Below are 72,089 nucleotides of genomic sequence, written 5' to 3'. Positions count from 1 at the left end.
AGCCGCCGACCGACCTCAATCCGGCCCTCCGAGCCCCGGCATGGGGTCGCCCCCCTCTATGGTCACGAAAGAGGAGAGGGGAAACAGAGAGGAAAAGAAAACGGGAAGAAAAGAAAGAAGGAAAGAAGGAAAGAAAGAAGAAAAGAGGGAGAGGGGACTCATCAGCTCGGCGTCGTGTGCGGTGGCCGCCGGCTTCGGCTGCGAGCACCGTCGACACGAGCGTCGACCGCAGGCGCGGCCGAGAGCGCCGTAGGCTCGGCCGGGGACGCCGCGGGGCCTAGCCGCGGACGCCGCCGGTCGTGGCCCGGCCCCCTCTGCTCGCCGTCCTCCCCTCCGCTCGCCGTCCTGCCTTCGTCGGAGAAGAGAGGAGGAGAAAGGGTGAAGAGAGGAGGGAGTGAAGAGTCGGGAAGGTTCTGGAAAAGAGAAGAAAAAGAAAAGAAAAGAGGGAGAAAGAAAAAGAAAAAGAAAGAAAAAAAAAGGGAAAAGGAAAAGAAAAGAAGAAAAAAAAAAGAGAGAAGAGCCCCTTAACGGGTCCGGCCTAACGGGACGGATCGGGGTTCGGGTCCGAAACCCGTTAAGCTCAATAATAAGAAATTGGTTTAGCCAATTGAACCTGAACCCGAGCCCAATCAGATTGGGCTAAGTCTGGACGAGCCCAAACTGCAAATTGGGTCAAATCTGAACCAAATTAAGCCCAAATTAAATTGGGTCCGAATCCAATTAAGCTGAGTTGGTCTCAGCAGACCTAATTGATTGTAAATTAGGCCCAATTCAAGCCCAATTTAACTGACAGAAGGTCGAATTGACCTTGGGCTAATCCTGACTCAGGCCCAAATGAGCCACATTGACCAAATCAGAGGATCCAATTGGCTAGAAAAGATTGGACCCAATTATAAACAAGGCCCAATCCTTTAATTAAAAACCCAATCAACCCATGTGGACCCAATTTGGTTTTAAATCGAACCCTAAAGGCTTCAAATTGGACTTGGGCTAAATCCTTGGATAGGACCCAAGCAAGTAAGTTCATAGTATGATGAACTAAGAGATTTTATAATAAATAAATGGGGAATAATGTAAATCCTATGATGTTGTTTTAGGTGATTAAGGATTTGTCACCTGGACTTGAGCAATTTGGAAAGCGAATTGATGTAAGTAATCTGTCTTAATTCTATCGTAGATCTTGTATTACGTTTTATAAGATGAACCAGTGTTTTTCATACAATTTGAATTGTATGCATGATTAGTGAAGAAAGTAAGTAATCTACCTTAATCTTATCGTAGATCTCGTATTACGTTGTATAAGGTGAACTAGTGTTTTTCATACAATTTGAATTGTATACATGATTTGTGAAGAAAGTAAGTAATCTGTCTTAATCTTATCGTAGATCTTGTATTACGTTTTATAAGATGAACCAGTGTTTTTCATACAATTTGAATTGTATACATGATTTGTGAAAAAAGTAAGTAACCTGTCCAAATCCTGTTATGGATCATGTCATGTTATTAATGTTTTCCAAGCATTTATTTTAAGTATATATGCTTCATGCATGATATGTTACAATGCATAAGTAACTTGCATGATCCCAGAAGCTATGGCTATGTATGCGACATGATGATACTGATATTTTAATCATGCATGTAAGTTTATAAAGTCTTAGCTAGCCCAGAGGCACTATAATGGGCTCAAAGATGCTACTGAGAATGACTGAGCCGCCAGTGGCTGAATAGTAACTGAGCTTGCCCCGCCAGTGGCTGAATAGTAACTGAGCTGGCCCGCCAGTGGCTGAATAGTAACTGAGCCTGCCCCGCCAGTGGCTGAATAGTAATTGGGCCTGCCCCGCCAGTGGCTGAATAGTAACTGAGCTGCCCCGCCAGTGGCTGAATAGTAACTGAGCTGGCCCCGCCAGTGGTCGAGTCTGACTTCGCAGTAGCATCCGAGAGAAAAAAGACCACGGCATGCCGGGGGCACAGTTTCATATGCATACTTTATGAAAATGATATTTGAAGCATGATCATGAGGCTCGTTTCAGAGCCTGGGTATATGAGGCGGGTGCTTCCAAATCCTGCAGATGCATTTTTGGGGAGAAGCAAAATCGGTGAGGGGTGAAGGACGCTTGCGTGAAGCCCCGGAACCGGCCAACATCTGGCAGGGGAGCCCCGTGTTTCCCCCTCATGTGGGCCCGATAGTCACGTGCCCTGCGCAAGCGGGCCGTGACATTTGTGAACGTGCCTGGCCAAAGCATACATTGTTTTACAACGGATTTTTGAATATATCCTTATGAAATGTTGTATTTTGCTATAACCGCTATCTCTTTTAAATGATGCTAATCGCATGAATTCTTATGTTTTATGAAAATTCTGTTTGACTGAAAATATTGCTTTGTTTTCGAAGCAAACATATTTTGCCTTGATAAATTGTGAGATAATACGCATGTCAGCTTCTCAAACCTTGCATAAACATGGTTACCATTATGTTCGATCCGGTAAGATTATGTATGATTACTTACTGAGCCGTGTAGCTCATATCCGTTCATTTACTTTTTCTTTCAGATCCTTACCACTGATAGCTGCCAGAGACACGTTAATTTGGTATCAGGGCTTCTTTCTTTTGGGGTAAAGCAAGTATACTTTTGTATACATAAACTACATAGAAGCTCTGTATTTGGGTATGTTGTACTAAGAATTCGGTTGGTTTGACTATCCTGTTACCCAGGTATGAGGCTGCGTGCTATTGTGGGCGGTAGTCGGCAATAGCACGGCCGTGTCACGGATCCGGGTCCGGGGCGTGACATTGAAACTCTCTCAAACTAGCGTCTTCTTTAACCTCGTTGTTCTCTTCAAATTTATAAAAGCCGGGTGGCTACGCCTTGCAGCCTCCCTTATTATCGGATAAAAAAAAAAGATGGATAGCCTCTAGGAATTAATATTTTAGGCAGTCAACGTGCCCAAATGTCTGGTCCTTCTAATAAGCCGAATCATACCCTAAAGCTTTGGTGTTCATAAGCATAACTTTTGCCAATCATATTATCTCAAATTGCCTACAAGGATGTATATAGTTCATGTACTCATAGTCTCCAAAGAAGGAGGGTGAAAAACCAGAGATAAAGCAATAGTTATGCTCTTGGAAAAAGAGTAAGGGACCTCGAACCGGATGACGAAGAAGCCGGAGTTAGCAAATAAAACTGGATATGTGAGACAGGAAGAAAAAAATACAGAATCTGTAGCAAGAGATTACAAGAAGAATAAGAAGCAAAAGCACCTGAAAATATGTGAGACAGGACCACAGGAATAATAGCTGAGAATCAATAAAAAACCCAAAGAACAATCCAAGAGCTGTAATCAGAGCCAAAGTAGCATTACAACAGCAGAGCGAGCAGGAAACTTATACGAAGATCGCAGCAAAATCAGAATGAAGCACAGTGTCTACACATCATTCAGATAAGAAGACCAAAATTTAGGAAAGATCGCCCCTTGATTGAAGAGAGTAGTGGTCCCAAGATAAGTTTTCCACCAGAGCACAGGGGTGAAGATTGCGAAGTTTACCAGTCTATTTTGACAAAACCCAGCAACTCTCATCCGTTGCATAAAGATGCCTTTGTTGAGGACTGGTCAGAACCTATATCTTGTATGCTTTGCCAAAATGAAGAAGAAACTGCTCACCCTCATCTTTTCTGAAATTGCTGCTGTTAAGACTTACAGGGGAACTTATAGCTTGGTTCACTTACCATCAGGATTTACATGAATAATAGTCCTTTCAGGAAAGAAACGTACAAAACCGATCTCCGAGATGTTGAAGCATGCGCTCTTCTTATTTAATGACTGGGGACTAAATTTATTCCAGTTGCATGGAAGGCTTCCTTCCCTTCTTTGCTTCAAACTTTACAAACTTTTCCTTTGTCCCTTCTCCCTTTTGTCTAAGGGAGGGGGTAGTATATTTCGTGCGAAAGAAGAATTTATTCCTGTTGAAATCACCACTTATCTTAAAAGCTTAAGCTGATAGAATGAGGTAGATTTATTTATATATTTTATATTTTCTTACACTCTTCCTCACATGTAGGCCGAACTTTTCTTTAATGGGCGAGCCCAACATGTGAAATTTTTAATGAAATTAAAGAGTGTGGAGACAGGATTCGAACTCAGGACCTCTGCTCTGATACCATGTTGAAATCACCACTTATCCTAAAAGCTTAAGCTTTTGGGATAAGTGATGATTTCAACACTTCCGCACGAATCCACCGTTGGATCAGCCACTGCAAGCACAGTTTTTAAAGCAACTGGTAGACGATCCAACGACAGATTCTTTTGATACAATCCTTAGCCTTTGTCTAAATATATCTTTTCTATGTATATTTTGGGACCATTTGCATTCTTCCACTCACCTGTGTAACTTTCCTTCCTCGTACTTAATGAAGGTAATGGATGAATGCGTGACTGGAGGCACCTGGCGTAACTGGTCCAAGCAGCTCCTTTGCAAGGCTAGTCATGCGCCCGGATGTCTGTCTATGTGCAGCCTTACATGTGCACATAAGCAAAAAAAAAAAAAAAAAGTTTGCATCTTTTTCAATAATGGAATTAAAAGAAATTGGTTCTTATTTGTCTGTTATTTCTTTTGTTCCAAGAATGTTGACTCTCATAACATTTTCAATATCGATCTATATAAGATATTATTTCCATATTCAAAATGCTACTGTAGTTAGTAAAGATGACTTTTCTGTCCAATAGATACTATATAATCAAACAACAATCTTTTTAAAGATATCATAACTATCATTTTATTTCTAAATATTTTTCAATTCAGAAAAAATCTAGATGAATGGCACCTGTTATTTCCGCTCAACCATATAAAACAGTAATGGAGGAGGTCTGTTATTTGGGGATCGGCTTTATTGAAACCTTTATTGCTGATGTTTAAGCTTGGCATTTTATACTTGTCTTTATATGCAGTGTAAGGAAGCAAATAATACCAATATGGACAAGAAGTTGTACAGGGGGAAAATGAAAGCATAAGCTCAGCAAAAGCTGGCGATGAATCGAGTTCGAACTTTGACCGGATACAGCAGTCGAGTAACAATTGTTCAGCATCATTTGTCAGGGTAAAAACAACAGAAGGGTCTGCAAGTGGTGCAGGCGCGTTCATAATTGTTAAATTATATTTCTCTCCATTCGAAATCAATGTTCCTACTTACTTCAAAAAAAAAAAAAAAAAAAAAAAAAGGAAATCAATGTTCCTACATAAATAATGCATAATGACGGATATGCTTTGAATGAGCACAGTTAATATTATCCGGTCAACAATTATGACTGATGGTAGTTCTCAAAAACAATTATTATTATTATTATTATTATTATTATTAGTACAATGAAGGCTACGTAGCAGATAAAACTAGGGACCAGAGACTCCAGTCAACACAAAATAGACGGTAGCCAATTATATACAAAACACAGTTGCCAGAGAACCGCACTTAACAGCAATGTCTGAAGAAGCCAACTCCAATCATATCATCCAAGAGGATCTGGACGAAAGCAGGAGGAAGAAGATTTTTTTTTTTTTTTTGATGAAGAGGGAGGCAAAGCCACTCAGCTTTTATTAGAAAGAGAGTTTACAGCAGGAGGAAGAAGAGCACCACAACAGAGACGCAGTCCCCCTGAAGGGCCCCCTTAGATAACCAATTAGCAGCCCTATCTGTTCGCGATATATATGATCAGAGACCACGCACCAAAATATCCTTTAAGAGAGGAAGTTCAGCCACCCTACAAGAAGATGGATTAGTAAGCCCTAACCTACAGCATTCAGCTCCAACTGGCATGCTTTCTTGATCCTATATAACTACCCAAGATCTATCCAACAAGTTCTCACATACACCTCCTATTTAAGCCCTAACGTCCTCATCAGGCTAAAGGTTCAAATTCATTCAAATCTAATCACAAGCACCACGATCGGTCTGTGATCAACCACAATGGATTTGTGCTGCAGGTCCCCTAATCTACATAAATTATGGGCTGGGTCCGCTCTGATTCCATTTGTAACAACCTAAGACCTTACCGAAAATGGATGGCTGAAAAGTATTCTTTGGTTCCTTGATCCTATATAAGTATCCAAGATCTACCTAACGAATAACCGATGTGGAACTAAACATATGTCTGCATGGGTCCTCACGTCCTCACACTAACCCCCTGCATGCATATAATGAGGCACCAGAACCATCTCTACTAAGGCAAGCTGCTGCTGTGCCAGCTCCTTGCACCACTGCATCAAAATTGATCATCAACACCCCAAAGGGAGGAGGCAGCCAAGAGAGCAAACGGACAAGTCCACAATCACATGTTGTCAATCCTCCAGAGAATCTACACACAGAAATCACAATAATGCAAAGAAGCTGATAATACGCCCCTCCGATTGAGCACACTTTTATATGGAATACTATGCCACACAAAGCTTCCACCAAAAGCACTTTACCCTCATCAGGACCGTGAGTTTCCAAATCCACTAAAACAATTATGATCGTCGGTGCACCCCTTTTTCTGGGCTAGGTTAATTTAGATTGTTGTCATTCGAGCTCAGGTGTCTGTACAGTGATTTGAATAGGCTCAAAAGAAAGTAATTATACTGTCTAATGATGATATATAGTTGATAAACTTTTTGGAGTAATTAAGTTTGATAAAGTAAAACTAGGCAATAGCTAAGCTGTTGCATTCCCCTCTTTCTTAGAGAATTGGAGAGGATGTCTCTTTTCCAACCTGATATTCGGGCTTGAATAATTTTCTTCGTATCTTATTGAAATGATTGGTGACACTTTGCCTAAATTCAAACTATAGGTCTATTGTTTTGTAGGAAGCAAAAAAGATCTATGATTTTTTTTTCTTCCAACAGGCTGGATGAGTATTGGGTCGATATGAGCCCTACCTAAATAGCTTATCCACTATATAAATTCAACAAGAAATCCAGCACAATGCTGCCAGATTTCTCAAACAGGCTGCTCTTTGAAGAAAAATACAGACTAAAAATTGTATGGATAGAAATCTCAAGTTCTCACATAAGGAGTTTGAATAGAACAAGGACTTTAGACAATATTTGTAATCACACACTCAAAGGAATATTTGCTGGATAAAAAACTTTGATAGATAATGAAGCTCAACTCTCTCGGCTTACACAGCATGGTTTATATAGGCTGCTGCAAGCTGGCTGTTACAAGAATGTTAAACAAATCCCTAAACTTGCTAAACAAACTCCTAGATAGTTCCAACTACTTGTAACAAATAACAACTCAATATTAAGTGACTAAAAATTAGGAACTAATAAACTAGTAGGAAACTAAGTCTAGAAGACCAAGTCTTTAGTTCACGTTTTATTTTTTTTTTCAGCACCCAAAGAACCCATGCTGAATTATCTAACATTCTCCCCCTTAATTCAAGCGAGGGGTTGTACTCCAAGCATGCTTTGAAACTTCTTGTACTTCTTCTCGGTTAGTGCTTTTGTGAGAATGTCTGCAGGTTGGTCTTCAGTACTACAATGTTGTGCCTCCACTTTAATTGCCTTTAGCAACTAAGTCTCGAATATAATGGTACTTTGTATTAATGTGCTTGGTTCTCCCTTGATGAACTGGATTCTTGGACAATGCAATTGCTAACTTGTTATCGCAGAATATCACTGTTGGTCCATCTTGTTTTTGCTTCAAGTCTTTTAAAATTCTTCTCAGCTACACAACTTGACATGCAGTGCTTGTCGTTGCAATATACTCAGCTTCGGTGCTCGACATGGTCACACAGTCTTGTTTCTTTGATGACCAAGAGATGACATCGTAATCAATATAACCAATAAGATTATTTGGGTTCCCATTAGTATACCTGTGCCGTAATCAGTAGTTCCTTGAATAAATCTGAGAACTCTCTTAGCTACCCCCAAATGGTGTTTGCTTGGACTATGCATGAATTTGGAAAGAAGACTTACATAATACATTATATCTGGCCTTGTGTGAGTAAGATACATGAGACCTCCTACCAAGCTTCTATAATACTTTGCATCAGTCTTCTCAACCCCATCATGCAATAAAAGCTTCTCATATGAGTTCATTGGTGTCGAGGCAGAATTAGAATCGGCCATTCTAATTTTTTTTAATAAATCAGCTGCATGCTTCTTTTGACAAATAAAAATACCATCCAAATCTTGCACAACTTCAATACCCAAAAAATAATGCAAAGGACCCAAATCAGACATTTCAAAATTCTTCATCATGCTATTTTTAAATGTTTCCATCATTTGTGAAGAATTATCAGTATATATCATGTCATCCACATACAAGCATACAACCAAAAAATCATTTCCATGACATTTCACATATAAGGTGGGTTCACTAGCACTCTTTTGGAATTCATTTAGGGCAAAATAATTATGCTATACCAGGCTCGCAGAGCCTGCTTGAGCCTATAGAGTGCTTTGTGTAATTTATACACCTTATTTTCTAACCCCTCCACTATAAAGCCTTGGGGTTGTTCAACATACACTTCTTCCAACAATTCACCATTTAGAAATGTAGATTTAATATCCAATTGACACACTAGCCAACCACTATGAGCTGCTAAACACAAAATAGTTCTAATAGTATCAAACCGAGCAACTGGAGCAAAAGTTTCAGTGAAGTTAATACCTGGGACTTGGGCATAACCTTTGGCAACCAAACGAGCTTTATACCTTTACAATGTTCCATCTGGATTCAATTTGGATTTAAAAATCCATTTCAAGCCAATTGCTTCCTTCCTGGGTGGTAGATCCACCAAGGCCCAAGTTTTATTTTTCGCTATGACTTCAATTTCTTCTTCCATTGCTCTACACCATTTTTTCTGTGTCACTGCATCTTCAAAACAAGTAGGTTCCATAGCAAAACATGCATATTCACATGAAGCATAAATGTCCTCTAGACATCTTACCCTCCTGTGAGTACTTTCTGGAGATGATTGGGGAGACAATGGCAAGCTGGATGATTCAGATTCAGAATTTTCTACTTCAATAATGGTTAGTGTTGGTTCAAAACTCTCCCAATTCCATGCATCATTTTCATTAAAGACAACATCACGACTAACAATCAATTTTTTAGATTCTGGGTCATAAAGCCTGTAGCCTTTAGTTTCATCACTATACCCAATGAAAATGCATTTGACACTCTTATCATCTAACTTTTTTCTAAGTTCAGCAGGCACAAATGCTTATGCAATAAAACCAAAAATTTTTAAATGACTTACATTGGGTCTTCCCCCATACCATGCTTCATAAGGTGTCTTTCCTTCTACAGCTCGAGTCGGAGATCTGTTCTATAAGTACACTGCAACTGCTACAGCTTCAGCCTAGAATTTTTTTGGAAGCCCCTTATCCCTCAACATACTTATTGTTGCCTCAACAACAGTTCTGTTCTTACGTTTTGCGACCCCGTTTTGCTGTGAAGTGTAACTGGCAGTAAGTTGTCTCCGGATGCCATGAGAGCTGCAAAACATTCTAAATACTGTTGATGTAAATTCACCACCGCGATCTATCCGTAAGGTAGAAATGGATAGACCGCTTTCTTTCTCAACAGTAGCTTTAAATTGCTTGAAATACTCGAAAGCTTCAGATTTCTCCTTCAAAAAATAAACCCAAGTCATCCTTGAAAAATCATCAACAAGGATTAAGAAATACTTATTGCCATTCAAAGAAGGAGTTTGCATTGGGCCACATAAATCAGCATGCACCAACATTAGAGGTTTCGGGGCTCGCCAAGACTTCCCTATAGGAAACTTGTCAAGATGATGCTTTCGGAAAATACAAGCTTCACATAATTCTTGATCACCTTTTGTCATTGAAAAACCAAAAACCATATCCTTTTCATGCAATAAATTCATCCCACCAAAATTAAGATGCCCAAACCTCCTATGCCAAAGTACTGAATCACAAATAGGAGCAGCAAAAGCATTGAGTGTAACTTCAGAAAATACGAGCGGAAATATCTTATTTTCTGTCATTTTGACTGAGTAAATTAAGGCCATGCTCTTCTTATCATATATTATGCATTTATCATTGTCAAAAACAGCATAATAACCTTTTCTTATCAATTGACCCAAACTAAGCAGATTTTGAACCAAACCAGGAACATACATAATAATATCATGAATAATCTTCTTTCCGGATTTCATAATTATAGCAACAGTGCCCAAGCCACATACCTGAACATAATTGTTGTCCCCCAACTTCACTTTTGTCTGCACGGTTTCATCAATTTCAACAAAAAACTCCTTGTTTCCTGTCATATGATTACTGCAGCCACTATCGAGATACCATACATTTTTTGACATATTAGTATGAGCAGCCAAACAAGAAAGAAATAGAATTTCTTTGGAATCCTTTTTTTTCCTCATGGAAATTAGCTTGCTCCTTGGCCTTTTGAAAACAATTCTTTTCGACATGCCCATATTTTTTGCAATGATAGCATTGAGGAGCATTTTTATTTTTGAACCAGCAATCTTTAGCTTCATGATTTGACTTTCCACAATGAAAACATGGAGAAAAATTAGCATTATTACCTCCATTGGAGTTTCTTTGCTGGCTATTGCTCCTCCCTCTACCTCTTCCTCGAAATGAACCAACACGTCCTCGGCCGTTGGATCCTCGTCCACCACTATCCGGTTTTTGCTTTACATTAACCTTTGTCTGGAAGGCCTACTGTAAAGATGCTTCAGTTGTTCGACTTTGCCGCTGCTCATGTGACTGAAGCGATCCCATCAATTCATGGAGAGAATAATTAGATAGATCTTTCGACTATTCTATTGCTGCAACAATATAGTCAAATTTGATTGGAAGGCTTCGCAAAACCTTCTCAACAACTTTCTAATATGTCAAGTCTTCTCCAAATGATCGAATTTGATTCACAAGTGAAGAGACTTTCGAGAAAAATTCTTGGATTGAATCTGAGGACTTCATTGACAAATTTTTGAATTCCCTACAAAGAGTTTGTAGCTTCACAGTGATGATACGGGTAGAGCCTTGATACTCTTCTTCCAGGACTTCCCAAGCCTCCTGCGAAGTAGTCGCACCGATGATTCGTGGAAAAATTGCTTCATCCATAGCTTGTTGAATATAGAACAACGCTTTGGCATCCTTTTTCTGCTTCTCCTTCAACTCGGCACGTTGAGCTGCAGTCAATCTCGTGCCTTGATCAGTATTTGGATCATCAAGGCCATCTTCCACCAAGTCCCACAAGTCATAGGACATAAATAAGGTTCTCATTTTGACACTCCAGATTTGGTAATTTAGGGCAGTGAAAATGGGAAGGTTTTGTGAAGGATTCATAGAGTTGGACATGATTTTGGCCTAAAGGTTTCGTAGTAACTTGGCTCTGCTACCAATTTGAAGAAAAAAAACAGATTAAAAATTGTATGGATAGAAATCCCAAGTTCTCACATAAGGAGTTTGAATAGAACAAGGACTTTAGACAATATTTGTAATCACACACTCAAAGGAATATTTGCTGGATAAAAAACTGTCACGCCCCGAACCCAACACCCGGGTCCGGTACGCGACCGGCCGCATGAGCCCTAGAGCAGTGCCCTAAAGATCATGCAAGGCCTATGTTTAACAAAATTCCAATAAATCCACGATTAATTTAATAATTCAAATAGACAAGTCCGACATATCCAAATAAACAAATTAGTTCAATTACAAGATCTTCAAATGTTCATCGACATCAAATAAGGACAAACAAACTAACTAGCTAATGACTCTGATACTTGCACTCTGCGCCCATCCCATCCAAATCTAAGCATCCTGCAACTCTGATAAAAAGAAAGAAGAAAAGGGGGTGAGCTTTACAGCCCAGTAAGAATCCCTACACATCCACACCAACACAATAATAATAAAAAATCTGAAAACCACGACAAGTCAAAGCACATATCATGAAGTCATAAACCGGCTATCAAAGCTCAAATAATCGATACCAGTATGTACATCAATCATCAATAAAAGTCCAGCCACACAAGAAATATATAGCATATGATAGCTCATAAACATGTATTATAGTTTCAATGTCTTTTCTTCAACTTGATCCGGTTTAATTATCTTTCCGACTTTGGGTCAAATCTCGGTCACATTTCTCAGCCTGTGGTGGGGCAACCAAATTATCACATTTTCAGCCTGTGGCGGGGCCTGCACATTATAGTTCCACATTTCTAGCCTGTGATGGGGCCTGCCAAAGTATCACATTTTTAGCCTGTGGCGGGGCCTGCACATTATAGTTCCACATTTCTAGCCTGTGAGGGGGCCTACCAAAATATCACATTTTCAGCCTGTGGCGGGGCCTGCACATTATAGTTCCACATTTCTAGCCTGTGAGGGGGCCTACCAAAATGTCACATTTTCAGCCTGTGGCGGGGCCTGCACATTATAGTTCCACATTTCAAGCCTGTGAGGGGGCCTACCAAAATACCACATTTTCAGCCTGTGACGGGGCCTGCCATAATAACAAGATAAACCCAAAGTTCCTTTTCATATAATCCAGTTTACATCTACACATCCATTTTCTTTATATTTATTGCCGGCTTTAAACTAACCACGGTCACGTTTCCAGCCCGTGACGGGGCAACCAATATCACATAGTTAGTTTAGAGCACCACATCCATCAGTCCAATTATGTAGGTGTAAGTTATGCGCATGCATGCATCTATCATTATACCAATCACAAGCAAAGACGATCAAAATACAATTTAAATATAAAAACCATTTTGTTTTGCCTGGATCATAGCATATCAAACATATATATATATAGTGCAAAATATTTATATCATGTAGGATTGGCGTACAAGGATTCTTACTTTTGTTGAAAATTTAGACAGCCAATCACCTGCCCTCACGGCGATAAAGAACCGGAATGCACAGAATCCTGCTCAATGTCTTCTCGTCCAACAGATTGTTCCCCTACAGAACCAAATCATCATTAAAATTTACTCAAGATATATGATAATCCAGGACCCCTGTTTAATCCTCTAAAGGGTCCTCTAAAATCTAGTATTCCAAGACTATCCAACAATCCATGATCTTCCTAAATTAAACTAGAGAGAAAACAGACTAATAAGAGACAGCATCTAGAGGGAGAAGATAAAATAACAGAGAAGAGAGAGAGTCGGCTCTCTCTCTCTCTCTCTCTCTCTCTCTCCCTCTCTTCCTTCTTCTTCCCGTAAATAAAACAACAAAGAAGAGAGAGAGCCAAAGGGTTGTCTCTCTCTCTCTCTCTTCCTCTTCCTTCCTCCTTCCCGATGGAAAGGAGGAGAGTGCTTGGTAGCCGGCGGCCCATGGCCGGCGACGCCCCATGGTGGTGCCACGCCCGGCGACGGCCGGCCGGAACGGAAGGGGAGAAGGCCGAACAGAGGCTCGGCTTCCCCATCAGCCCGGCGGCTTCCCGACCACATCCCCAAGGAAATAATAGCCAAAGACGAAGGAGAAGAAGGAGAAGGTGCTCACCTTGCCTCCGGCGAGCTCCTCCCGGCCGGATCGACGGCGACCGCTCCGGTTCCTCCCGCGGCAAGGTAAAACCCAATCCTTTTTTTTTTTGTGTGTGTGTGTGTGGGTGGACGGCTCTCGACGGAAGCCCTAGAAAGAGGAGGAGGTCTCGGCCCGAGATTGCTAGGGTTTTTATCACCCTAGGATCCTCCTCTCCGGTGGATTCGGGAGGAGAGGGAGGATTTTCCGGAACAAGGGAGGGAGAAACTCCCTCCCTCTTTTCATGTGTTGGGCCGTCCTTTCTCAAAGGCCGGCCCAACCCTACGTAGGCTTTCACATTCCCCCCCCCTAAAAGAAAATTTTCGTCCTCGAAATTGACATACCTGAGGTTTGAAAAAACTGTGGATACTTGACTTTCATCTCTTCTTCGAGCTCCCAAGTAGCCTCTCTTTCTGTATGATTATTCCATTGTACCTTCACAAAAGGAATGGTTCGATGTCGTAGTACCTGATCTTTTCTGTCCACAATTCGTACCGGAAACTCCTCATAGGTCAAATCCTCCTGAAGATGTAATGGCTCATATGCTACCACATGACTCGGATCTGGGACATATTTCTTCAACATTGACACATGAAAAACATTGTGCACACTGGATAAAGTCGGTGGTAAAGCCAGTCGATACGCCACCTCCCCAACCTTATCCAAAATCTCAAACGGACCAACATACCTAGGGCTCAATTTGCCACGAACCCCAAATCTCATCACACCTTTTGTAGGTGACACTCTCAAGAAAACATGATCTCCAATTTGAAATTCCAGTTCCCTCCTTCTATTATCAGCATAACTCTTTTGGCGACTCTGAGCTGTACGGAGTCGTTCTCTGATCACTTGCACCTTATCAACAGTCTGTTGTACTATTTCTGGGCCCAACAATTTTCTCTCGCCCACGTCATCCCAACAAATAGGAGATCGACATTTCCGGCCATACAACGCCTCAAAAGGGGCCATTTGAATACTTGCTTGAAAGCTATTATTGTAAGTAAACTCTACTAGTGATAAGTGGCCATCCCACGCTCCTCCTAGATCCATGACACAGGCTCTCAACATGTCTTCCAAGATCTGGATGGTTCTTTCTGACTGTCCATCGGTTTGGGGGTGGAAAGCTGTGCTAAAGCTCAATTTGGTTCCAAGAGCCTTATGAAGACTCTTCCAAAACTGTGATACAAATCTACTGTCTCTGTCTGACACAATGGTAACTGGGACCCCATGCAACTTCACAATATGCTCTATATATAAGCCTGCCAATCTCTCTAAGGAGAAACCAATTCTGAAAGGTAAAAAGTGTGCTGATTTGGTTAGCTGGTCAACAATTACCCACACGGCATCATTACCTCGTAGGGTTTTAGGCAAGCTAGTCACGAAGTCCATGGTGATATGCTCCCACTTCCATTGAGGAATAAGTAGAGACTGTAATGGTCCCGCAGGTCTCTGATGTTCTGCTTTTACCTGCTGACATACTAGACACTGAGCCACAAATTGAGCAATATCCTTTTTCATACCACTCCACCAAAAATGTCTCTTTAAATTCTGATACATCTTTGTGCCTCCTGGATGCATTGTATAAGCCGAGCTATGAGCCTCCTCTAAAATTTCATTTCTTAGTTCTGGAATTTTTGGGACACACAATCTGCTACCAAATCTTAAGGAACCATCCTCATGCACATGAAATTCGCTTTGGACACCAGATTCTACTGTTCCCCTTACCCTCTGTAATTCTGAATCCTCTTTTTGAGATGACTTAATTCTCTCAATCAAGGTAGGTTGTACCATAAAATTAGCAAGTCGTACCTGAGGATCATGCAGCCGTACTTCAATCTCATATCTCTCTAGGTCCAACAAAATGTTTCTTTGTGTAGTGATCAAAGCCGCTAATTTACTTGAAGATTTCCTGCTTAGAGCATCGGCCACAACATTTGCTTTTCCCGGATGGTAATTAATAGTTAAGTCATAATCCTTTAATAGCTCTAGCCATCTCCTTTGCCTCAAATTCAGCTCCTTTTGTGTATAAATATACTTCAGGCTCTTGTGGTCCGTAAAAATTTCACAATGTTCACCATATAAATAGTGCCTCCATATTTTTAAAGCAAAGATCACAGCTGCTAACTCCAAATCATGTGTAGGATAATTCAGCTCATATGGTTTCAACTGTCTAGAAGCATAGGCTATCACCTTCTGATTCTGCATAAGAACACAGCCGAGGCCCTTGCGTGATGCATCACTATAGATGCTGAAGCCTCCTGATCCAGATGGAAGGGCCAATATCGGAGCTGTCACCAATCGTCTTTTCAACTCCTGAAAACTCTGCTCACAATCCTCCTTCCATTCAAATTTTACTTGCTTTTGGGTTAGGCGAGATAGAGGCGTGGCAATACGAGAGAATCCCTCAACGAATCTCCGATAGTATCCCGCCATTCCCAAAAAGCTGCGCACCTCGGACACATTAGTAGGTCTACTCCAATCAACTACTGCCTCTACTTTCTTTGGGTCGACAGAGATGCCATCCTTAGAGATCACGTGCCCGAGAAAGGTGATACTGTTTAACCAGAACTCACATTTCTGCAACTTGCCATAAAGCTTGTTTTCTCTAAGAGTTTGTAACACTATCCTCAAATGCTCCTCATGCTCTTGTGGACTTTTTGAATAGACTAGAATGTCATCAATAAATACTACCATAAATTGATCCAGGTAGGGTTTGAACACCCGATTCATAAGATCCATAAAGGCTGCTGGTGCATTTGTTAACCCGAAGGGCATAACCAAAAACTCATAGTGTCCATATCTAGTTCGGAATGCTGTCTTTGGTATGTCTTCAGCCTTTATTCTCAACTGGTGATATCCGGAGCGTAGATCAAGTTTTGAGAAGATTTGTGCCCCTTGCAGCTGATCGAACAAATCATCAATTCTCGGTAAAGGGTATTTGTTCCGCACTGTTACTCCATTTATTTCTCGATAATCTATGCAAAGCCGAAAACTGCCATCTTTCTTTTTCACAAATAGTACAGGAGCACCCCAAGGAGAAACACTAGGCCTGACGAAACCTTTGTCCAACAGCTCCTGTAGTTGTTCCTTTAGCACTTTTAATTCAGCTGGAGCCATTCGGTATGGGGCCTTAGAAATTGGTCCAGTGCCAGGAATCAAATCAATGGAGAATTCAACCTCTCTATCAGGAGGTAATCCTGGCAAATCCTCTGGAAAGACATCTGGAAATTCCCTCACAATAGGAATGTCTTCTAGTTTGAGTTCTTCCAGCTGGGTGCCCACTACCATGGCTAAAAATCCTTCATCACCTTTCCGAAGGAGTCGCTTGGCCTGTATGGCTGAGATTACTTTTGGCGGAGGTAACACTCTGTTGCCACTAAAAGTAAACTCTGGCTGACCAGAAATTTGAAATTTTACTGTTTTCTCGAAGCAGTCAACAGTGGCATGATATGCTGCCAACCAGTCCATCCCAAGGATCATGTCGAAATCCTTCATCACTAGGACTAGTAAATCTACTTTCATTTCCCTGCCTTCAATATTCAAGATACAATCTTTGCAGACAGAGTTAACTAAGATTACATCTCCATTAGGGATGTAGACACACAGTTCAGTCTCTAGTGGCAAAGAAATCAATGTACTATTTCTTCCAACAAAATCAGCAGATACAAAAGAATGAGTAGCTCCAGGATCAATCAAAATATAGGCATTCGTGGATGAGATTTCAATTGTACCTGTCACCACGGTGTTAGAGGCGTCAGCATCGTGTTGTGTAAGAGCATAGACTCGCCCCTGAGTTCTAGGCCTCTGCTGTCCTTCTCGTTGTTGTTCATTCTGAGTTGCTTGGTTGGTTGGAGCTCCCTGAATAGGCTGAGATGCCTGTCGAGTTTGTTGCTCTCTGCGATTAGGACAAATGTCTGCCCTATGGCCCTGTTGGCCACATGAAAAACAATTCCCATTAAACCAGTTGCACTCGCTCTGATAGTGGGGTCCGCCACATCTATAGCATTTCACAGTATCCTTGCGCTGAGTCTTATCATTCCCAGTAGTTTGTTTCTTGGGCCTGAATTCAGTATTTTTGCCATGCTTATTTTGTAACTCAGCTTGTCTGTTTCTCTTTTTCAAAATTCTTTCCCTCTCTTCTTGAGTGTCATTCAAACCCCTTTCAACTACCAAAGCCTTGTTAACCACATCCTTGTAGGAAGAAAGCTCGAAGGTAGACACCTGTTGTCTGATTCGGGCTCTAAGTCCACTTTCAAACTTCTCAGCTCGTTCTCTTTCATTCTCCACCTGTCCTGGGGCATACCTGGCCAGTTCCTCAAACTTTGCAGCATACTCTGCGACCGTCATATTCCCTTGCTCTAACCGGGTAAACTCTCGAAATTTCTGCCGTCTCACGCTTTGGGGAATATACTTGTCACGGAAAAGCTCCTTAAATCCTTCCCAAGTCAAAGATGTAGCGTTTTGTCCCATCTTTCCTCTTTCCACATTCCACCAAATATCCGCTTCTCCCAGCAGCATAAATGTAGCAAAAGTAACCTTATCCTCATCAGGGCATCTCAGAGCATTGAAAACCTTTTTCATTTCATTCAGCCAAGTCTCAGCCTCTAAAGGGTCAGAAGTGCCTTTAAAAGCTGAAGGTGCAAACTTTTTGAATTCTGCCAAACTAACATGATGCTCTTGCCGACTTGTAGCCCCCTGTAAATACTGAGGAGTCATCTGCTGCCGCTGATGTTGCAACTGTTGCTGCATAAATTGTTGCTGTTGTTCCATAAAGCGTTGTTGCATCTCCATCATTCTCATCATATCTGAACGGGAAGTAGCTTGTTGTTGCATCATTGCTTCCATCATCTGAGAAGCACTTAGTGGTTCGTTCGGCTGAATCCTAGGCTCACCCGAGGTTCCTGTCCTTGGAGTTTCCGGGGTTCCCGTTTCCAGAGCACTACCAACAGGGTTGACGGGGTGTTCCTGCGGGTGCACACTCCTGGCCGGTGAGGGTGGAACATCTTCTTGTTGTTCGGAGGGCGTCCAAGCAGCGGAGCCATCGGCAAAACGAGTCGGCCTCCTATTACGCCCACGTCCACTCCCTCGTGCCATATCAACCTACACAAGTTACCTTTAACATTTAAGATTACAAAGAAAAATGTATCTAGAGGGTACTTTAATAAGTCATTAGATATTCTTCCCCCACTCACTCTCATCTGAACCTAAACCCTAGGATACCTTAACCTTAAGCTCTGATACCACTCTGTCACGCCCCGAACCCAACACCCGGGTCCGGTACGCGATCGGCCGCATGAGCCCTAGAGCAGTGCCCTAAAGATCATGCAAGGCCTATGTTTAACAAAATTCCAATAAATCCATGATTAATTTAATAATTCAAATAGACAAGTCCGACATATCCAAATAAACAAATTAGTTCAATTACAAGATCTTCAAATGTTCATCGACATCAAAGAAGGACAAACAAACTAACTAGCTAATGACTCTGATACTTGCACTCTGCGCCCATCCCATCCAAATCTAAGCATCCTGCAACTCTGATAAAAAGAAAGAAGAAAAGGGGGTGAGCTTTACAGCCCAGTAAGAATCCCTACACATCCACACCAACACAATAATAATAAAAAATCTGAAAACCACGACAAGTCAAAGCACATATCATGAAGTCATAAACCGGCTATCAAAGCTCAAATAATCGATACCAGTATGTACATCAATCATCAATAAAAGTCCAGCCACACAAGAAATATATAGCATATGATAGCTCATAAACATGTATTATAGTTTCAATGTCTTTTCTTCAACTTGATCCGGTTTAATTATCTTTCCGACTTTGGGTCAAATCTCGGTCACATTTCTCAGTCTGTGGTGGGGCAACCAAATTATCACATTTTCAGCCTGTGGCGGGGCCTGCACATTATAGTTCCACATTTCTAGCCTGTGATGGGGCCTGCCAAAGTATCACATTTTCAGCCTGTGGCGGGGCCTGCACATTATAGTTCCACATTTCTAGCCTGTGAGGGGGCCTACCAAAATATCACATTTTCAGCCTGTGGCGGGGCCTGCACATTATAGTTCCACATTTCTAGCCTGTGAGGGGGCCTACCAAAATATCACATTTTCAGCCTGTGGCGGGGCCTGCACATTATAGTTCCACATTTCAAGCCTGTGAGGGGGCCTACCAAAATACCACATTTTCAGCCTGTGACGGGGCCTGCCATAATAACAAGATAAACCCAAAGTTCCTTTTCATATAATCCAGTTTACATCTACACATCCATTTTCTTTATATTTATTGCCGGCTTTAAACTAACCACGGTCACGTTTCCAGCCCGTGACGGGGCAACCAATATCACATAGTTAGTTTAGAGCACCACATCCATCAGTCCAATTATGTAGGTGTAAGTTATGCGCATGCATGCATCTATCATTATACCAATCACAAGCAAAGACGATCAAAATACAATTTAAATATAAAAACCATTTTGTTTTGCCTGGATCATAGCATATCAAACATATATATATATATAGTGCAAAATATTTATATCATGTAGGATTGGCGTACAAGGATTCTTACTTTTGTTGAAAATTTAGACAGCCAATCACCTGCCCTCACGGCGATAAAGAACCGGAATGCACAGAATCCTGCTCAATGTCTTCTCGTCCAACAGATTGTTCCCCTACAGAACCAAATCATCATTAAAATTTACTCAAGATATATGATAATCCAGGACCCCTGTTTAATCCTCTAAAGGGTCCTCTAAAATCTAGTATTCCAAGACTATCCAATAATCCATGATCTTCCTAAATTAAACTAGAGAGAAAACAGACTAATAAGAGACAGCATCTAGAGGGAGAAGATAAAATAACAGAGAAGAGAGAGAGTCGGCTCTCTCTCTCTCTCTCTCTCTCCCTCTCTTCCTTCTTCCCGTAAATAAAACAACAAAGAAGAGAGAGAGCCAAAGGGTTGTCTCTCTCTCTCTCTTCCTCTTCCTTCCTCCTTCCCGATGGAAAGGAGGAGAGTGCTTGGTAGCCGGCGGCCCATGGCCGGCGACGCCCCATGGTGGTGCCACGCCCGGCGACGGCCGGCCGGAACGGAAGGGGAGAAGGCCGAACAGAGGCTCGGCTTCCCCATCAGCCCGGCGGCTTCCCGACCACATCCCCAAGGAAATAATAGCCAAAGACGAAGGAGAAGAAGGAGAAGGTGCTCACCTTGCCTCCGGCGAGCTCCTCCCGGCCGGATCGACGGCGACCGCTCCGGTTCCTCCCGCGGCAAGGTAAAACCCAATCCTTTTTTTTTGTGTGTGTGTGTGTGGGTGGACGGCTCTCGACGGAAGCCCTAGAAAGAGGAGGAGGTCTCGGCCCGAGATTGCTAGGGTTTTTATCACCCTAGGATCCTCCTCTCCGGTGGATTCGGGAGGAGAGGGAGGATTTTCCGGAACAGGGGAGGGAGAAACTCCCTCCCTCTTTTCATGTGTTGGGCCGTCCTTTCTCAAAGGCCGGCCCAACCCTACGTAGGCTTTCACAAAAACTTTGATAGATAATGAAGCTCAACTCTTTTGGCTTACACAGCACGGTTTATATAGGCTGCTGCAAGCTGACTGTTACAAGAATGTTAAACAAATCCCTAAACTTGCTAAACAAACTCCTAGATAGTCCAACTACTTGTAACAAATAACAACTCAATATTAAGTGACTAAAAATTAGGAACTAATAAACTAGTAGGAGACTAAATCTAAAAGACCAAGTCTTTAGTTCACGTTTTTTTTTTTTCAGCACCTAAAGAACCCACGCTAAATTATCTAACACTCTTGAGAGGGAAAAAATGGTGACCTTTGAGAAAAAGCCAAATAACTATCAGGAGAATAGTAGTACTAAGCTTTCGTACATTATACAGTTATATTAGCCACAAAACGGATTATATGCCTGATGGGGCATATGGGCACCATGGGCTTAATTAACCGAGTAATTTTGTGCCCGAGGGAAGTATGCTTTCTAAGGTGTCCTCCAAGTAGCCAATGGAATCATTCGTGCTGCTTAAACGGAAAATGTTCTCAACTGCAATTATATAAAGGACAGGCCATTTGGGACTTTAGACTGGTTTGAGTTGGGTGAATTTGAGAAACTTGAAGCGATACCAGAGAAAGAAATGTCACTTTTTACTGGCAAGAGAATCACATTATTCTTTTGATTCGAAATATTTTCAAGTGAAGAGAACAAAGTGATGAGGGGGGCATCAGAATCTTCGTCCTTGATGTTAGAATAGAATCACAGTTTGATCCATTCGGTTCCATCTATGAAGCTCAAGGAAATAAAAGGCTTGGCTTCCTCCTCTGTGAGCTCCCTTGACCATGAAACCCTTCCAACGTAGTTGGCTCCAGGGCCGCTGCACTTGTATTGGCCGTAGAAAACCGTCCTGCCATGCCATCAGAAAAAAGTATAAGCTCACAGACCAAACATAACAATCGTACTTTGCCCGTGACCAAAAAAAAAAAAAAACTTTGCATGCGACGAGGAAACGTAATTGTATAAATAAAAGTCTTTCAAGTTCTCAGTATTAGCCCAATTACAACCAGACATATACCCAATTTTGTTATTTAGTTTAATTTTTCACTATGAAGAAAGAAATCATTAGAAAAAATAGATCATGGTTAATTATATCAGTTGCAACACACTCAGGACTTCCAAGTGACTTGGGTCTGGCCAAAGGCTAATTAGGCTCAAGCCCAATTAAAACCAAATTTTGGTTGTCAACATCTTAGTTTTCCAAACACAACCCCATAGATTGAGGTCCACTAATAATTGAACCTGGAACCAAGACTCATATGGTTCTAGTCGGACTAGCTGAATACCATTAATTAAGGCATTGACTAAAATCAAATCTAGTAGGAGTCCAATGCTCTTCTTTTTATTTTTTTCACTGTTGCGCCTATTTGCATTGGTTCTTGGCTCCAAGATAGCCGATCATGGGTCAGATTTGGGCATAAAAAATATCAAATATTATGTAAGCACGGCCCGAAGTCTGATTATAAATAAATAGAGTTCGGGCTTGAGGCCCGACCCATGGTCAGCTAGTCTAAACTCACATGTAGTTTGAATCTATTGCTACATTAGATCGTTTTAGTATTTCTGGATTCCTTTCTGCAAGTAGCTATGGCCAAGATATATGGATGGTTATGATCTAGCTTTTGGTTGAGCCACGAGATAACCATTGCTGAGTCATCTTCCACCATATATTAAGCCCTTTTCACCTTTGTTCTATATACTTCAATCCTCCAACCCTCTATTCAATAAAGCTAAAAATGTTTCCCCCCTTCTTTTGGTTTTTTGGGGTGAAAGAAAGAGGTTCCAAAATGATGAATATGATGAGATCATACTAATATTTCAGTTAAAGAAACGGCAATGCCAATCACCTTTTGCATTTCCAAAGAATTTAAATACCTTATCAAGAAACATCAAGTGCACTTTTCTCACTCAAGGGGGAAAAACACACACATCCGGCCCACATTAAAATATACTCGAATCATAGACGCCTTAAACTAACCTCTCTTCTAGCACTTCACCCAATGTATGGGTCTCACCTAAACCTAGCCATCATTCTGGAAAAGGCCGATCACCTGTGACCTAAGTCCTACGCCGTTCCAAGACAAACATATTTGGTTCTAATGCTCTTATTTTATTTTCTCTGCACCCATGCAATCTAGAGCTAAATTAACCTACATTTCATTATTAAAAGAAAGGGAAAAAAAGGAGAAAAACCTCAAGCACTAAAAGCGAAACCTCGCATAGGCTTTGGGTGTAGCGGACGCCACCTATCTCCATGACCAAACGAGCATTTGCATGTCTGAGTCATTAGAAGCTTCTCATGATAATAATCCACAATCATATGATCCTTATCCTTAGTTTTATATTCCTATGGTTTGATATTTAAATGAGGGAACGCATCAGGGAGGTGTGCTTACAGCAATGCAACAAACTGTTATTTTGTTTTTTGCTTTCAGAACTTATTACGATATGAAAGCACAACGAATTCGGCAAGTGGACCGGGACCAAAGCTATCCTCGCGGAAGCGATGACCCAATTGATTCGTCACTCTCATTTACTCCACTCATGTCATTGAACAAGTGAACAATATATTATGGTAGATGGGCCAAAAGGTCCAGTGCAGCAGGACCAAACAATAACCTTTGCAGACTGGAAGTTGCTAAAGGGACCATTCTATGATCAGTTTATTGTTGGCATGAAGTCATGAACATGTGGTGTCCAAAAGTTGAATGAGGCCATGACTTGTGGGTCGGACCAATATTTATCCTAGCTACTTAGCAATTTGGTGTACTGATAAAGAATCAAAAGTGGCTTCTATCAAATTTCTACTTGAAAGTATATGAGTTTGTTCGATCCTTTACTGCTGAGCTATTAAACTTCAAAATTAAGAAAAAAAAGCATTATTTCCTCGTTTTGATGATTGGAGAGATTCATTTAACCAATACTAGAGTCAAATGGGAATTGATAGGGGTTGCATAGTGTTCTTGGTGATGGCAATAACATTGGTTATATTAATCATTATAGATCTTTTTTAAGAGAAACAAGGGCCACCCTCCTGCACTATAAGTCTATACTTATCCCAAGTCCAAATTTTTACGACGCACTATCCAAGATGTATAACCCTGAATCTCTAGTTCATAGGCAGGGGGTGTGTGACTATTGAGACAAGTTATAATTCTCTAATTAATTAGGATAGAACGAAAAATGGATTCTTGCTAATCTAGCATTTTGTCAATGTTTTCCATTAATAGTAACTAAGAGTGCAATATGTTCTTTCACAAAATTTCCCTAAAAGTCCCTCATGTCCTATTGTAGAACCCAAATTGCCATATCATAATGATGTGGAAAGGCTCTTGATTTTGTGCCAGGGCTATGAATTGGGACTTGCCCTTGCCCTAATAGTAACACCCTTAGCAGTCTAATAACTTGCTCCTGGTTAATTATAATGTGACTATGTCTCTCTCTCTCTCTCAAAAAGATTTCGTTGGGACTACTTTGTTAACTAAACTTAGCCTAGATGATTAGCATCTCTCTTCACATGAAAAGAGCTGCCAGCTTCAAATCTATATGATAGCATTCCCACCATATTCCTCATAAAAAAAAGAAAAAAAACGGAGAAAAGAAGCTAATATTTGCTCGTTAGTTTTACTAATGTGGCAAAATAAACTCAAATATCCTGCAGTACTCATTACAAGTTGTTAACACGTACGTACAACTAAGTAAAACTACAAATAAATATAGCATTAATAACGTAATAATCTAACCACACCTATCCTTCCAGAGAGTGATTAGTATGGTCCTACAAAGAGAACCCGTCTTTGTTTGGGTTATATCTAAGCTTTGTTGCCAGCCCCAACAGCTAGTCCCTTCCTAGCTAATGGTCAACGGCCAGCTCAGGGAGAGTCGACCCTAAGAATGGTATAAAAAAATATAAAATATATAAATAAATCTACATCATCTTATAAACTTAAGTTTTTCGAATAAGTGGTGATTTTTACATGGTATCAGAGCAGAGGTCCTAATTTCAAATTCTGTCTTCTAGACTCACTCATTAAAGAGAAGTCCGGCCCACATGTGAAAAAAAGGTATGAAAATATAAAATATATAAATAAGTCTACATTATATTATAAACTTAAGTTTTTAGAATAAGTGGTGATTTTAACATGGTATCAGAGCAGATATTCTGAGTTCGAATTCTGTCTTCTAGGCTCACTCATTGAAGAGAAGTCCAGCCCATATGTAAGGAAGAGTATAGAAAAAATAAAATATATAAATAAATCTATCTTATTCGATAAGCTCCGGTCTAATCGAAATAAAGCGTGAAAGACCCGACACATGCTCGAGGGCAGGACCGCAAGAACAAAATAACCAGAAGCTTCAAAAGGACACAAAAGAAGAGAGAAAAGGGAGAGCCTTCACACTTACATCTCTCGGCTGGGGTCCCCCCAGTTGTACCAGCCCCTGGGAATTATGATGTCGTCCATGTATGTGTAGGCAAACACCACCCGGGAGAAGGTCCCCCATGCCCTGCCCAAGTAGAGCGCGCCGGAGCCGGTCACCTTGCAGTTCACGAACGAGAACCCCGTGTCCTCCAATAGGCTCATCCGGTTCTGCGCCGTCACGGCTCCATAGTTCTGAGCTATAGCGTGCACATGACACCCCTGCCCAATAATGTTAGAAACCACATGAGAAACAAAGCCCAAATCACCTCCCATCACATTCCCATGGATCCACTCTTCTTTGATTCTAACTACAAATTCCTTTCCAACAGTTATTTGATGCTGTTCTGTAGCTAATTAAATACTTTTAAATCTCCACCATGGAAGTTGGGCTTCGAGCAAGTTGAGATACAGCCAGATGGACAAGCGCTGCTAAGTGCAACATGTGATCAGTGACATCTCTGGAGCATTTGTTTTACGTGTCCAGTTTCAGTTGTCAATCTTGGAAGTCTAAAGAGAGAGAGAGAGAGAGATAGAGGCCTTTCTGCTATGGGACAAAGGAAATGAGGTACGTAAAAAGCTCTCGCTAATAAAACTATGGCTCAAGTTGTTGATGTGCAAACGTTTCGGTGTTAAAGCCTAAAGGACAAACAAAGACAACTTACTTCAGTAATAAAATTTATTTTTTTCATCGCACGCTACTTGTTTATTGATTCTATTATTTGTTTAGAGAATATTCTCTCGACTGACTAGAGTCATAGAAGTTCCAAACACCAACTGCCAGAAGGAGTAGCCTTTTCCCATTCTGCCGTAAATGATAAGGGGTCTAAAGTCTAAACCACAGCCATACGATCAAAATCAATAGCCATGGAAGAACTTCTCATCAAAGAACAGCTACAAAATGGGGCGACCCGTGGGACAGCCATCACAACTTAAGGTGTCACGTGGAGGACGGATTGTAATATTTAAATTAAAAAAAAAAGAAGAAGAGAAAGAGCCAACGAATGCGTACAGTCTTTTCTCAGAAATAAATAAATAAAAAAGAAACAGACCAACGGATGTGACGGCCATTTTTTCAAAGAACCTTCTTTTTACGGTATCTCTACATAATGAACTTAAATTTAAAATTTAAGTCTCACAATTTTGGAAATATGCGTTTGCACTAGTTCACCTATACGCTTACATCTATTTGCACTTTATAAATATAAAGCATTGTAACCAGCAACAGAATATAGAGATTAATCACCAGAAACAACAATCTCTTCGCTTCCTTCCGTCTTGTTGTCTCTAGAATTTCATAAGGCTCTGTTGTATTACTTAGCGGGGGCAAATATCACCAACATTTACTAAAGTGAAGTTGAGATATTGACACCCCTATATTGATTCTATTTGGATAATTTTGAACATGAATGCTAGAATGCTATTACTCAAGACTATCGAGCCGGAGAACAAAACATCTTAGAAATATTTTGAATCTGACCTCAAACAGGGAGAGAGCATTTCCAAAGATGAAGTCCACGGAGCCTTCAATGTAGCAGTCCTTGTAGTAATGCCGGCCGACGTGGTCATAGAGCGTGTCCTGGCCGCCCAGGAACTTGCAGCCCAGAATCGCTGCAGTGTCGCCCGATATCCTTAATGCTACTGCTTGCTTGCCCATGGCCCCTGGTGGTGGAATTGGGGTGGTGTTCTGAAGAAAATGGCGTACACTAGTTAACATGCCAAACCATGCATGATGCTTGTGTCTTAATATGTGGCTATCTACTTGCAAATGGCGTATTGGTACACAAATTAAACACATAATAAGTACACTAGTAAATGATCACCATGCAAACAGCATTCAATCAGAAAGCGTCTACCGGTTTGGGAGACTAAAAAGAGCAATGGGAACTTTGTGATGTTATGAAGCCTTGGAACAGAGTAAGGAGGGTTCTTTTGTGTTGATTAAAGTATACTTTGATTACCTTGAAGGTAATGTTCTTTGCTATGAAATAAGGGGCATTCACGGCGAATGTAGCTGAATTGAAGGTCCCCATGGGCTGGCCTTTCGGCCCAGGCGTGTCGGCTGTGTCTCCCCATTGAACCACCGTCTCATCTGCTCCTGCCCCTTCTATGGTGATGAAAGCTCTTGCTGGTGATATGTTTACCTTCTCTCTGAGAGGAAACAAAAATTTCACAATCCTGGCATTAATGCTATAACAAGTTATCTCATTCAAAATATTAGAAAGTAGACATGCAAGACGTTTATTAGAATCCATAATCCTCGTGATACCATAAGAGTTAATAACATCCGCCAAAGCAAGAGCCTAAAATATTGGCAGTAGAATGTAATTCCAAGGGCAATCACTCACTTGTAAATGCCGGCATGGACCTTGATCACAACTCTAACTAGATTGACAGAAGGAAGTGAATCGATGGCGTTCTGGATCGATGTGAAGTCGCCTTTTGATGGGTTCTTGTCCACCGTCAGCGTGTAGGAAGGAATGACCTTATTCAGTGCCTTCTTATAGACTGAATGCCGGAGGCCGCCGACATATCTAACCCACCTCATGAATTGCTTCTCTATCAACTGGCTCTGCGTTGCATTCTCCGAATACTCCTTCGATGCTTGCCGCCGCCCCGGCCGGAGACCCTTCGTGTGGCAGACGACTCTGCCAGGGCTGAGAAGGATAAAGAGAAGAGCAATGGAGATTACGCATTGGAAGCTAGGCATTGTGATAAAGAAAAAGAAAAGGGAAGGAGAGGGAATGATGAATGCGGTGGAGGAGGTTAGCTGTTTGGTTTTTTAGCTGGAAGAGGAGAAGGGAGAGGAGAATTTAAGGGAGTTCACGGGCTTTTCTTCTGTCAATAAAGCTGGGGAATGGGGGGTTCACAGGCCACGTACGCATGCCAAGGTATTTCTACTTTGAAACATGGTGGCGTGGGTCTCATTTTATTGCTGTTGGGTTTTTGTTTTTGCCTCTGTTTTGTTCTTGTTCTATTCCCCTAGGTGCTAGTCTTTTTCAAGGAATTAAGAATTTCGTCTTCGTTCTCAATTCTTTTAAAGTTTTCCATTTTGTTTTTGGTACCGTATCTTCTAGTTCGGGTCCTTTGCTGCTGCTGCCCGTGAATCTTTCTCTCTCTCGATTTCCAAGGGGCCGCGAGCTTGCGGTTTCGTTCCACTATTAATTGGTACAAAGTTAAGTACAAGGCTAGGAAATCACTCTCTGAATTCATAGAATCAGTGTCACATGTGATGCCTTCGTATCGCTGCAATCTAGCTCGTTATAGGCCCGTGACGAAGGCGGCTTGGTCTGCAAACCTTAAAATTCCAAGATGCTTCACAGTGACATTGGTGTTAAAAGTAATAACGATCAGAAAGCACTCAGCTTATTGTGTATCCTTTTGCTCACTTATATGCATGAAACTTCGTGGACTATTTCGTGATGCACGTCAGAGGTCGGCCCCAAGTTTGTTGTGTTCAGATTGGTGTTATCTTCCCTGAATTCTTTCAGTTAAAGGAAAAAAGAAAAGAAAATTCCCCATCTCAAATAATCAATTTTGAATGTCAACTTTCTTTCCCTTGTTTGCTTGGGTGAGACGTGCTCAAAATTCGTGACGCCCTAAATGCATAGCATAAATTAGCCTATATCCATATTTTTATTTTTTTGGTATTCATTTTTTAATTTAACCTAGCTTGGTCCGGACAAGAAATCTAGACATGTAGGTTAGGTTGACAGGGGTTCCAGCTAACAGTCCTGGTTCTCTTCTAAAAAACTAAAAATAAATATCCACCATCTGGATCATATGGTACATGAGACAACGGTTGTTTGTCGAGACCGCGGGCAATGTCCTAAGTTGTAACTTGTAACACAAAATGTCGGAGCAGATTTGGCTCATGATTTATATGAATTGAAGAACACTGCAATACAAATTTATGGAGACTGACCACGGACCGATTATGGTGCTTATAATTAGATTTGAATGGATTTGGATCCTTAAACTAGCTAGGATATTAGGGCTTTAATGAAAAGAGTGTGAGAACCTGTGAATGCATGTGTTTAGTCTCACATCAGTTATTCATTGGGTTGATCTTAGGTACTTGTATAGAACCAAAAAATCCAAATATCATCTTCCAACTAGTCTCGTTAGGTGAGCTTCTGGATTGTGACATTGTTATTCTTATTTTTTCAATTTTAATGCTTCCATCGAAACAAAGCTCCTGGTGCAAGGAATTTAGTCGGATCCATAAGTCAAACCTAATTAAAATTGGACGCGACTAGGCAAAAGGCCTGCAGAGAGCTGGACCTGCTGGTGTCTTTAGCAATGACACTGGAAAAAAAAAGAATAGTGGATGTTTTTTTTTTCAAATTGATATTTTATATAGTTCTAATATGAGAACTTCGACATGCTATAACAGTCTAATACTCTAATTTGCAACCTTGCAGGGATGCCTTGCACACTGGCCGTCAATTCTCACCTCATGTTGCATAGCCGGTTCATGCTGATGAATGATAAGGTTGACGACAGCCACCGTCATCGAGTTTCCATCCATGGGGAATATTAGTTTGTACACGTAGATATGACTATTAAATACCGTGCCGTATCTAATCCAATCCCATGCTTTGGAATCAAAAACGTGATCCCAAGGAAACACAAAGTTGGTGGGGTGGTTCATGGTTGCATGTACCACTTCCCCACCCCGCACTTGTCCGGAAGTGGACCTCTTTGCATTGTTTTGAGCTGAGGGGCTAACTTTAAGCCCAGTGGATATTGACGATCTAGTTAGTGTAAACTAAGAAATCTTTGCAAAAGAAATGCAATTATAAAACAAGCTTACATACTAGCTTTTTGGGTCATGAACTAAGTGCAGGGCTTTATTTTATTGTTTGGTGTAGTTAGTGGGACAAAAATCAAATTGGATCTTTCCTTTAAAAAGTTTTATGTATTTTTTATTTAGTGGTTTGATTAGTGCCATGAGAGCATGCTGTTCGTCACAATTGCCTCGTTTGTGGCGGTCTTATCTAAAGAAAAAAAATACATATACAATGTTGGTTCACCCACCTTTTTTTAAAAAAGATTAAAAAAAGCTCTCAAATGACCGGCAACCAATACATTTTTTTTGTTATTAGTTATTCAAAACTTTGATGTGAAACTAAATACATGCAAGCACACGATCGATCTATAGTTAGCTCTCAATTAAAATCGTTCTATAGTATCCCTAATCTATGTGGGTTATAGACTAAATCTGCTTTGATACCTGTTGGGGGAAAAATGGATCACTCAAAGCATATGGTCAAATTGCCGGCACTTGATGACAAATGTGACGACAGCAAACATATTCTCCGAGCGCCCGACCACAGAGCGCTAATCACAGGTAACCCCTACACCCCCTCCTATAAAAAAGGGGGAGAACTCGAGGCAAGGAAAACTTTTTTCCTTCGTCTTCAGCTATTATTTTTCTCGATTACTTCTCCACTATTTCTCTTCATTAAAGATTCGCTCTGACTTAGGCATCGGAGGGCCGGCGCCGGAACCTCCGGCCACTGGTTCTTGCAGGTCCGCCGGAGACAGCCATCCGCTGCCGCACCACCAGCCGGAGCTCCTCTTCCTCGGTCTGCGGTCGCCTCCGGATCTAATTTCCAGTAACAATATCTTTTATAGCAATCTAAAATTTCGACCAAATTAGCCAATTAGAAAATATTATTTAATTTTTTTGGTTTAATATAAATATTCATGTGTGTGTGGGGGGGGGGGGGGGTGGGGGTGGGGAACATAAGCCGGCCCCAACACTTTTTATTTCTATTAGAAACATTTTTTATTTCTATTAGCAGAAAATAGAAATTCATGATTATAATTGTACGAACGCTGTAGGTCCAAAAGATGTTTCTATACACTCTATCTTTTATATATATTTATATATTTATTAGATTTCTCGGAAAATGCGTAATTCTTTTTCCTCGAAAATAAAATTCAAAACTCTTCCGTTGGTAAATTACAAGTTCATTCATCAGTATTCTTCGTACTCCGCGGGCGATTCGTTCGTTCTTCATCCTATCATTCTTCACCAGCAGATAGGTCGCCTTTTAGCCTGGGCTCGGCCCATCTGAAACATTTGCAATATGAGGTCCAGTACGTTTGGACCTCACTTGTGCGTATAGGGCCCAAGACAAAAGTTTCAAGGATTCACCTCCCTTCCGGTGAATCCACCATTGCATCACCCCCCTCACAGCTCTCAAAGCGATATGAACTCTGTGATTTCTCCGCCTGCACATATCTGAAAGCGCCCAGTGGATGATCCGATGGTGAGTTCGCACGGAAGATCCAACCAGTTTCTTTCTTCTTGTTTTTTTTTTTAGTACACCGGTTCTTTACACTAAACGTATATAAGTATAGCCAAGCAAATCAGAAAAAAGAAACGAGTTAAGTGAGTAGAGAATATCTGCCTAGTTCATCCAAAAGAAACTTCTGAGTGATGCGCCGCATAGAAGGCCATCCAGTCAGCAGCTATGTTATCCTTCCGAGTGGCTCTGAAGGAGCCACAACCTCCGTATGTCAAGGAGCAAGAATTGTCCAGCCAACTCATAGGGCTCGTTTGGTTCGCGGAAAGCATTTTCCCTCTTATGAATATGATTCTTAGGAAACAAATTTCTAGGAAGAGAATGTCTAGGAAAGTACTTTTGGCATATTTGGTTGACCATGGGAAAGTGACAAATTTCCAAAGTGCTTATGTTTGGTTGGCCATCCACTTTCCTGAAAAAGTTATGTATAATTTCTATTATGCCCTTTATAAAAATTAGGTCTTTAATACCTCTTTAATGCTGAAGGTTTTTTTTGGAAAAAAATAAAAATAAAGTGATTCCCGCCTAATGAGAAAGTAGCTTTTCCATAAAATGTGGGAATCATATTCTCATGGAAATACAACTTTCTCATGTTTCTCCTTTGAAAACTTCAATCAAATAAGAGGCATATTATTACTTTTTTGGTTGACCACACTTTTTCTCTCTCTTTTTCTGCGAATCAAACGAGCGCATAGAGGACGGCGAGGATGGTATTATAGATTCAACGGCTACCAAACTAGGCTCATAAGTACTTTCCGGATTCTCGGCACGATTCCCCAATTTCCTCCGGCTATTCCCTTCATACAGTTCCAAGTTCCTTGAAGAAAGACGAGCAGCCCAACTGGAAAAGAAAGTCTGCGACACCCATGTAGTTCTCCTTCCCTTCCAAGTTTGCTGGCCAGTGCCTCCCACTCGGCCGATCAGCTTTGCGCATCCTCACCCCACACTCAGAGCGGCACTGCTCCTTCCCTTCGAGAATGGCTTCCCTCCGGCCCCGGGTGCAACGTCCCGGAAGGAGGAGATGAAGCTAGAGTTCACAATCTCTGGGGAATTCTCGGTCCATGAACGACCTTTATGCTTCAACTGCCACAGGAGCGGAGCCCGGAGGTGCTGATCGTACGTCATGGTGGCTCGTTGAAGGTTAGGCTTAAAGTTCCAGCAGGGTTAGACACTGAGCCAGTGAAGGCCCAGTTCAGCGGCTCTTCTCTTCGTCATCTGGTCCGGTGGAGGCCCGATCTCGTGATTTCAGTTGCTCGAGAAACGCAGTCATCCGATATTCTTATTCCATCCTGGCCTACACCTCCCACGATGGAGCCAACCACTGCTGAAGCCCAATGTAAAGAATTGAAAGTTGGGATCTAATTAAGACGATTTGCAGACCTAAGATTGATCGGATCGGGGGCCAGTGGTGATACCATGGCTTAGGAGCTGGAAAAGGTGGCGTATTGGAATTTAGAATCTAACTCCCCAAAGCGAGTCCAAGGAATGCAAGCATATATGAAGGTCCGCCATGTGTCAAGAAATTTTTTTTTTCGAAAATCGATAGAAAACAGGAGAAATAAAAATCATATCTACATCTTTCACATCATATATGATGGGTGCTGCATCTGACCCCAACGTACCCAGAAGCCCAACCTACGCTACTTGGTGTGCATGGGCCACGTCCCATGCACGACAACCATCACGATGGAACCGTTGCCGTTGGAGCGAGGAGCAGAGCCGGCTGCGAGGGAGCTGGGAGCAGGAGAAGACTCGTTTTGCTGGTGGTTTCGTTCCGAAGACAGAGAAAGGGGAAGAGATGAAACCGTGTGCATGGCTTCGATGAGAGAACGTGGGAAACAGTTCGCCGAAGGGACAACCCCTTCTTTCGATCGTCAATTATCAAGGGGTCAGGCAGAGGAAATAAATGGAGGTGTTGGGGAAGGGAACACACGCGTAGAAAAGTTTGCTTCTTTTGGTTTAGTGGAACTGGGTTGCTCTCACTCGAAGTAGAGCCAGTGAATGATATTTCTCTTCCTTCCCATCGACTACATCTTTTCGGGTTGGGACCTATCAATATACTACTTTTTTTTTATTTATTTTAATGTAAGGTTGGAGGAAGGAAAGATCTAGATATTACATAATGTTGTCCTACATCATGTTTAGCTTGGCAACTTGATAGTATCACCAGGATAATATCAGAAGTGTTGCTACGGATCCCTGTTATATTGATTCCATATTTCTACTATTTCCTCTCTTTTCTCTGATTGAAATTAATTGCAGAGAGTTGGTAAGAGTCAATTAACTATTTGGGTTTTTCTTTTGTTCCCAATTAGTAAGATGCCCTTCCTTTTTTTTTTCGGGTGAAAAATAAGAGGGGAGGGGGAGGGGCAGATCCCCACCCGCATAGCAGCCCCCATTGGGCCCTCATTCCACCAGGGAATGTTCGATATGGATCGCAAGGATGCCCTTTCTTTCGGATTATAGCATCATGAACAATAATAAATGATCTTTTTCATTTCTGAAGAAAATGCAAAAAGATCAAGGTTCAGGATCAGGATGCCCTAGTGTTAGGAAGTTGATTTAAGTTTGGTCAATCATGTTCATTGTTCACGCCATCTTATTTTTCCATCAATAAACCGATTTTGCTGAATTAATTCATTGCCTTGCTTCATGGGTTCCTGTTTTAGTTCATGTCGTTTGTGGTGCTGAGCACCGTATAAAGTTATATGAGATCTTCCGCAGATAAAAATCGAAGGAGTCATAAGGCATCTTCTGCAAAACAAAGAACCAAAGTATGCGCGTTTCTCTGTGTCTTGATGTAATGCTATACATAAATGGCCTCTGTGTTCTTTAGACTGACGCATAAATATTAGTGAGATCCTTTCCCATATAACGTTCCCCTGAGATGTAGGAGGAAATTGGGGGTTCATGGGGACCCGCCACTACAAAAAAAGTGATCTTTTCCGGCGCTTTTTATATTCTTTACCGACACTAACGTGTCGGTAAAGACCCGTCCGACGCTATGCAAAGCGTCGTCGAAGCGTCGGCGATACCTGAGTGGAAAAAGTTTTTTCTGACGCTTAATAAAAGCGTTGTAAAAGGTTTGTTTTTAGCGACACTTTAAGCACGCTAAAAACCTTTATTTTTTTAAAAAAAATTGTTTTCCATCGGGGACCCCAATGTCCCCGATGGTGACCAGGAGGAGCTTCAAGGTGGGCGCCAGAGCTTCATGGCAACCTCATCAGTGTCATAGATGGCTTTCGATGTCCAGGGAGCGCCTGCAGATGTCATAGATGGCTTCATGGTCAAGAAGCACAGCAACATCAGTGTGCTCGAGGAGGGAGCGGGTGGACAGAACACTCAAAGAGGTGGAGACGGACAGACGCTCAAGGAGAAGAGAGCCCATGCTTGAGCCAGTGCCTCCACCAATAGCATTGAATACAAGGAAGCCTTGAAGACCAGTGTAGTTATTAGCAAGCTTCCTGATCAAGAAAATTAAAAACACCTTTCATTTTAGACATATGAGTGTTAAAGTTCTCTAACAAAGATAATTTCCGAGCTTTAGATAGCTTAAAAATTGTCAAAATTCTTGCATTTCATGCTTTTCGAAGTTAAAAAAAAAGGGATAACAAGAAGTGCAATGAACAAGATGCATGTGTTAAAAAGAAGATAGAATAGAATTCTTGTGGAATGGAGAGCACAGTAACCTGGGCTGCCGCGGCGTTTCCAGCGTTGTTCTCCTCGATGAAGCTGATCGTCGAGTTGATCAAAAGCAGGGTAATAATCCCCACCAAATTCTGCCAGTCTGGGGGCTTCCCCTGTTGAACAGAATCAAGAACCCATATGGGTTCGTCACGGAAAAAAAACTAAAAAAGAAAAAGAAATGCACCAGAGAAAACAATCAGATTATGGCGTTTCCAGGTCTCACCCCTCCGTTCGCGAGGGCGATGCCCATGATGGCTGCCGCCTCCATCACCCACGACAACGGATTCCACATGAACCCCAAGAATTTCAGAAACTTGCTCTCCTGCAACCACAAACAAATTCAAAAAAAAAAAAAATTAACAGCTAGATTAAAAAACAAAAAGCACATACAAGAGGGTTGTCTCACAAATCTATATCAGTAGAGGTGGTGAGGGAAAGAACACATCCCCATCCCGCATGCATCTCAGATTATCAAACACCTCCTCCAAGGGTATGTTCTCGTCGAACCACATCCTGCCCACCGCCACCACCGTATCCTCAGCTCGGAGGGGTAGAACACGTTTCTCGACGACGCGGGGTCGTCCTCGAAGCTCGGAGGGGGAGGGGGATCCGAAGCTCGATGGGGGGTTTGGGGGGAGATGATCGGGGAGGAAGGAGGGGGGAATGATGGCGGCTGGGGAGGGTTAGGGTTTGTTGCCCTAACCCTTTTTTTCTCTACACGAGAGAGAGAGAGAGGGGAGGAGGGGGGGGGGGGGGAAGGCAGGGGATCGGGGAAAAAGGCAGGGGATCCGCACATTTTGTTGGCCTTTTTTTTTTTCCTCCGACGACACTTTGAAGCGTTGTCTTATTTCAATTTCACCTGACGCTATTCAAAAGCGTCGTAATATTTTGGCGCTGTTTCAAAATTTTCCGACGCTTTCTGTTAGCGTCGGCAGAGAACAGTCGGCAAAACCCTATTTTGTCGTAGTGCGCCGGTCATTATAATTCAGTGCTGAACGCCTCGTATTGAATCGTGTTTGGATAATTAAAGATACAGATGAGACATCTAACAAAGTAAGAGGGTACGAGTTTCCATATTTTCATACTTTAGAACCATCTGTTAAGATTTCTGGATATCAAACATCAAGCAATAGAAATAAAAACAATCAACTAGTAATTCAAATTGATAATATTTTTTAGGAAACTATTGCACGATAGCCAGAGGTAATCAGGTAATGGTGTGAATTCCTCCTGCTGCGACGCAAAACTGCCAAAAAGAAAGCTGTCATCGTAATATGCTCGGGCTAAATTGACAGTTATAAACTAACGGCCAGTGGTATGACAAAGGATCGATCCCTCATCATTTCAAGAACGATAGCAGTTTCTGAACAAAACCAAAAGTCTGGAATAACTAGGTGTAAGGTACGTTACGTACTTCCCATATATATAGACCTCGGATTGCCTCCTATTCTCTCTCTCCCTCTGCGTCCTTCTTCTTGGTCCTCCTTTCTTTCTGTTTCTCTTGAAGAATCCCCATACAAGAAAGCTTAGCCCGAGCACTGATGGAGAAGGAAGACTCTGCTTCCCCTTCAAGATTTCCGGGCGCCAGTGCATCTCCCACGGACCCTTCGGCCGGTCAGCCCACCCCATCCTCACCTAACTCGCCAAGGCGCGCTGATCCTTCCCTTCAAGAAAGGCTTTCCTCCGGAGAAGATGGTAGCCCAAGAAATCCAGAAGCTCCAGTGAAGTTTCGATCACTGAAAGATATTTGTGCCGATCGCCAACGAAATTCTTTGAAGGTTAGAGTTAAAGTTCCGCCAGGTTATAACTTCCATTCACCCACAAGAGCGAAGCCCAGCGGTACTGATGGCCATGGCGGTTCTTTGAAGGCTAGATCAAAGATTCCGCCAGGATTCGACGTTCGTTCACTGGGGGCCCAACCCAGCTACTCTTCTCATGGCGATCAACAAACAGAAAGCTATCCACCCTTTCTACACCACGAAGAGGTCTCTCTCTCTCTCTCTCTCGTTATTTCTTGTACTCTCTTTCTAAAGGTGTATTCAGCTTCCTCTCTTGTTAACGATCAGATGGCGGACAACGTTCTGGAGGATTCCTTGAAGCAGGAGATCGTCAATGACGACTACAGAGCGTGTCTTAGGGCTGGCATCGGTGGGCCGCTGGGTTCCCAGTCCGGGCGAAGTGGTCCGTCGCAGCCGAATAGGCTAATCGAACCGGATGATGGACCGGGCCGCAAAGCTCCCGGATCAGCTTCAGGGTCTTCCAAGAAACCCAAGAATGCCCAAGCTCTACAGTCCCAACGAGGCCGTGGAGGTTCAGATGATCCGGTTGGCATCGGTGGTCCGGCAGGTTCTCGGATCGGGCCGGGTGAACCGTCGCAGGCCGCTCCTGACCGTTCTGCCGAGAAGCGCGGTAAATGGATTGAGCGGAAATCCGAAAGTGGTAAGATAATTCGGATTAAGCTTCCGGAATCGGGCTCTAGGCCTTCGGACAAGCCCAATAATAGGGAATCTGAGAACGTATCATAGGACTCGGCGTTCTTGGAGTCTTGGGTGAACGAGCACGTAGCTTGGGCCGGGAATACTACAAGTTTTTTTTTTTTTTATCCAGAAGTTTGCCTGTCCGCCCACATGTAGATATGGTGGGTCTATTCTTTTCTTTCTAAAAATTACTTAGATGATGGAATACTTTTGTGTTTTTCTGGTAAATTACTTCATATCATTCTGTTTCTAGGGTAACGGGATTTATTTTGATTGCTTGGGAGCTGGCCGGGCATGAAAGAAGGCACTATTGGATGTACAAAGCCAGCCATTATGATCCCTCAACCTGTAAATCCTTCTATTATATATCAATGGTATGATAGTTAATCCTGTTATATGTAATTTGATTGGACTTTTATTTCATCTGTTTCTTTAGTTCAGCACTTGAATTTGAATGTTACTTGACAAATAGACCTGAAGATTGTTAGATTAAGTATGAGCCCTAGAGGACCTTTTTTTTTTTTTGATAAGTTACCCTAGAAGAGGCTAGGTTCTGTAGCCCTTTAATTTGTTTAAGAATGTGCGCATAAATGTCTAAGTTAATGAAAACTATCATATGTTTGGAGAGAGTGTTACTCACCAACCTATATTCGGGGATTAGTTATCAGCAGTGAAGTATGGTTTGACTTGGGGACTTGTTTGCAAGACAGTGAAGTATGAGCAGGGAAGTGCATGCGAGTTAACTTTGGACTTCATGTGTGTCTGACCTTCCGTAGTAGGAACAAGTAATCCTCTATTTTTCTACGTCATTCCCAAACTATACTTGAAAAAAAAAATCAGATTCTCTGTTAATCTAACTTCAATAAAAGACTGGTCAAGTTAAGTACTAAAATTTCTTCAAATACGCTTCTCCGTTTCTAGTCAAAAAGAAAAAAAGGTCTTCTAACCTTCCTTGCCTCATGGGTCCCTTGAGTTAAAGATAATATATATATATATATATATATATATATATATATATATATATATATATATATATTTTATAATAAATCGGATGATTTAAATTTAACAAGAAGGGATACATCCATGGAATTTGAAAAATAAAATATTATAAAATTAGATAGAAAGATTAGTCAAGGATGCCCATAGAGTTGATCCTATATGGTTCTTCACAGATGATGCCATCCAATTGGCAGCACTGTTTGCTTTTCTATGTATATGCGAGATTTGTTGTCGTGACTGCAAGTCTCCAACAACCTGTAAAAGAGGATGAAATCTATGTTTAGCAGAATGGGAACCAGAAAGCCATCTAATAATTACCATAACATCATCTCTAAATAAATCTATGAAGCATGTAATATATATAGCATAATTGAATTGCTTGGAACCATGGTATCGAAGAGGATATGCCCCTCTCTTTTGCCATTGACATCCCCCACAACCATTGTTTCATGCCTAGGTGGCCATCGCAGCCTCTAGAGACTCCACCGTCACCCCAGAGAGCATCCAAATACCACTCATGCCCCGCTTAGTAGAGCTTTTGGAGGGCCAAAAAGCACTTTCTAGCCCTCCAAAAGCACATTTAGATGAAATAGAAGTGTTTGGTAAAAATTTCGGAAAGCTGTTTTAGCTTTGCCAGAAAGCTAAAAATAGCATTTTCCGAAAAAACACTTTTAGGTCCCGTCGGAAAGCTATTTTGAGTTATAATATTTTTCTTTTTTTAAACCAAAATACCTGTAACAAAATATAAGAATTACACAAAATGTCCCTTTATAATTTAGTTTGTTTACCAAACACATGTTAAAGTTTCACAACACTTTAGAAATGTAGTTACCAAATAGCAAATAGCTTTTTATAAAAGCTTTACTTCGAAAAGCTCTACTTCGAAAAGCTCTATTGCCAACAGCTCTGTCAAACAGGGCCTCAGTCAAGAATCAGAAACACATTCCTTTTCTTTGACAATGAAATTCTCCTTAATAAGAAAAACCATCAAAAACTTTTTCAAATTAAAGAGATACTATTTCTAACCAGCCTAAAAATTATTCAAACCACTATGTTTCCTCTACACACTTTAATTTAAATTGCTAAAATTCTCAAGATTTAGTAATTGACCTCTAATCAAAATACCAATCTTCATTGCAAACTGAAAATATCTAAAATTTCAAATTTTAGATAGAGCCAAGGAAGAACTCTTGAGTCTCATCCCCAAATATATTTTTCTTGTACATAACAGTTTAATTCATATATGATCTATATACAGATTTCAACCTTGAAGAATATTTAATGAATATCATATAATCTTTTCTAGTTCAAACATCAAACGACTTCTTATGAACGAACCCTAACATACCACCAAAATAATTAACTTCAAGCTAGAAGTAATATTATAGTATACCCCCCATATCAAATTGAGCTTCCAAATTAATAAACAAATAATTATATTGCGCAATAATGTTCCATGGCTAATACTCCTTCATTTAATTTTAGTTAAAATCTAATTAATCATAACCTGAAATACAAATTGTTCTACCAAGAAAATTCTTAAAATAGTTTATTCACACGTTAGCTACAAGCACAGTTAGGTGGTATTATGATTTCAATGAAAATAAAATAAGCATCACAAATAAAATTAAGAGAAAATAGCACAAATTTATTAATAATAAAAGCAAAGAAAAATATTTGTCTCATTATCTAATTTCTACCCAACTCTTAAACTTTCAGCGAACCCTAAGTATTCAAAAAGCTAAGCTCCAATATGACTATTTCAATCATGATCTCCGGCGATCTTAAATCTATGCTATGATACCACTAAATCTGTCACGCCTCGAACTTAAAGTATAACAGATGCCGTATACCTCCATGTCAGACCATACAAGCATGCAAGGCTACAGATCAAATCAAAACAATCATTTTTAAAAAAATAATTCTTACAATCAATTGTTCCAAAGTGATATAAGTCAGCATATACTTAATTATTTATTCAAATCAAATAAAATATTCTAACTAGTCTAAATAATCTAACTAGAACTCCAAAAAAAAAAAAAAAATATCTTCAAAGATCTAGTGCACTTCTCCAAGTCCTAAGAAATCATGAATCTGGATCTGAAAAATAGAAAAAGAAAAGATAATGAGCTACATTATCCCAATAAGCAACATAATACTCAAATCTAAGGTCTAAGCATGTAAGATAAATAATTAGTTAAAGAGTGAGATATTGACCAAAAATAAATCAATTTTCGAATAATACATATATCTCTTTTGAAGTTTAGACTATAACCACGTAACCTAGTGGCATAGGTCAGAATGAACAAAGTGTCAAATACCACTATTCTTAACCATCAATGGTTCGGATCCAATTACTCCTATTTTAATCATTGGTGGTTCAATGTCGAAACCAGTTTTTTAGATTATAAGTTAGTAGGGCCAATGAATAATTTCCATTGATGGGACCAGGTCATGCTGAGAATATATGTATATATATGAAACAAATTTTATAATTTATCCAGTATTACTGAGAAGCGAGGGCAACATGGCGAAAACCGGCTGAAGCCGGTTCCCATGTTTATTTGGTTTTTTCCCATTTATGCGCTTCATCTCCAGTACTTCCTCTGATCTTGGGATCTCACTGGAGCAGGGAGACGACTCCACTTCCCCTCCCAGGCACCCGTAACAATGAGCCCAGCCACCCGTCGTCATCACCATCTATCGTTGGAACAAATCGAACCCACTAGACACGTCCCCCAACTAGAGGTGATCACGGGCCTTCTGGCCCGCCCAGCCCGCCCGGCCCGGCCCGAAATTTTTCGGGCTTGGGCATTGAAAAAGGGCCCGTTGGTCGGGCCTGGGCAGGAAAAGCGGCCCGACCAAAAAAATCGGGCCGGGCCTGGACACTTAAAAAAAAAGCCCGATTCGGCCCGGCCCGACTATAAAATACTGATAATATTTTTTTTAAAAAAATAAACCCTAAAACTAAAACTAAATCCTAAACCCTCCCCTCCCCTCGCTGAGAGCCGCCGCGACCAACCCCCCCACCCAACCCCCCCCCTCCCCCAAACCCCCCCCCCTTTCCGTCGCTGAGAGCCGCCGCCGCCCCCCTTCCTTCGCTGAGAGCCGGCGCCCCCCCTTCCTTCGCTGAGAGCCGGCGCCCCCCCTTCCTTCGCCGAGAGCCGCCGCCCCCCCTTCCCTTCGCTGAGAGCCGCCGCCCCCCTTCCTTCGCCGAGAGCCGCCGCCCCCCCTTCCCTTCGCTGAGAGCCGCCGCCCCCCCTTCCCGTCGCTGAGAGCCGCCGCCCCCCCTTCCCTGGCTGAGAGCCGCCGCCCCCCTTCCTTCGCTGAGAGCCGGCGCCCCCCCTTCCTTCGCCGAGAGCCGCCGCCCCCCCTTCCCTTCGCTGAGAGCCGCCGCCCCCCTTCCTTCGCTGAGAGCCGGCGCCCCCCCTTCCTTCGCCGAGAGCCGCCGCCCCCCCTTCCCTTCGCTGAGAGCCGGCGCCCCCCCTTCCTTCGCCGAGAGCCGCCGCCCCCCCTTCCCTCGCCGAGAGCCGCCCCCCCTTCCTTCGCCGAGAGCCCGACTCGGAGAGGGAGAGGTGGGGGGAGGGGAGCGGGAGAGCTCGGAAGTTCCGAGTCGGAACTCGGAGAGGGAGAGGTGGGGGGGGGGGAGCGGGAGAGAGGGAGGGAGGTCGGGTCGGGCCTGTCGGGTCGGGCCTATCCGGTCGGGCCTGTCGGGTCGGGCCTGGGACCAGATTTATAAGGTCGGGTCGGGCCTGGACAAAAATTTAAGCCCGACAGTCGGGCCGGGCCGGGTCTGGGCATAGCCATCGGGCCTAATTTCTGCTGTGGAGCCCGGCCCGAGCCCGGCTCAACCCGGGTTTTGATCACCTCTACCCCCAACACAATGTCACCCCTACTACCACATGACACGATCCCGTATTTGTCTTGTTTTAGGCTAAATTTATCTTGATCATCGGAATTGTGAACAATTGAAATTTAGATCTGAATATTGTGAATTATTATCAGTAATAGGCTTCCTATCAACTGGATGATTATATTCTATTTCATCATTGAGACTCATCGGATATGATCTCTTCCTTCTTTCTCTGTCATTAGGAAAAAAAAAAAGAGAATCGAAGAAGCTCCAAAGCAGAGTGGTTCCAAAAATAAAGACATCTTTGTTTTGGACCCTTGACATAGAAGAAAGGGAACGGATATTTTTTTTCCCTCTATAGAGAAGAATGTGTTTTTTTCTCTCTATCTCTCTATTATTTTTATTATTTCTGTACTTTTAATTTTTATGGGGATATGTTAGAGGAAGTTCAAATATTTCCAGTGTTGGAGTGTGAGGTTCATGCTGTGATGAGAACTGGAGGATTCCTCTGTCATAATTGGTGATTCGAGTGAAGGGTAACAGAGAGAGCTAGTGAGATGGGAACGTAAAGGTAGAAGAAAAGGCTTGGGGGACGAGATGGAAAGGGATGAGAAGCATAGCAGCAATTTAATAAAAAATATTTTTAAGAAAAAAATTATAGAGATATTTCTTCAAATTTCAACGAACAATATTTTGATGCTAATTTTTTAAAATTTTTAATTGGATATAATAACGCTTTTTTTCATTGTAATGCAACTCGACATCTATTTGTCGTAACAATTTGCGTAAAATATCTAAATTATGTTTTATTTATTTTTTCCAAAAATATTTCTTTCGATCGATAATAATCTCTCTAACGGATGAGTGAAGGACGATGGTGGGTGGTTGAAGCAATCCATGATGATGTAGATGAGCACCTCCACGATGGCTAAGAATATGATGAACGCCATGTACAGCCACTCTCTCCTATCATCAAAAGGCTTGATCTTTGCCCCAAAAATTAAAGATCAGAACAAAATTCACAAAAAGTAAGTTCAACGAAATGAATCTAAAACAAAAAATCAAGAAAAGAGAGGGATTGCAGGAAGATTTGCAGAGGGACAATCCATTGGTCTTCCAACAAAACCATCAGCTGCTCCATGCCGGCACCTCCTCTTTTCTCTATTATTATTTTAAACAAATCATAGCGTGTATTTTTATTTGGTTGCTTAATGTATATGGGATTGGGAAATTTATATTGACTTAAAATTGCCAAGATTATTATTCTCTCAAGATTATTATTCTACGCGTCCCTAAAAATCAAATGATCCGTCTCGCCTGGTCGCGAACGCCACTGTTGAAATCACCACTTGTAATTTAATATTCTATTACTGATGTCTAGACAGAAGATTGGGCTATAGTGTAATAATAAAATAAATTATAATATTTAATTAAAAAAATAAAAATTTAGAATCACAATATTTTTCCTCCATGCTTGAGGGACTGTTCTTATATTTCTTTTCTATTTTTAATGTATTGAGAATTCGGATCCAAGTTTCATCAGCTCATCGTGAGTGCACCACTTTACACTGCTGATGTGGCTGCATCAAGGGCTCACATGCCTATTTAATAGGGGTACTGTGTATGCATGGGTGAACACAGGTTCAGGACGTATCTTTCACCCAGAACAATGATTGTTTTTTTTTTCGGGAAATTACTTTCCCGTCCCTCAAAAGACCCCGCTGTAACAAGAGGTTCCGGTTGACCCAAAAACAAACTTCCGGTCCACCGCTTCATGGATCTTTAATTGTCGGTCCCTAAGTTACTGTTTGCTTTAAAATATAGTACCCAAAGTGCCCTCAGGTTACTTAAGTACCCCCCAGGCTACCGGAAGCGGGAAAAAAATAGGTACCGCGTTCTGTTTTGGAACCGGAAACACTCTGTTTTTGTCTACCGAAGATGCTCCGAAGTAAAAATCCCACTTGCAGCCCTTAAGCGTGGATGCCCCTGGTGATCCCACGGAAGGTGTTTACCGAAGATGGCTTTCGAGGAAGATTTTGAGACGGAAAAAAGGTGTAAAAATAGGCCGCAACAGGGTATGCATTTTGTCTCCGTTCTTCTCTGTTTTGTCTTTGCCAATAGAGATTGTTTGGTCTGGGAAGAGACAAGCACCCATTAGGATGGATGCTAGATGGATAGGGAGAGAGCATGTCGAGCCTTTGTGTTGACCTAAAAACATTGAGACTACATCTTACTCTTTACCGGTTCCCTGTTTGAGAGAACGCTGATAGTCCCTCTTTCTCTGTGTAGTGAGACTCTGCTCCACTATATTCCTAAGTCTGTTTGCAATTCGGAATTATCTGTTCATTGCCTCCTCTTTTTTCCATTGTCATGGCTTCGGAAGACACTGGTAGCTATGTTTTTATGGCCATTTGTTCTTATGGTAGCGAAGCTGTGATTATTTCCATCTCAAAAGACACAATTCTTGATCAAATTTTTAAGGAAATAGTTGAAAGGTGGAGACATTTATCTTCTACAATGATAGAAGTTAAGTTTTATATTCCAAACAAGTCTAAAATGCTTGTTACGCTCATGAGCGATAAGGATGTTCGTAACATGCATGAAATACACGTCAACTTAAATGCCAAGGTGATCGAGATGGTTGTTACTCATTCTCCAACCTTGATCGAAGGTGCTGCTGTGGTAATTGAGAGGTATTCCCTTTTTTAAATATTGTTTTGTGCAACGGATTTTAGTAAGTTTGCTAAAATAATGTTTATCCTATTGTATGAACAGTGGTCATCGCATTGTGCTGAAATCAGTTCGAGAGGGAAAAATTTTTCGAAGGGTAGCTCAAGTAATTTTGGTCAAGTTGTTGAAGAAACAAGAGCCGCAATTGAAGAGGAAGCAAGTCAAAAAAATTCGTTGGATGATTGGAAAAATAGTATAGAGGGTGTTGGTCAGGAGTTCATGAATGTGGAAACTCTACGTGACACCATTCGCAACTATTGCATTGCAATTTGCAGGGATTTTGTCTTCGTGAAGAACGATCGTGATCGAGTTACTGTAGAATGTGTTTATGAAGGTTGCGAATGGCGTATTCATGATTCTCGCCTTGGGAATGGTGAAAAGTTTGCAATTAAAAAAATGCACTGTAACCACACATGTGGAGGAGGATTGCAAGTGCGGTCTCATCCAAAGGCTTCAAAACGTTGGGTTTCCAAAATTGTTAAAGATCAACTTCAAGATATGCCGTTATATAAGCCGAGTGATATTGTAAAGGATATTCGACGACAATATGGTGTTGAATTGCCGTATCATCAAGCTTGGCGTGGTAAGGAGGTGGCCATGATGGATCTTTATGGTAACAGCCGGCTATCTTATGAACGGATTCGCTGGTATTGCGATGCCATTCGTCAGACCAACCCCGGCAGCATTGCAGAGTACGAAACAATTGATGGTCGATTCAGACGTCTATTCATTTGTTTTCATGCTTCACTAATGGGTTTCATAAAAGGATGTCGTCCTCTGATTTTTATGGATGGCACATTTATAAAGCATAAGGATGGAGGTGTATTGCTTGGAGCCACTTCCAAAGATGGAAATGATGATATGTTTCCTATAGCTTATGGTGTTGTAGATATAGAATGTGATGAAAATTGGGAATGGTTTTGCCGGTTTCTGAAAGAAGCTATTCATAGTTGTACTGAGTATAGTGGTCAACAGTTCACATTTATGACGGATAGACATCAGGGCATTATTAAATCCGTGCCGAAGTACTTTCCTGATTCTTACCACTCATATTGTATACGTCATGTGAAAGAAAACTTCAAGAATCAGGTTTGCATCGTCATATTATGAATAATTTAAACTACAAAGTATCTAAGTAATGTAGCATGTGGTATATTTGATTTTAATTATCAATGCAGGTCCTTGTCCATTATCGTGCAGCTGAGAGAAAGAGGCTCATTGATTTACTAAATGCTGCTGCCTATACACCAAGGCTTACTGTATTCCGAAAGCTAATTGCAAAGCTTACATCAGAAGCCCCTGGTGCTACCACCTTTCTCCTACATGCAAAGCCGGAGCATTGGGCGAATGCTGTATTTCCAGGTCCACGCTGGGGCATCATGACATCGAATGTGGCAGAGTCTTTTAATAGTTGGGTCCTGGAGGCTCGTCATCTCCCTGTGCCTCAGATGGTTGACCATATAAGGATCCAAATAATGCAGATGATGCATCAACGGCGTAATCGAGGATATAGCATTCAATCTCAACTTTGTCCTGATGCGGAGAAAGTGTTGCAAAAAAATGCGGAAGATGGTCGGAGATTAGCTGTATTTACGTCCAACATAATGATATATGATGTAAAGGATACCAACTACTCATGCAAAGTTGACCTGCATATGTGTAGCTGCTCTTGTGGCGAGTGGCGAATCTTCCGCATGCCATGTAAGCATGCTTGTGCATGCATCGAGAAGGACGGCAGATCACTATACCAATTCACCGACAATTGTTTCCAAGCTGAATTGTATAGAGTAACATATGCCGAAGCAATCAGTCCAATTCCTGACATGGAGAAACCCCAAAGTGCCTCTGAAGAGATTCACATTCTACCCCCTATAAGAAAGACACGTCCTGGCAGGCCTAAAAAGAAGAGAAGACCTTCGCAAGTGGAGTCAGTACGTGAAATGAGATGTGGACGATGCGGGAAGGTTGGGCACAATAGAAGGACTTGTAATGAGGTCATCAAGTAAAGAATATGGACATTATGAAGAATGTATCGAGATACCTGCAATGTATTTTCATGTTAGTCACAGCATATTAAGAATAAAACTCTTGTATTGATGTTAATGAAGTGCAAACTGAATTGTATATGTTGATTTTTTGTTAGATTTTAATTCAGTTACTTCAAACCGGAATGCAGTTAAAAAATTGTTACAAACACGTAATGATACACAGTTAATCAACAGTTGGCATAGCATTCGACGTCAGCTCTGACAATTACAATAGTTGAATATGGCGTGGAAAAATTTATATTGACACCTAAAATCCCGTTTCCCGGCTTTCCTTCGACTTTGCCTAATCTGAGACTCTTAACGAGTCGACTCCGAAAATATTGGAGTCGACTCGATCTGTCCCGATGTCGACTCGGTAGGAAAAGAGGTCGACTCTTAGGCTTGGCTGAGCTAAGGTCCACTCTCTGTCTTTGTTCTGTCCCACTTAACGGGGCGACTCGCCTTTCACTGGGGTCGACTCGAACTGCCCAGGGGTTGACTCAGAACTCCGTGAGGTCGACACTTAGGCTTCGCTTATTTTGGCTGCTCTCTGTCTTTGCTCTGTGCCAGCTAAGGAGTCGACTCCCACTGCACGGAGTCGACTCCCACTGCAAGGAGATCGACTCAAAACTCGGTGAGGTCGACACTTAGGCTTCCCTTAATTCGGCTGCTCTCTGCCTTTGCTCTGTGCCAGCTAAGGAGTCGACTCGTCCGTCACCGGAGTCGACTCCCACTGCAAGGAGGTCGACTCAAAACTCGGTGAGGTCGACACTTAGGCTTCGCTTATTTCGGCTGCTCTCTGTCTTTGCTCTGTGCCACCTAAGGAGTCGACTCGTTCGTCACCAGAGTCGACTCCCACTGCAAGGAGGTCGACTCAAAACTCGGTGAGGTCGACACTTAGGCTTCCCTTATTTCGGCTGCTCTCTCTCTTTGCTCTGTGCCACCTAAGGAGTCGACTCGTCTTTCACCGAAGTCGACTCCCACTGCACGGAGGTCGACTCAAAACTCGGTGAGGTCGACTCAAAACTCTGAGAACACAGTTAGCTTGTCTGGGAACACAGTTAGCTTGGTTCTGGGAACACAGTTAGCTTGCCTGGGAACACAGTTAGCTTCTCTGGGAACACAGTTAGCATGCTGTCTGGGAACACAGTTAGCATGCTGTCTGGGAACACAGTTAGCTTGTCTGGGAACACAGTTAGCTTCTCTGGGAACACAGTTAGCTTGTACAGTTTAGCTTGTTTCTGGGAACACAGTTAGCTTGCCTGGGAACACAGTTAGCTTCTCTGGGAACACAGTTAGCTTGTCTGGGAACACAGTTAGCATGCTGTCTGGGAACACAGTTAGCTTGTCTGGGAACACAGTTAGCTTCTCTGGGAACACAGTTAGCTTGTACAGTTTAGCTTGTTTCTGGGAACACAGTTAGGTTGCCTGGGAACACAGTTAGCTTCTCTGGGAACACAGTTAGCTTGTCTGGGAACACAGTTAGCATGCTGTCTGGGAACACAGTTAGCTTGTCTGGGAACACAGTTAGCTTGTCTGGAAACACAGTTAGCTTCTCTGGGAACACAGTTGCTTGTACAGTTAGCTTGTTTCTGGGAACACAGTTAGCTTGTCTGGGAACATAGTTAGCTTCTCTGGGAACACAGTTATGGAGTGTCTGGGAACACAGTTAGCTTGTCTGGGAACACAGTTAGCATGCTGTCTGGGAACACAGTTAGCATGCTGTCTGGGAACACAGTTAGCTTGTCTGGGAACACAGTTAGCTTCTCTGGGAACACAGTTAGCTTGTACAGTTAGCTTGTTTCTGGGAACACAGTTAGCTTGTCTGGGAACACAGTTAGCTTCTCTGGGAACACAGTTATGGAGTGTCTGGGAATACAGTTAGCTTGTCTGGGAACACAGTTAGCTTCTCTGGGAACACAGTTAGCATGCTGTCTGGGAACACAGTTAGCTTCTCTGGGAACACAGTTAGCTTGTCTGGGAACACAGTTAGCTTGTACAGTTTAGCTTGTTTCTGGGAACACAGTTAGCTTGCCTGGGAACACAGTTAGCTTCTCTGGGAACACAGTTAGCTTGTCTGGGAATACAGTTAGCATGCTGTCTGGGAACACAGTTAGCTTGTCTGGGAACACAGTTAGCTTGTCTGGGAACACAGTTAGCTTCTCTGGGAACACAGTTAGCTTGTACAGTTAGCTTGTTTCTGGGAACACAGTTAGCTTGTCTGGGAACACAGTTAGCTTCTCTGGGAACACAGTTATGGAGTGTCTGGGAACACAGTTAGCTTGTCTGGGAACACAGTTAGCATGCTGTCTGGGAACACAGTTAGCATGCTGTCTGGGAACACAGTTAGCTTGTCTGGGAACACAGTTAGCTTCTCTGGGAACACAGTTAGCTTGTACAGTTAGCTTGTTTCTGGGAACACAGTTAGCTTGTCTGGGAACACAGTTAGCTTCTCTGGGAACACAGTTATGGAGTGTCTGGGAACACAGTTAGCTTGTCTGGGAACACAGTTAGCTTCTCTGGGAACACAGTTAGCATGCTGTCTGGGAACACAGTTAGCTTCTTTGGGAACACAGTTAGCTTCTCTGGGAACACAGTTAGCTTGTACAGTTTAGCTTGTTTCTGGAAACACAGTTAGCTTGCCTGGAAACACAGTTAGCTTCTCTGGGAACACAGTTAGCTTGTCTGGAAACACAGTTAGCATGCTGTCTGGAAACACAGTTAGCTTGTCTGGGAACACAGTTAGCTTGTCTGGGAACACAGTTAGCTTCTCTGGGAACACAGTTAGCTTGTACAGTTTAGCTTGTTTCTGGGAACACAGTTAGCTTGCCTGGGAACACAGTTAGCTTCTCTGGGAACACAGTTAGCTTGTCTGGGAACACAGTTAGCATGCTGTCTGGGAACACAGTTAGCTTGTCTGGGAACACAGTTAGCTTCTCTGGGAACACAGTTAGCTTGTACAGTTAGCTTGTTTCTGGGAACACAGTTAGCTTGTCTGGGAATACAGTTAGCTTCTCTGGGAACACAGTTATGGAGTGTCTGGGAACACAGTTAGCTTGTCTGGAAACACAGTTAGTTTCTCTGGGAACACAGTTAGCATGCTGTCTGGGAACACAGTTAGCTTGTCTGGGAACACAGTTAGCTTCTCTGGGAACACAGTTAGCTACGAGTCGACCTCTCATCAAGAGGGACTCGACTCCATTTCGTAGGAGTCGACTCGGGCTGCCTGAGGTCGACCCGTAACTCCAATAAAGAAATAAAACCTGAGGTCAATCGACTCCCTCTTCCCTTCTATTTTCGTGGAGTCGACCTAAGTTCCCTTCCCGTGCTCCTTGCGTCTCTTCGTTCGTCCAATTCCTTACTTCCCTCCTCTCTATCTATCATCCATCCGTCGCCATGCCGAGGAAGCAGGTCGTGCGGCCTTCAAAGAAGAGAAGTAATGTTCCGGAAGCAACCGAGCGAAGGTCCAAGGCAAGAAACGACGTTCCTCCTCCTCGTCCGCATGCTCCATCTCCTCCTAGGCAAGTACCCTTGGTGACTCGTCGTGTTTCTCTCGGTAGGAAAATAGATTTCGACTTCTTAGAAGCCCAGGGTTTTACCATAGGTCTGAAGCTGAAAGCCATGGGTTGGGAAACCCTATGTTCCCTTGACATTCCGACGTACCCGAACCTTGTTCGCCAATTCTATGCCAATCTCAAAACCGGAATTGCTAGCATTGAAAGTGTGGTAAACAAAACCCCAATTCTGCTAAACCCGGAAACCCTAGGGAGTCTTGTGAACATCCCAACCTCTGGTTCAACCGAAGATTTTTTAGAAAATAGAGTGTTGGGCATTCAATATCTTCTTGGCACAGAAAATGTTAGTCCACTTGAGCAAATTTCGGCCAACCGACTTAGTGTGGAAAATCGACTATTACATCATATTGTTAGCCGAATCCTCTTTCCGAAAACAGGTAGGTTTGATTTTGTGTCCGAAAGAGATATTCTTGTTATGTTCCACATTCTGAACGGTAGCCCCCTTAGTTTACCTCACCTGATGATTAGACACATGGTAGAGTCTGCCTCTAGAGCTAGGGCATCCTTGCCATATGGAATGCTCTTAACCTTAGTCTTCGAGGAGTTCGGTGTAAATACTGAAGGGGAACCATCTACAACTCTTGGTCATTGGGATACTTACAATGACCGGTCGCTACATCGAATGGGTTTTCGTAAGAAAGATGGTCAGTGGATAAGAAAAGATGAAGGGAAGAGCAGTGCGTGCCATAGAGAAGAGCAGCGACCTGTCGAAAATGAAGAATCATTTCATCCTCCCACTGAAGAACCAATTGCCCAAACTCAGCAGCCCACTGAAGTTAGACTTAGTGCTGAGCAGTTCAGAGCACAAAGGGATGATATCGTGCAAGAGCTAAGAAATTCTAGAGATGTTGCTTGTACAGACTTGGTACCTTCCAACGCAACCGTGTGTGAAATGGTCGCTGAAATGAGGGCGGAAATGGTCAGTCTTCGATGTCTTGTTCAAGGACAGTACCAGAGATTTGTGGACATAGAAGAGGAGACCAAAAAGCTTCAACAATCTGTCAGAAAGGACATGGAGAATCTGAATGAAAATGCACAGGATGTATGCGACAAACTTCTACAATCACTTCATAAGATCAATCAGACTTTAGCTGACCTGAACAAGTCCTATCTCCAGTCCAACTCTGAAGTTGCAGCCATTCTGCAGAAAGTTTCAGAAGTTCTGGGTCTTGTAATGGGGAGACTGCCAAGAGCTTCTTCGAGTTTCACTGCCCCATGATTTCTTCTTTTCCTAGAAACTAAGGTTATTTTGTCTGCAAGAGTTTAATAGGTCTCGAGGAGACTCATTGTAATATATTTATGTAATGTCAACAATTGCAATGAAATGTTCTATTTTTGACCAACATGGCTTGTATAATGATATTTTGATTTTATGGTAATTGCGTATTCGTAACATCCAGAAGATTGCTAAAAAAGAGGAAAGAAATAAAAGTTAACTAGATTAAGGGAATCGACCCCAGTGAATGGCGAGTCGACCCCTTATGTGGCACAGAGCCAAGACAGAGTGTGGAGTGATTGATTAAAACCCCATTTGATTTTGATGAGCTCAAAGCATTTGAGTATATCTTTTGATTACTAATAAATTCAATTGAGTGTTTCAGTGAAAATCCTGTCTAAGTGTCCCAAGACTTGGTTCATAATTTTTGGATAAGTTAAGGAGTCTGTTTGAACCAATGTCTGAGACTCGAGTCGACTCCCGAGTATCACGAGTCGACTCCAAGCGTATCAAGTTCACTGGCACGAGCTCGAGTCGACTCCAGATAAGTACGAGTCGACTCCGACTGAGAACAGACAGAAGGACAGAAAGCTTCAACTCAGAACCTGTCAGCGAGTCGACTCCCGAAGTGCGCGAGTCGACTTCGATGTTCACCGAGTCGACTCCAAGGAAGTAAGAGTCGACTCCAAGCAGTCACAGGCAGAAAAGTCAGAGAACAGTTTTCGGGTCTGAGATTCGAGTCGACTCCAGTGGAACGCGAGTCGACTCCGATAGGTGGCAAGTCGACTCCAGAGAAAGCAAAAGTCGACTCTCAGCGGTACACAAAGAAAAAGTCAGAGAGCATTTTATGGACTCTGAGATTCGAGTCGACTCCCGCAATACGCGAGTCGACTCCAAGACACCGCGACCCCAAGACAGACAGAAAACCAAGTTACTGCCTCTGAGATTCGAGTCGACTCCCAGACAGCTCGAGTCGACTCCAAGATAGCTTCACGTCAAAAGGCAGAAGACCATCTTTCGGAAACTGAGAGCCGAGTTGACTCCAAGGAAGTTCGAGTCGACTCCAAGACTGGACGAGCCAAAAGACAGAGGATCGGGAGTTCGGGCTCTGAGATTTGAGTCGACTCCCAGGACAGTCGAGTCGACTCGAGTGGACAAAATTCAAAATTGGATCCACGGACTTCAGTGGATGAGCCGACTCCAAAATTGCCAAGTCAGCTCCAGAAGTTGACGAGTCGACTCCAGGTCAAGACGAGTCGACTCCCAGTCGTGAAGGCAACTTTAATTCAAATTTGGAACAGTTGCCGAGTCGACTCCGGAAAAGCTTGAGTCGACTCCCGCTACAGCCGAGTCGACTCCTGATCGCGCGAGTCGACTCCAACCCACCAACGGTCATATTGTCAGGCTGCGCAGAGTGTTCAGAACGGGCAGAAAAAGCACTCTAACGGCTAGTTTCCGTGGGGGTTGGCTTAAATAGCCACAGAGGACTGTAGCAAGGCAGAGAACAACCATTCCACTCCAACTAATCAAGCATTCAAGCTCTGCAACGTGCTCTTCAACGAAAAAGAGGAAGATCTGCATTTACTGCTTCCAACTACATCTTCCCAGCAATTAAAGCCTCCTTCTCCTGCATTCAAGTCGACTACTCTTTCAAGAGGAGACCAGAAGTTTAAGAAGCCATTCCTCATCTCCAATCTAAAAGCGTTTGAGGCTTCTTAACTTCATTTATTGTTCATATTGTTTTCATCTGCTTTTTGAGAAGCTCATTTTCTATTTTCTTTCTACAACTTGTATTTACTTAGTTCAATCGGGGATTGAATCAAGGGGATTGAGGTTGGTTGGTGAGCCGAGTTAAAACCAACGTGTGTAAGGGTTTGATTGTGATCCCGGGAAAACAATCGGGGCGGTTCTAGTCGGTGAGCCTGGGAAAACCGACCGAGTTCGTTGTGAGCTCGTAAAACAACAAGTTTGGTTGTGAGCTTGGAAAACAACCGGCTGTAATCCAAGGGGGTTATAGTGAATTCCCAAGTGAGACTTGGGGAGTGGACGTAGGAGCAAGGGTTAGCTCCGAACCACTATAAAACCTTGTGTTTGTGTTGGATTGTCTCTCTTCTTCTTCCCCTCACATCACTCACAGCACTTAGCATTAATTAAATAACTTGCAATAGTTTTTAATTATGTCTGAAAATGTTTTATTACAGAGAACAAGAAAATTACAGTTGGACAAACATCCTTTATAACACATTTACAATCAAGTTTTACAACTAATTTGCATTCATGTGATACAACACGTAGTCTACGATTTCTCTATACAAGTCTTCCCAGGGTACATTGACCTAAACCTAACGCTGGCAACGCTCCCGGAATGCAATAGAATACTCCCTGCAGCCCAGCTCCTGTATAAAGATGGATCCTTCAATTCTTCCTTTAATGGTCTCGTGCTGCCTCGGGTAAGTCCCTCTGCAAACATAAGCATGTATGCCTCGCAGTCAACACTATCATTTCGTTGTTGTGCACATTGTCGAATTTCAGAATATGCTAATTCTGGGATACGAAATCCGACAACATCGTTTAGCCACGATCTCACAAAAGAAGCCTGTAATAATGTGAAGAATGCAAAATTTTAAGAACATACGCCTGCTAAAGAAGGTTCTCAGTAATATTAGGTTTCACAAGTGATACCAACATATCTAACAGCGTCCTCCCCAACGTCGAAACTCCACAAGGAGTTGTAGCATTCGAAACGCTGGTCCTTCAAGTCCAGAGAAAGTAGATACCAATGCCATCCCGTATTCATCGGAATGAAGAGATATCTACACTTTTGAAGATCGGCACATCTGAATTCCCGAAGCCATGTTTGAATACTGGGCAACAATGACTCTATGATTCTTTTGGTGACATCAGTGGTAATTGAGAGGTAATCCAATGGTAGATGCTGGAGCACGGCAGCCTGCATACAATTTATTTAACACAGCTTAGATGGCACGCTGAATTTCAATTGGAAAAATGTAAGAACGAGACATCATGAGCAGTAATTCAAAACCTGGATCTCGCAGCGCAAATATAAACATGGATTGTCAATAATCTCATTAGTGGCACGAGGCAGAAGCTCCAAAATGCGAAAGTACACATTGATTACCTGTACGCAATAAAAGAAGTACGCACTCAGTACCAAATTACAATTTGCAGTAGTAGTTCATTGTAGGAGCATACGTCACTCCGTACAGCCTTGTCATGCAGGAGCTGCACTAAGGCATCAGGGCTGCATGCAGGTTTGGTACGATCTTCGTCCTCCCATATTATATCCCTACATAACACAGTTATGTTTAAGAAACTTGAAATGCGATAATTGTCAAAAACGGTCAATTAATATAATTAACTTACCCAAACTCATGTTCTTCGAGGAAGAATTTAATAGCTTCTTCATACCTAATAGGGAGTATACTTGTCCCCTTCCCATGAAAGCTACATTTCAGTGCCACTCTCTGAACATCGTTAACTTTAAATAAATGGTGACGACAGATATTTTGGTTAGGAAACTTAACTGTATAGACTTAGCAAATTCAATATGGATAAATAAACACATATGGACGAGACAACAATTCTATACCGCTCCCGGGGGAGAGGTTTCCTCCCATGTTGGAGCCGATTTTTGGAGCTCCATTAATGAACTTGTCGGTGGGTCGAATATGTTGGTTGACCGAGCGGGCGAATCCTCGGACACAATAGTAATTTCCGTACAAACCTCACCTTTTTCGGCAACTTTGACCCTTTTTTTAGCCCTTTTATAGGTCTTTGGCTGGTCTGATATGGCCTTAGCTTTCTCCGATGGCTTGCGCTCGCGTGCTCCCAGCTTCACGCGCTTGCATAAGGAGGACACATATGACCTGGGAGCTCTCTGTTTCTTCTTAGCTTCAGCATCAGTGGACGAAATAACCTGATTTGAAAATGCATTTCAAGACAATTTATACTACCATTCTCAAAACTGCGAACACTACGTACCAAAAAATTACATACCTCCACCGAATCAGCACTATGCTGCATATGATCTTTCTGAAGAGCATCGTCGTGAATAGGTGGATCAACTGTAGTATGCTCCTTCACGTAACCAAGGAAGAGGTTGTTTAAATCAAGCAAGTCGATTCATACTAGAACTGGTAGTTAACTTGTCAGACCTTATACAGAGGAAGCATGCTTACCTCAGGAGGAACAGTAGCATGCTCACCAGGTTTGTCATCAACCAGAAGGCCCTTATCTCGTAGGACCTTCTCTATTGTCGACACCCTCTTATCGAGCTGTTCTATGCGGGTATTCTCAACATCCCCAATAGGATGAGGGTCTGCTAAACTAAAACCATGTTGTACCAAACACGTCTCAAGCACTGTGATACGTGTGTGAATTTCCCGCAGTGGATGTCGATCACTTTGGCTGGATGACGGAATCTAAAACAACACAATAATGAATTAGCTTGTATGAATTGAACAAACTGTAGGCATACATCAATGTGTGCAGACTTGAACTATGTGCCGACAAGTGAAAAGTGCATGCCAATTCAAAAGTGCATATATTTGTGTTTGTAAATGCTATGTCACAGTAAGCTGCTAATACCTGAGTTCCGTCGTGCACGGATTGTTGATGTTCTGTCTCCGTACGCCTCTCATCAGGCACACGTAATTGTGGCCTTCCAGCTGAGAGAAGGTGCAACTCCTCCTCTCTTGGTTCTAACTTCTCAATAACCTAAAACATTCGAACAGTTAAATTAACGTACAAGTTAAAATATTTCCAATGTAAGAATTCAACATTCAAACCTCAAATCGTTTTAAATTTTTCATAACATCCGCAATCACGTCCACCCTGCGGGGAAATGGGGTGTTGTTCCAGCGTACGAGACGTGGATACATGAACGGTGGCCGGTGCCTTCCAACAATGCTGTTAGCATGCTCAACAGCCCATACCTGCCATTCATTATTGTAAACATCAAATTACATCTAAATATATATATCGTAACAATGAAATTTAAAAAAAACATCTTATGATGCTTACCACCAAGGCGACCGTGCAGCCATCCATGTATCTACCAACCCCTTTGCCTATGACGTTCCTAGTCTTCACACTATCGGCTAGACTAGGTATTTGCTGCCGAAGAAAAGAGAAAACGGCAAGACCCCAACTATACGAACCTAAGCGGTCTAAATCATCGACATATGAACATAATGTCTTAGGGACATAGTAGCGTACGGTTGGGAAGAGGATGGTCCCAAAAAGATAAAGAACCCATAATTTTGTAAAATCCTCCACATCTTGTCGACTGCTCTTACCGACAAGGAATTGTAATCTACTTTTAATTGCATCTCTACTGGCTTTCTGGTGGTCACCATCAAAAAACCGGTTGATGAGGTCACACGTAACCCTCCCCTTCCTATGCAGTTGCACCTCATCACCCGTCGCACTCAAACCAAGGATTAGTGCGAAATCAGTCCCTACAAAAGGCACTATAACCCTACCAAACCAAAAACCCTCCTCAACATTATCCCAAAGGGAGAGCAATGTGTCCAAGACAGGCCTACTCTGTTTTATATACGGTAGACCTAGCATGTTCCCAAATGGAGTGCCACGTATTCTTTCCTTCTGTTCATCAGACATGAATGGGATTAGGGTGACCATAAAATTTACAAAGTGGTTGAAATAACATCTTCCATTAACCATAGTACTCGGGCCAACAGAGGATTTTTGGCCGATACTCTGCTTTGGGGCCATCTTAGATTTCTGCATCACAAATATAGTTACAAATTATGTTTTTGATAATATCAACAAAAAATAAATCATCCTAAAAACTAAAACAAAGTAAACAATTAGCACGGAATGGAAGAAATTTTCCACAACAAATTTCTCAAATGTGCTACCACAACCTCTCTGTCCATTAATCCCGCAAAACCACTGGACCATTCCAACAACTACCTGGAATGCCGTACAATACTGCATATCACGTCCGTGTTCAATACATTATTCGAGAAAGTATGCGGTGACAAACCTGTTGAAGGAATGCAGAAAATATCTCCTTGCTTCCGCCTAAGCTTCCGCTACAAACGAACAGGGCGAAGTCGGTTCGAAGGGGACAGAAAATAATCTCCTTGCTCCTCAGAATCGGATCGGAAGGGTTCTACTTTTCCAAAAGGGGAACGGCTAAACAGGGAAAAAGAGGAAGATCGAGTACCGTTGGGAAGTGATTTGCAGTTCTAGGGTTCGAAACCGAGGCGTTCAAATCAAGCGGAATCGGGCGAGATTTTTATGGAATTCTTTCCGTCGGAAGAGAGGATTAGGATACGAAGATTGGGGACGAACGAGGGCTGGAATTGGTGAACTTTGAATAGGGCTCGTTCAAATGAAGACATGCATACGAGGAACGACGGAAGAGGAAACAGGTCAGGGGTATTTTGGTCTCCTTTTGAGATTTGATATGTCTTTGGACCGCTTATTAAATGCACAGTCAACAGGGACTATTCGTTATACAGGGGTCAAAATTTGGACCGCGAAGCAAATTCCCCCTTTTTTTTTTTCCGATATGAACCGCTGGATCATACCTTGCACATCTTGTAAAGTATTCCAAAGTCTCTACTTCATTGCTTGCACAGATCTCATAGCAGCTCTTGTACCATCCAACGGTGCATGAGAAAAAGATGATTCATTCTTTGGCACGAAAGTATAACCCAAATCCCGGCAGGCTTGGCTTTTCCATTGATGCCATCTCCGAAACGGTAACTGGCAATCGTTACAAGTATTTTGAAACTCGTGCAATTTCGATGGAAATTACGGATTCCGGGGATCGAATAACAAAATTATTACAATAGGAAAAGAGCTAAATTTAAATATAAACATACAACCATCTTCTATTCTTGAAATCAAATAGAAGCTCCCGTCTTCCTGTCTCTCCCTCTCCCTCTCTCTCTCTCTCTCTCTCTCTCTCAAGCCCACGCCTAGATGGAGAAGAAAGATGATGCTTCGCTCCGTGGCTCTCGTGCCCGGAGACCACCCACTCCAACCCACCCACCCTACGTTGAGGTCTCTCTCTTTCTTATCTTCAAGAAGGATATCTCTTTTTTCTTCTTCTCTTTCTAACGTCGAGTTTGGTTTCGATCAGATGGTGCAGAAGGCGCTGATGGAACATGGAGGCGAAGAAGGTCTGACCGCAGAAGAAATCAACGAGTACCTTATAGCGGCCAAGTACGATCTCTACCCCGATCATGACCTCTTGTTCCCATCCTACCTCAACCTGCTAGCCCATCAGAATAAGATCGTTCGGGACCTATCGTCCGGTCGTTATACCATCCCCGGAAGAGCGGAGGTAGAGAGACTCAAGTCTCAAGCTGAGGAGGTTCTTTGCAAGCTCAAGAAGGCGGAGGACCAATACATCAAGAATTTGGCCGGTCCATTCTCCAAGGGGTACCATCTTTCCAAGATCAAGAAGCTCAAGGCCCTCTTGGCCTTGGCCAGTCCTTCCAGAGGCCACGGTGGGTTCAAGAAACCCACCGCCGGCGAGATGAGTCCCGATCCAGACCATGGTGTTTCGGGTCCAACCGCTGAGCCGAAGGGGGGCGAAAGACCGGAACCAATCGTGAACCCGGCCGGGAATGTGTCTGCTCGATACCTGGGCCTTCATCCATGGCGGGGCAAAGCGGTTACTTACCTCCGTCCGAAGAAGAATAGGCCGAACAGACCGGATGAGGGACCGCGCCGCGAAGCTCCGGGATCCGATTCCGGGTCTTTCAAGATACCGAAGAGTTCCCGCGCTCTGCAGTCCCAAGAAGGCCGTGGAGGTTCGGTGAATCAGGTTGGCGTCGGTGGTCCGGCCGGTTCTCGGTCCGGGCCGGGTGACCTGCCGCAGGCCGCTCCAGAGCGTTCGGCCGACAAGCCCGGTAAATGGATTGAGCGGAAATATGGTACGATAACGGTTCGGGTTCAACTTCCGGATCCGGATCCAGGCCTTCGGACAAGCTCGATAGTAGAGAATCTGAGAATGAATGATGGGAGTCGGCGTTCTTGGAGTCCTGGATCAACGAGCACTTAAATTAGGCAGGGAATAGGAGGCTTTTATTTTACCCATAAGTTTGCCCGTCCGCCTACGTGGATATAAGGTGGCTCCATTCTATTCTCTCCGGATGATGGAATGCTTTTATGTTTTTGTGGTAAGCGACTTCCCATGATTCTCCTTTCTTTAATATAATTGTCTATACTGTGAGTGCTTGGGAGTGTGGATATGGAAGAAGAAACTACTTGATGTACAGAGCCAGCTTATGTGCAATCCGATCTGATTTTTATGATGTAAGAGCCAGCCACGATGATTCCATCTTGTAAGCCCTTCCACAATATACCAATGATCCGACGGTCAATCCTGCTATATGTAATCTGATCAAATTTTCATTTCATCTGTTTCTTCAGTCATGCACTTGAATTTGAATGGAACCTGACAAATATACGTGAAGATTGTTCGATTAAGTAGCCGCCCTAGAGGAATTTCTTTTGAGAAATTACCCTAGAAGAAGCTAGAAACGTGTAGCGCTTTAGTTTGTTTAAAAGTGTTTGCAAATAAGTGTCTAAGTTAATGAAATCTATCTGATGTTTGAGAGGGTGTTAGTCTCCTGCCTAGATATCCTAGGGCATTAGCTACAAGCAGTGAACCAAATTCTCAGCCATAGCAGATTTCATTATGACCGACAAAGAAGAGCGTACTGTGAGGGTTTCATCAAACCCATCGACAAGCGATGGGAAATCGGCCGACATGGACCTCGATCAGCCGTTTTCGGTGACGACTTCTTCACCGAAGGTGCTTGAGAGGGCGGATATGTCGGGTGAGGAGGCGTTTGCTTCGCCTCCACGGGTTTCGCCCCATCAAGCTGCTTTGACGATGCCGGAGGCAAGAAAATCTTGGTCCCAGGTGGTCCAAGGAGTCCGTCGCGTCCGATTGGAGACTTCTAAGGCAACTGATGATAAGATTGCGGCATTTGAAGCTCGTTTTAGTGTTGTAGTAGTTTTTTCAACTGAGGAGATTCAACGCTCATCCCGTCGGTGGAATAATGCTCTGTTGGGTAAGTTTTTTGGCCGTGGGTTTCCTCCTGAATTTGTTTAGCAGGAGATGAGAGCAAGGGGGCAAGTGGAAGGTGACTTCGTAATTCGCTGCTCTCGGAAGGTTTGCTGTTGTCTGTAACTTTCATTTATAGAGACCAAAGGGCGTAGTATTACTAAGGACCGTATCCCAATAGGACAAATTCGATGAGGTTAGTCCAAACTATATCTCATTTTTTTGATTTATCTGTTATTTTTATCAAATCAATTATCTCATATATAATAAATTTCTCTCAAATTTAAAATATCTTTGTTCATATAATTATATTCTCAACATCAGATATATATATATATATATATATAATAACCGCATAAATATATATGTACTGAAAATTATATAAAAGCAAATTGTCACATGTCAAACCGATATAAGTCTCTAAATCCAGCAATACAAACCAATAAATACACACACACACACACACCTATATAGTGATTTGGATATACAAATTCTTACCTCTATTGAAGATTGATTAACACAATGATCACTGACCTATTTCAAGGTCTACGAGCTAGGGTGTAGAATATCCTGATTAGAACCTTCTTGTGCAGATGATTTTTCCTCTACATAATCAAATTCGATTATCAAAAGAAAGTCAAATAGTAGACTAGTAACCTAGACTTCCTACTGGCATCCACTAAGGGTCCATCACTAGGTCTTCCGAGATTCTGTTACCATCTACCCGGGTCACAAAAGAGAGATACCAAGAGAGAGAAAATAAAGAGAGGAGAGAGGAGGAGAGAGAAGAAAGAGAGGGAAGAGAGAAGAAACCTTCTCCCCCAACCCTCCTCCCTTTCTCCTCACTAGACCAAGGGGGTGGTGGCCATGGTGGCTCGGCCACAGTGACCACAACCTCGACCAACTAGTAGCCGGTTGCAGCAAAATAGGGCAATGAAATCCAAAACAGAGATACCCAAGTTCGGATGCAAATCTGACGATTACCAGCTCAAATCAAAGCGAAACAAAAGCCAAAACATAGTTAGAAGAAGAAAGAGGTCTCTTACCTCTATCCAGTGAAGATCTGGTGACGTTCCGGCGAGGAATCGAGGGAAGAACTCATATAGAAACACTTAAAATCAGAGAGTTTCTAGCTTATTCTTCGATGGATCTCAAGGAGGAGGATGGGGGATCTCAAATGGGCAAGAGTCTTTGTTCGATTCGCCTCGAATCGTCGGATTTTCTGTCGCGATAAGGCAACAGAATCCAAAGGAAGAAGACTTCCGCTGGGAGTCTTCTCCAATTTTCTTCATGTGCCACGCACGTGAGGCATCACGAGATCGTGGGCCGGGCCATTCTGGGCTGGCCTACTGTCGGGTTGGCTGACTGGGCAGCTTGGGTCTGGTTGGGCCTGGCCTATTCGAGCCGGTCCACATGACCACAGGTTGAGATAGTCGTGATCGGGTTGGGCTTGGACACTCCGGAATCGGCCCACGAGCCCCCAAAAAAATCTGAGTTATTGCAGTTATCTTGTGTTATGTTCCTTTTTTTTGGGTGGGGCGATTTCTGTCTCATGATCAGCTTGTACACGGCTTTGTGGATGCAGGACGGGTTTCAGATGGTTATTATCAGTGCCGAGTCAATTTGTTCTGGGATTTTGTGTTTTCTCTTATACATGTTACTATGTTATTTTTATATCTCAAGAAGTATTTTCCCGACTTCTACCGGCACATTTTTTTTTTTCAGATTTTGACTCTTTGTTTCTGCATCTTATTGCTCAAAAAGTTTAATTTCTGCTGCTGATTCTAGCTTTCAGATCCTGTATCCCCCAGCAATTGGAAAGTTTGGTTTCTAATCTTATCACAAGTCTGCTGTTTGTGCCTCTTGCTTGTTCTGAGAGCACCATTCCAAGATCAAGCATTATGCACTAGTTTTTCCAACTCTAGTGTTATTATTTCTTCCAGCTATCAAATATTAGTTTTCAAGTGGTTACCAGGATTTCAAATTTCTGCCGGTCAATGACTATGGTATTCTAGTTCTCTTTGCAGTTAGTTTCTATACGATAGGCCTGTTAACGAGCCGAGCCGAGCCCAAGCCTGGGAGGCTCGGGCTCGGCTCTTTTCACAGAATCTTGGGCTCAGGCTTGGTACCGAGCTCTGTATTGGGCCCAAGCTCGGGCTAGCTTGGCAAAGCAAAGGCTCGGGCTTAAGCTCGTAAAGCTCGTTTCAATTACGAGCTCAAGCCTGATCCCGAGCCCGAGCCCGAGCTCGGGTTGGAGCTCGATAAAAGGCAAAGAAAACTTGATCGATAATTTGGATCAACTCACTCTAACAGAAGCTTCACAAATTGCCTTCTCCAGTGTTGGGGTCGACTCAAATATTCTGAAACATGCTAAATTCACTGTTTGGCATCTAAAATACTTCCAACCCACAAAAAATGTTGAAGTTATGCTTAGAAAAGGAAAAATGATCAAGTTATGTATTAACCACGTCCAAGCACAAAGGCAATGACAGTCAAAAAGAATTTAAATGGTCTAAGTGAAACCCCAACAAACTAAAAAACATCCCATACAAATCAAGTTCTACAAAAGAGTTCAAGAAACACAATAAACATAATAAATCTCAAGTTTTCAAGTAGTCTAGTTTAGATCAGTCTCTATGTTCCATTACATAAACTCTTCATCAACCTGTAAATTAAACAAGAAACTAGAAATTATAAATTGAAAAACTAACTACTAAAAGATATATTAATACTATAAATGATACTTACATTTGATGACTGCTCAAATCCAAGCTCATGACGCAACCAATCTCCAGTACAAATCAAAGCTTGCACAGTCTCAAGCTTCAAAAAGCTACGATATTGATCAAGCACTCTACCTCCAGCACTAAATGCAGCCTTTGAAGCAAGAGTAGTAATAGGAATGGATAGTATGTCCCGAGCCATCTTTGATAGATAGCGAAATTTTAGGGTGTTGGCTAGCTTTCCACCAGTTCAAAGCATCAAACTTGTCATAGTTTTCATTACTAGGCTTGTAAATACCTTCTTCTAGATATATATCCAACTCACTTTTGTTTACAGGAATAACATCCCTATGTTGTTCAGCCCACATATCAAAGTCATCATCAGCCCTTCTTTTTCTTTTCAGTTTGGAGGAAGTACTAATGATATTGCTAGCACTAAATTTATTTGTCCCTCTGAAGATTCATATTCCTTGTAGAGCATATCTAAAGCTTCACGAACATCATCAATATGCTGTTGAAAAACATCCACACTATAAAGTTTTGAAAAACAAAATATAATGAGCCGCATTTTATAGCGAGGATCCAAAACTGCTCCAATTGCCATTAGTAAGTTACAATCTCTCCAATACTTCTCAAATTTTTTATTCATTCTTCGAGTCATGCATATTACAAAATCTCTAGTATCTAAGGACATATCATTTAATTTCTTCTTCACTGTCCAAATTTCTTTAAAAAACAAATTTGAAGTTGGATATTGACGTCCTGAGAACACTTCTGTGGCTTCATTAAAAGCTTCCAAAAAATTTGAAACCTCTATAGCTCGTATCCAGTCCTCCTCGTAATAGTGGAAACCTTATCTTCAATCCCCTATTCACTTAGACACTGAAGAATACAATCAGCAATAGTAATTTCCGTGTGGGGAGGTACCAAGCTACAAAAATTTAAAATTTTCTTTTGGAACTTCCATTTAGAATCTAAGAAATATTCGGTGAGGCAAATGTACCCTATTATTTGATCTGAGATCCATAGATCAGTCGTTAAGCTAATTTCATCAACATTTCTTAATATTGACCTCAACTTTTGCTTCTCAATTGCAAATATTTTCATGCAGTCATTCCTCAAAGTAACCCACTTTATTAGCTCAAATTCTGGGTTAAAAGTCTTACAGAATAAAACAAAGAATTGATGTTCCACCATCCTAAAAGGATACTCATGCACTATAAACATCTTTGCAAGAATCTCTCTTACTTTGTCTTTATCATACTTGTAAGTTGCTAGAATTGCATGACCTTGAGTACCTCAAAAGACAATAAGCTTTGTTTTAACTCTTTGTCTTCGCTAGACATAGAAAATTTTCGAGGCATGCAAGTTTTTAAATGTCTTTTAAGATGAGTTGTAGCACCCCCCTTCTTCCATGCCAATTTAGCACTACAATGATTGCATTTTGCCTTTGTGTTGCCATCTACTGTTACAATTTCAAATTCAGTCCACACCTCAGATCTCTTCCTCTTGTTTGGCTCATCCTGAGATTGTTCTATATCCATTCTCCCATTTCGTCTATTTCATCATCTTTATCAATAATATTTTCCAATTCAACAACTTCGTTTGCACTATAAGCTGTAGAGGTATGTTGATCGGATTGAGGTCAGCCATCTGACATTTCTTGAAAAACATAAACAACCATTGATTGAACTACAATCTCATTGATCCATCATCTCCTCCCACGATCCAAAAATTAGTTAAAAAAAACCACAAAAGAAAAATTCTGCATGGAACCATTCCAAATCCACTACTAGTCCCCCAAAATGGGAAAGAAACACGTAGAAAACTCAAGAAAATAAAGAACAGAACTCATTTGACATGATCTAAAAACGAAGGGAGAGAACAAGGTCTCCTTACCTTTAGAATAAGGTAGAGAAGAAGAGAGGCACCGAAGAAACCCTAGCTTCTCTGCTGCTAAGTTATGGGGCCTTAGGTTGGACGCAGGGGTAGGAGAGGAGGAGCCTCTAGACGAGCGGCACCCCTACGAGGCAAATCCAGATCTGACTTGGGTTGGAGAGGAGGGGTAGGAGAGAAGGACCTTGGCCCTTGGGTTGGACTTCGACGTAGGGTTTCCAAGTGAGATCCAAATCTGACCGCCCACGGTTCCGTCGGTGGCGCGATCTCGACCGTCGGATCCTGAAGCCGCCCTCTCATTTGGTCGTCGGTGGGCAGTGTTAAGTCACGAGCTCCGTTTGGGCTCGTGGGCTGCTCGGGCTCGAATTTAAACGGGCCTCATTTTGGGCTCGGGCTCTTTTGACTAACGAGCCGAACTCGAGCTGAGCTTTTACCGGCCGAGCCCAAGCCAAGCCCAAGCAGCTCGGCTCGTTAATAGGCCTACCCCTCCGTCTCGGCGAGCATCAGTGGCAACTTCTTGGCCGATGCGCCGACAGCTTGCCACGTTACTCCGGCGACTTCGCCGTTGAGCGCTGAGAATAGCGTGGCGGAGGCCAAGAAGAGCTGGATGAAGGCGAGAAGGAAGCGTGGGACGGCAGGAAGTCTTATCGAGTCGGATTTGTCGACGTACTCGAAGACGGAGGTGACAGTTATCGACACGAGCTCCCCAGGTTGGAAGTCGGAGAGGCTCATCTTTAGGAAGGGGATCATGTGGAAGGTCCGAGACAAGAAGCTATGGAATGTATGCAGGGAGAAGAGGAAGCTGGGTGGTCGAAAGATTGATCAGCAAGAAGGAGAAGGAGCAGCTGTTGATTGACATGAAAGTTCCAGCTGGGAAGGAGCATTCAAGATCAGTGGATGAAGTAAGAATATTCTTGTTCTGTTATTCTATTTTTCCATTTGCATGTTAAATACTAAAGCAGCTTATAGAATATGATGATGTTGGTGGATCAAATTCTTTGTATTTTTCTTAAAAGTTTGAGGTTATAGAGCCAGATTTGTGCCAACTATTCCATAAACGTGTTCTTATATCGTGTTATGTTAAAAATGTTAGTCTTAGGTGCTTATTTGTATATACTATAGAATGTAAATCTAACATTTGCAGTGTTGATATCATGATATGCCCTGATTGAAAGGTAGGCTTAAGAGGAGAGGATGTAGAGGTAGTTTAGATGACTTTGTTAAAGATTTAAGATTAAATAAATGGATGTTACAACAAAAAGGATTAATTATACTAATCAAAGGTTAAGAGCAGGACTAGTACATGGCAAAACAATAGTGAATTATCTGAGAAGAATTTTGTGAGGACAGCCCCAAAGACAAGATGAGGGGGGTAAGCAAACATGAAGGAAAATTCACAAAAAACTAACCCTCCATTTGGGAGTTTTGGGAAGAAAAGAAAAGAAAGAAAAACTTTAATGAGGAAAAAGAAAAGAAAGGAATAGAATAGATTTTCCTCTCCTCTTGTTTGAGAGTTTTAGGAGGGAAGAGAAAGTACTTTCCTTCCTCTTGTTTGAAAATTTGGATCCTTAACACTTTTACTAAAATATCCTTATTATAAAAGGGGCATGCTTATGAGTAGAGGTACAAATGGATCGAGTCGGACCAGGTCATGAGTGACCTCGACCCAACCTGGATCCTTGTTCGGGTCCTAATTTTAGACCCAGACCCAACCCACTAGAAAATCAGGTCGGGTCGGGTTAGGTCCACGGCTATAATTTTTGACCCAAAGAGTCGAAATTTCATTTTCTCTATTTATTCTAGCTATACTAATGCCTATTTGATAAATTTAGTTAAAGTAACCCAACGAGAAAGACTGAATATCCATACAATCAAATAAGTATACGAGATCCATACAATTAAATAAGCAAACAAGCATATTAGTTTTTTTAGTTTTTACAACTTTTCTAAAATGAGTTGTCCAAAATGAGAATGCTTAACTAATAAAACTTGCCCACAAAAAAATACATCAAAGCAGCCTAAAAAATGTTCACTTTCACTGTAGAGGAAGTAACCACTACCCAGCCCCACATGAAATAAATACAAAGTAAAATAAGAGGTTCATTCAATGCTATCTAAAGGAATTAAGCCTAATTTGGGAGAGCTTTTGGAGGGCCAAAAAGCACTTCCTAACCCTCCAAAAGTACTTTTGGATGAAAAAAGGTAGTTGGTAAAATTTCAAAAAACTGCTTTAGCTTTTTCAGAAAGCTGAAAGCAACTTTTCGGGAGAAGCTCCATTTTAAAGCTTTTTGAAAATGCTGTTTTCAGCTTTGTAGGGAAGCTGTTTTTTTTATCAAAATATCTCTATTTAAAAGACCATTTTTTTCCCAAAGCCCTCCATCCTACCGCCTCTTCCTCTCTCACCCTTCCCTCTCTCTCTCTCCCTCTCTCTCTCTCCTTCTTCTTCTCAACGCCGCTGCCCCCTGTTTCTTTTTTTTTCTTTGTTTTGGGAGGCAACCTGTGGCTGCCCATGGTGGCAGCCACCACGCCAGCCACGGGTCACCACGCCAGCCACGGACCCGTGGCTGGCAACCCCTCCGCAGGTCGCGTCGGCCCGTGGAGCGGCCGGGCTCGGCTGTGGGGTGGCCGAGCCTCTGCTGGCCGCGGGACTGCAGCGTCCCAACCGCGGGATCGGGGAGCTATAGGGCGAGCCACTTCGGCTCCCTTCCGCCGAGCTCGGCCGCAGCGAAGCCCCCATGGCAGTGGAGCTGTAAGGCGGCGATGTCCTCCTGCGGTGGTGGCGAGCGAGCCGCTTCGGCTCCCTTCCGCCGAGTCCCTCCCGGGTCCCCTCCCACGACCGTCGCGGCTTGGCCCCCTTCTGGCGCTGCTGGCCACATGGGAGGAGAAGAAAGAAGAAGGGGGGAGAGGAAGGAAGGAGAACAAGAGAAGAAAAAGGAAAAGAACAAGAAAAGGAAAAAAATAAGAAAAGGAAAGAAAATAAAAGAGAAAAAAAGAAAATAAAAGAACAAATAAATAAATAAATAAATGTATAAATAAATATGTATATAAATGAATGAATGAATGAATAAATAAATAAGATAATAAACAAATATATTTCAATGAATCAAATAATAAATAAATAAATAAATGTGTTGCAGGGAAGGCATTTGGCCGGAGCCTCACACAACAGCATAGCCCACATTAAGCTAGCAGAGAAAGAGGACTGCATTCCTTCCGAGGTATTGTCCCCTTTGGGCCCTCCGGTCCGCGCGTCCAGCGCAGATGGGGGGAGACCACTGCCCTTTGGGCGCTCCGGCCCGCGTGTCCAGCACAGATGGGGGGAGACCACTGCTCTCACGGTTTTGCCCTTCAAAAGGCGCCTCGAGAGGAAAGGATTTCCATCCCCCATTTAAGGCACAAAACCTTTCCGCTATTAGCCGATGTGGGACTAAATTCAAGACCCCCTCCACCCCCGCAACATAGCCCCCCCAGCGGGAGGGTTCTTGAGCCTCCGCAGTCCTGAGGGGTAGTCAATGGTGGGAGGAGGCGCCCCCTTCCTGGCGCGCCATCTGTTGCGGGACGGCCTTTGGCCGGAGCCGCACACAACAGCATAGCCCACATTAAGTTAGCAAAGAAAGAGGACTACGTTCCTCCCAAGGTATTGTCCGTTTTGGGCGCTCCGGCCCACGCGTCCAGCGCAGACGGGGGGGAGACCACTGCCCTTTGGGCGCTCCGGCCCATGCATCCAGCGCAGACGGGGGGAGACCACTGCCCTCATGGTTTTGCCCTTCAAAAGGCACCTCGAGAGGAAAGGATTTCCATCCCCTATTTAAAGCACAGAACTTTTCCGCTACTAGCCGATGTGGGATTAAATTCAAGGCCCCCTCCCCCCGCAACAAAATGCATAAATAAATATATATACGAATGAACATATAAATAGATAAATAAATAAATAAATAAAAAAATAATGAGTGAGTGGCAAATAATCTGATCTTTATGATAGTGAATTTGTCACCATTGCAAATAGTTAAGTAAAGAGATAATCTGTTAAAGAGATAAATGATCATTAGAAGGATAAAAAATTAATTTACACTAATAATTATAATATTTTATATATTTATTGTTATATTATACTATAAATATAATATTATATTACATTATATCATAATACATTAATATGTTATGTTAAATAATTTAGTATTATATTATATTATGGGAAATTAATTTATACTAATAATTATAATATTTTATACTTTTATTATTATATTATACTATAAATATAATATTATAATATATTATATCATAATACATTAATATGTTATGTTAAAGAATTTAATATTATGTTATATTATGAAAAATTAATTTACTCTAATAATTATATTACTATTATGCTATGCTATACAATGTCATATTACTATATTATAATAATATTATTTTACATTACAATAATAATATACTATATCGTATACTATGTATTAATATATATTATGTTTTATTATGCTCTGTTGTATAATACTATGCAATGTCCTTTATGGTAATTTTATCATATAAAAGTATTTTCTTAGTTTGTTCATCAAACACATGTTAAAGTACCACAATACTTTACAAATGTAGTTACCAAATAACAAACAACTTTTTTTAAAAGCTCTACTTTAGACAGCTCTACTTCTAACAGCTCTATTTCCAACAGCTCTACTGCCAACAACTCTTCCAAATAGAGCCTTAGTCATTGCTTCTTACTACTACTAATATAGACTTTTTATAATGAGCTAAGAGGTTATACCTTTTTTTCTCCAAAGCATCAACCACTATGGGAGTCTTTCATCATTTTCTCCAAAATGTGCTTCCTTCTATTAGATGGACAGCCAAATATGGTTCTTGCACAATCCGGATGTTTAGTGAGAAAAGGTATGTTTCATCAAGTAAATCACCCTCCATTCCAATGCCCAATAATTCATTAAAAATTTCTTCCTCCGAATATACATGTGCTCGACTTTTCTCCCAAACATAATTTTGTTTCTCAAGAATAGCATTTCTTCCTTTGAGGGCATTAGCAACTTCTGTAATTGCATGTTTTATACTTTCAAATGGTTCATCACTCTCTTTATAGACTTTCTTTTTTTTTTCTTTTGAGGATTCTTCACTTTGAGAAGGTGCTTGAATGGCGGGTCCATGGACATCATATCGGCTTCATTATCAAAATTATCAAATTTCTCTATTGTAACTTCAATTTGTGAAACAAATTCATCAATATCTTGAATAGACTCTAAATTATTCACACTCTTTAAAGCATCCAATTGTCTTCGTCTCTCCTTAGCTGTGATAGCACCTTCTCCTGTTGCCCTATTTTTTGCAAATAACTTTAACAGGTTCTCATAATTTTCAATAGGTGTAGTCATCCATTTTTCTGTTTTAGGATTTGCCTAATACAAATAGAAGAAAAAAAGTATAATTAGATATGAAGATCAAGGAGCAATCTAACCAAAACTGAGCATAGTGGAAACATGGTCCAGAATGAGGAACTAAACAAAATCATGGGCAAAAGATGCATCTAATCCGATGCACTAATGCGGATGCAATTTATAGGAAGCCTTGCATGATAGCCACACGAATGAGACCCTCCAGAAAAAATAACTACTATTTGTTATGATCAGATGGTGTGCTAATTGCATCAAATCATCCAAACTGAAAAGGGTAGCAAAACAAGTAGAATATACAAAGTTGAAATTCTATTAGTGTCAAATTCGGCCGCACAAGGAGACCCAAAAGCAAGTCCGCAGCTGAATTGCACAAATCAAAGAGAACATAGAGCTTAAAAAAATAAATTTTTTTTGTAGTAATAGAGAATAGAAAACCCTCTTTATTACTTCCAAGATAGTCAAAATAGGAAAGGATAAATACATGCCCACATGCAATTTGGAGGATAATTAATACAGGACATAAAAATTCACAACCTTAAGACGAATAATTGCTAGGATCACTAAATCTAATCAAGTCAAACTTTATTAAGATCCAACTTCCTCATCTACAAGCAAGTCCATTATTACAGTACGATTGC

The 72,089-nt window shown here is 42.0% G+C and overlaps 2 protein-coding genes across 2 annotated transcripts; one reads left to right on the top strand and one right to left on the bottom strand.

The window, feature by feature from the left end:
* Window positions 1-21,590: 21,590 nt before the first annotated feature.
* Window positions 21,591-28,372, bottom strand: LOC103717447 (Pectin lyase-like superfamily protein). The gene is made up of 5 exons (XM_008805835.5): window positions 27,825-28,372; window positions 27,438-27,627; window positions 26,957-27,163; window positions 25,463-25,698; window positions 21,591-21,908 (listed from the first exon to the last, which is right to left on the bottom strand). Exons 1-5 carry the CDS (start codon window positions 28,184-28,186, stop codon window positions 21,761-21,763), a joined length of 1,143 nt encoding a protein of 380 aa, XP_008804057.2. The 5' UTR covers window positions 28,187-28,372; the 3' UTR covers window positions 21,591-21,760.
* Window positions 28,373-45,179: 16,807 nt separating this feature from the next.
* Window positions 45,180-47,545, top strand: LOC120110005 (uncharacterized). The gene is made up of 3 exons (XM_088712277.1): window positions 45,180-45,491; window positions 45,585-46,628; window positions 46,718-47,545. The coding sequence occupies exons 1-3, from the start codon at window positions 45,180-45,182 to the stop codon at window positions 47,543-47,545; spliced, it is 2,184 nt and encodes a 727-aa protein (XP_088568403.1).
* The last annotated feature ends 24,544 nt before the right edge of the window (window positions 47,546-72,089 follow it).

Source organism: Phoenix dactylifera, chromosome 1 (assembly GCF_051530095.1).
Source record: "Phoenix dactylifera cultivar Ajwa chromosome 1, Ajwa_hap1_PhDact_Kaust_v1.1, whole genome shotgun sequence".
NCBI classification, from domain to species: Eukaryota; Viridiplantae; Streptophyta; class Magnoliopsida; order Arecales; family Arecaceae; genus Phoenix; species Phoenix dactylifera.
Note: the sequence above shows the minus strand (reverse complement) of the source record. Positions and strands in the feature narration are given on the sequence as shown.

Coding starts and splice junctions, on each gene's coding strand:
- LOC103717447 (XM_008805835.5), bottom strand. CDS start 28,186: ATGCCTAGCTTCCAATGCGTAATCTCCATTGCTCTTCTCTTTATCCTT. Junction 27,164..27,437: donor CAAAGAACATTACCTTCAAG/GTAATCAAAGTA, acceptor CATTTTCTTCAG/AACACCACCCCAATTCCACC. Junction 25,699..26,956: donor ATGCTCTCTCCCTGTTTGAG/GTCAGATTCAAA, acceptor ATTATTGGGCAG/GGGTGTCATGTGCACGCTAT.
- LOC120110005 (XM_088712277.1), top strand. CDS start 45,180: ATGGCTTCGGAAGACACTGGTAGCTATGTTTTTATGGCCATTTGTTCT. Junction 45,492..45,584: donor TGATCGAAGGTGCTGCTGTG/GTAATTGAGAGG, acceptor TTGTATGAACAG/TGGTCATCGCATTGTGCTGA. Junction 46,629..46,717: donor AAGAAAACTTCAAGAATCAG/GTTTGCATCGTC, acceptor TTATCAATGCAG/GTCCTTGTCCATTATCGTGC.